At 32.9% G+C, this 61518-nt stretch overlaps 8 protein-coding genes and 1 long non-coding RNA gene across 13 annotated transcripts; 5 read left to right on the top strand and 4 right to left on the bottom strand.

Annotated features, from left to right (window-relative positions):
• Positions 1-1626: 1626 nt before the first annotated feature.
• LOC123222966 (transcription factor MYB41) lies at positions 1627-3256 on the top strand. Of its 2 annotated transcripts, none has more exons than XM_044645999.1 (3): positions 1627-1866; positions 1977-2106; positions 2218-3256. In XM_044645999.1, the coding sequence occupies exons 1-3, from the start codon at positions 1734-1736 to the stop codon at positions 2993-2995; spliced, it is 1041 nt and encodes a 346-aa protein (XP_044501934.1). In that variant the 5' UTR covers positions 1627-1733; the 3' UTR covers positions 2996-3256. The 2 variants fall into 2 exon arrangements, with proteins under 2 accessions (XP_044501934.1, XP_044501935.1); XM_044646000.1 differs by having other exon boundaries at positions 1635-1866; positions 1985-2106.
• A 5596-nt stretch (positions 3257-8852) lies between these two features.
• Positions 8853-10861, top strand: LOC123222506 (uncharacterized GPI-anchored protein At4g28100). The gene is made up of 2 exons (XM_044645324.1): positions 8853-9794; positions 10296-10861. Exons 1-2 carry the CDS (start codon positions 9165-9167, stop codon positions 10647-10649), a joined length of 984 nt encoding a protein of 327 aa, XP_044501259.1. The 5' UTR covers positions 8853-9164; the 3' UTR covers positions 10650-10861.
• A 4255-nt stretch (positions 10862-15116) lies between these two features.
• Positions 15117-25828, bottom strand: LOC123222416 (equilibrative nucleotide transporter 3-like). Of its 3 annotated transcripts, none has more exons than XM_044645179.1 (11): positions 25384-25671; positions 18187-18220; positions 18015-18099; positions 17832-17936; positions 17377-17532; positions 17091-17234; positions 16879-16984; positions 16157-16332; positions 15916-16067; positions 15532-15790; positions 15117-15439 (listed from the first exon to the last, which is right to left on the bottom strand). In XM_044645179.1, the coding sequence occupies exons 3-11, from the start codon at positions 18048-18050 to the stop codon at positions 15332-15334; spliced, it is 1242 nt and encodes a 413-aa protein (XP_044501114.1). In that variant the 5' UTR covers positions 18051-18099; positions 18187-18220; positions 25384-25671; the 3' UTR covers positions 15117-15331. The 3 variants fall into 3 exon arrangements, with proteins under 3 accessions (XP_044501114.1, XP_044501112.1, XP_044501111.1); XM_044645177.1 differs by having other exon boundaries at positions 18015-18070; XM_044645176.1 differs by lacking the exons at positions 18187-18220; positions 25384-25671 and adding an exon at positions 25694-25828 and having other exon boundaries at positions 18015-18070.
• A 3074-nt stretch (positions 25829-28902) lies between these two features.
• Positions 28903-30733, bottom strand: LOC123224144 (cytochrome b6-f complex iron-sulfur subunit, chloroplastic-like). The gene is made up of 5 exons (XM_044647697.1): positions 30569-30733; positions 30236-30477; positions 29712-29829; positions 29271-29453; positions 28903-29180 (listed from the first exon to the last, which is right to left on the bottom strand). Exons 1-5 carry the CDS (start codon positions 30605-30607, stop codon positions 29079-29081), a joined length of 684 nt encoding a protein of 227 aa, XP_044503632.1. The 5' UTR covers positions 30608-30733; the 3' UTR covers positions 28903-29078.
• A 6673-nt stretch (positions 30734-37406) lies between these two features.
• LOC123224142 (putative cyclin-D6-1) lies at positions 37407-39495 on the top strand. 2 transcript variants are annotated; one of them, XM_044647696.1, is made up of 6 exons: positions 37407-37889; positions 37973-38053; positions 38156-38251; positions 38345-38546; positions 38631-38752; positions 39025-39495. In XM_044647696.1, the coding sequence occupies exons 1-6, from the start codon at positions 37500-37502 to the stop codon at positions 39286-39288; spliced, it is 1155 nt and encodes a 384-aa protein (XP_044503631.1). In that variant the 5' UTR covers positions 37407-37499; the 3' UTR covers positions 39289-39495. The 2 variants fall into 2 exon arrangements, with proteins under 2 accessions (XP_044503631.1, XP_044503630.1); XM_044647695.1 differs by having other exon boundaries at positions 37409-37889; positions 38631-38761.
• A 5458-nt stretch (positions 39496-44953) lies between these two features.
• Positions 44954-46392, bottom strand: LOC123224141 (transcription factor MYB14-like). Its single transcript, XM_044647694.1, has 3 exons — positions 46201-46392; positions 45883-46012; positions 44954-45563 (listed from the first exon to the last, which is right to left on the bottom strand). Exons 1-3 carry the CDS (start codon positions 46331-46333, stop codon positions 45053-45055), a joined length of 774 nt encoding a protein of 257 aa, XP_044503629.1. The 5' UTR covers positions 46334-46392; the 3' UTR covers positions 44954-45052.
• Positions 46393-54235: 7843 nt separating this feature from the next.
• LOC123222964 (uncharacterized protein At5g23160-like) lies at positions 54236-55686 on the top strand. Its single transcript, XM_044645997.1, has 2 exons — positions 54236-54724; positions 54845-55686. The coding sequence occupies exons 1-2, from the start codon at positions 54500-54502 to the stop codon at positions 55343-55345; spliced, it is 726 nt and encodes a 241-aa protein (XP_044501932.1). The 5' UTR covers positions 54236-54499; the 3' UTR covers positions 55346-55686.
• Positions 55687-56932: 1246 nt separating this feature from the next.
• On the top strand, positions 56933-58410 carry LOC123222437. The gene is made up of 2 exons (XR_006503632.1): positions 56933-57388; positions 57964-58410. It is a non-coding gene; the product is annotated as an uncharacterized LOC123222437 (long non-coding RNA).
• A 4-nt stretch (positions 58411-58414) lies between these two features.
• Positions 58415-61174, bottom strand: LOC123222436 (G-type lectin S-receptor-like serine/threonine-protein kinase At2g19130). Its single transcript, XM_044645196.1, has one exon. It carries the CDS (start codon positions 61040-61042, stop codon positions 58559-58561), a length of 2484 nt encoding a protein of 827 aa, XP_044501131.1. The 5' UTR covers positions 61043-61174; the 3' UTR covers positions 58415-58558.
• Between the last annotated feature and the right edge of the window lie 344 nt (positions 61175-61518).

Genomic DNA, 61518 nt, shown 5'->3' with positions numbered 1-61518 from the left:
GGAATGATTGTAATTTTCATGAGACCGACAAGGCTTACGACAGCCCACGTAAATAAAGCCTCGAAGGCAATAAATTCAGAATTTTGCAGAAAAAGACAATAGAAGAGTGGAAAAACTTTTCCTTATTGATAAGGCGGGACCTGCTACCTCATCGTCCAGTTTTCCCAACGGGCCAAACCACAATTTCTCATTCAACTTTGGTTGTATTATATTTATAGAGATAAAAAAAATTCAAAATTTTACCAGTGTAGTAATTGCCGTGATAATTTTTTATGGGGGTATAAATAAAATTATTATTTTATTAATAATATTAAAAAATATATAATTTATGATATTTTTTCATAAGTTTTAAAAATTAACAACTTTATCAATATTTAATGTTTTTTAATTTTCAAAAATTATGTTCTCCTTATATTTTTTTCACCCTTCTGGCTATCATCTTGAACACCAATGATTTTTCCTCTCTATCCTAAACTGTTAGCCAACACACGAAAAATAATTTGGAATAGATCTATTCATCAGAAATGAAGAGATCCGATAATAAAGAGATCTTGAATCTCTTCGTCGAAAATGAAGAGATCCAAATCTTTGTCTTCTCCGACGAAGAGATCCAAATCTCTATCTTCTCTGACGAAGAGATCTGTTACAAATTATTTTTTGTGCACTGATCAACGGTTTAGAATAGAGAGCAAAGGTCTTTGGAGCTAGAGATGATGATTGGATGAGGAAGAAAAAATCTCTAAGGTTTGGGGAGGAGTAATATGATTTTTCAAAATTAAAAAATTTTAAGTAGGACTAAAATATTAATTTTTAAAAGTTAAGTGATATTTTTTAATATAATAAATAAACGATTTTATTCCTCATCACTGACATTAAATTTTAAGCTTGGATGAGGAATAGTCTTTTGGCCTTTTTCACGCGGAAATGTACGGTAGAAGAGAAAGAAAAGTCAAGCCCAGAGCATCGCTCTTTTGACTCACTACTTTCGTCAATCCAAAAGTACAGCTAGTAGTTCATTTTCAATTTTCTTTTCTAGTGTTCCATTCAAATCAAATTGTTAATTGTTTCAATTATTTTAGCAATAAATTCCATTCAAAATCGATCTGAACTTATACAAGTTCGTAAATCATTGAAAATACTTAAGTTCATTCTATGATGCATGTGGTCACATACCGTATACTAGCTTTTATATGTATTGTATTCTTAATTTGCTGCATTTAAGGAAATGAGAAGTCAACCTAACTATAACAAAAATTGATAGGAAGCGGCTCTTAATATCAATTTTTTTTTTAAAAATTTATAATAAGTTGGGTACGTGTATTTTTTTCTTTCATTTAGAAACAATATTATGTATCTTTATTTTTGAATATATAAATAATTTTATAATAATATATTATTTTATTTTTAATTATTTAATTATATATATATAAATATAATTTATTGTTGGTAGACTATTAAACTTTTCGGCACGTACGCGTTTCAAACGCACATGAATTAATTAACATAGATGTAGAGGGACACATGTCATGAGGACGGCGCCAAATAATTTTGACTACAACCAAAGCCGCACGTTTCTCGTTCAATCCTCTATATATATATGTATAGAGCTAATCTTTCCATGAGGAGCCAACAAAACCAAATTAACAGTTTGCTTCTTCCAGAATCCACACATTCGGTTCTATCGATCTTCTGTAAACTTCACTGTTTGCATACTACTTGTAAGAAAGAACACAATGGGAAGAGCACCTTGCTGTGATAAGAATGGACTCAAGAAAGGTCCTTGGACTCCTGAGGAAGATCATAAGCTCATCAGTTATATTCAACTGCACGGCCCTGGCAACTGGCGCAATCTTCCTAAGAACGCCGGTATACTTCCATCTTTCTCTTGCATGTTTTCACTGTCAAGATTTAATTAGTTTGATTTTGTGATTTATCAGATATGATGATTTTATTTCTAACACATCTTATTGGTGTAGGGCTTCAGAGATGTGGAAAAAGTTGTCGTCTTCGATGGACTAATTATCTGAGACCTGATATCAAAAGAGGAAGATTTTCTTTTGAAGAAGAGGAGACGATAATTCAGTTGCATAGCATTTTAGGCAACAAGTATGGCCATGAATTTTCAATTTTTAAGAATAATACGCATATCTGTTAGGTTAGCAACTCCGTGGAAATGACTATTTTTGGAGCTCACTGATTTATTTTGTTTCATTATAGATGGTCGGCTATTGCTGCTCGCTTACCAGGAAGGACTGACAATGAAATAAAAAACTACTGGAACACACATATCAGAAAGAGGCTTCTTAGAAGCGGGATTGATCCTGTGACGCATTCTCCCCGTCTTGATCTTCTTGATCTATCAACACTTCTAAGATCAACTATGTGCAACTCTTCACTTCTCAGTGCGCCAAACTTGTTTGGTGCTCAAGCTCTCCTGAACCCAGAACTGTTAAGGCTAGCTTCTACTATTTTATCATTAAAGCACGAAAACCAAGAAATAGCCATTCACTCTCCCCAGCAAAACCAGCTTTCTAATATTCCTCTGCTGCAAAACCAGACACCGATTACTTCGCAAGTAAATGATCAGTTTCAAAATCGTATTCCAGAAGCTTCAAATTTTGACCAGACACAACTTAGGCAAGCCAATGTGGAAGGACCATTGTCCAACTTGACAAACTGCACCAGCCAAATATTCCAAGAGAATTTGATACCTTCAAGTTTAACTGAAACTTTAGTTTCAGAATCAAATCGCATGTATTGTAGCTCAATCCCAACAGTTTCTGTTCCGACTGAAAGTTCAAGTTTCCAATCACTGAATAATGGAAACCAAAATTTTGGCTTTGATTCTGTTATGTCAACGTTATCAAGCCCAACTCCGTTGAATTCATCATCTGCGTACATCAACAGCAGCCCTGAAGATGAGAGAGAAAGCTACTGCAGCAGCTTGTTTAAGTTTGAAATTCCAGAGAGTTTCGATATTAGTGATTTTTTGTAAATGTTTTGTAAATTCATGTGAGACTTGTAATTAACCATCCTTCTGCATTAGGGTTTGGTTTTTTACTTTCTAGCTGTAGTTGTCTTGTTGATATGTGGGATTCTTTGTTATTTTTTTATTGATGAATACTTAATGATAATAATAATAATTAATTACCCATAAGCTAGTTTAAACGATAGAAGAATATAAGTTCAAGGGCAGTCTCTGGACTGGGGCTTTGTATTTATGCAGCAAAATGAAAAGGAATCAGTTGAAAGCCTAGTTATAACCTGGAGAAACATTTGTTAATAATTTTTCAAAAGCTACTGTGTATATTCATCGGGGTCGAAAGGAAATGCAGTGAGTAACAGGTTTTCCCTTTAGCTTATTCGTGTACATTTTTTTCTTTTGGCAGCTGATTTTCTCTAGTAGAACAATCCATTTCTCTGAATTGAAGAAAAAAAAAATTAGTTTCTTGGAAATGGTAATAGTCCACTATTATTCGAAGTTAAATTTCAAATAAGATTTGTTTCGGATCACCAACTTTATTTTTTCTTCTTTAATAAAAAACTGGTTCTTATTGCATGATCTAAGAATCAATAGCTAATCTGGCAATTCAATTTGATCACGCAATCATATTATCATCATCACTTTCTTCTTTTTCTTTTAGTCTCACCGCCCACGCATAAAAAGCTTCGTTGTCCATATTCAGCTTCTGCAAAAGTCGTTTCTCCCCTTGTATTCATAGAACGAAAGTCCTTTCTTGTCCTTACATGCCCTGTTACTTAATCCACTACAACACTATGAGTATCGGAGATCATGTGAACATGCGAATATGAAATGTAAAACGTGGATTTCATTGACTAACCACATTAAGGCTGCTTCTTGTAAGAGAGGAGAGGAATTCTAGAAGGGAGTGGCTTTGCGTGAGATAAATATTTGTGAGGAATTTCTATAATTTTTATTCATGTTCAAATATAAAATTATTATAGTATTTATACGAATAAAAATGACTTTTAAAATCTAAATATATAAATCTAATATTAAATTTGTACATAAACCATTAATAACTTAACATTAAACTTGTATATAAATATAAATTTGAATTTATGCATGAATCTTATACGAACATAAGCTTATACTATAAACGTGTATGAACATCGTTAATAAAGTTATGCTAACACTGAATTTGTCATTGGACATTTTATGGGAAACTGGGAAATTTGCTGCTCACATGCAAGGTCGGCTACAGACTTAGGTAAAAGGGGCAGAAAGGAGAGAAAATTAAAGACGATATTGTTAGAAATTTGTTTATATAAATTAACATTAATTATGATTTTGACTCGGTAAAACTAAGTAACTAAACAATGAAATGAGAGTTGAGAGATAATTATGATGAACCTCAAGACGAGCTAGCATTTAAAAGTTAAAGTCCATTTTAGGTCAAAAAGTGCAACTGATATTTGAGAATTAAGCTGTTATTATCCTTGGCCATGTATTTTACGGTAGCTCGTACTATATTTCAATTTTCTGGAATGCTGGGAAACAAGCCACCAAATAGAGGGGCTGAAATAATCAACTAATTTATATCATGCAACATGGAAAAAAAAAAAAAGAAGAAGATAAATGTCAATAGATAATAGAAAAAATAATTAAAATAAATTATTTATACTGTAATCCAAAAAATTCAAAATAAAAAAAATCTATATTTCAATTTAAAACAATATCAAACATATCAAAATATGTAAAAATCATCAAAATATAGAAAGTTATATCTATCCAAGATTTTTTTTAAAAAAAAAAAGAAGTTAAAAAAATTAATCAAGATCAAACAAAAAATTAATAAAAATAAAAATAAAAAGAACAACATGAGAGAAGTTACTAGTGATATAAGCAAACAAACTGTTTGATTCAATGAACAAAAAAAAAGAAAAAACCATACCAAAAATCCCTTAAAACCACAACATTAACCCAAAATTGAAACTCAAACTTGATAAAAATGAAGTCTAATCAATTGATTTTCATACAAAACCCTAAAACTTATATAACCAATTAAACTTACAAAATAAAAAAGTAAAACTTTTTATTATATTTAATTGGACCTAGTTGAATAAATCATCATTTTTAATGTAATGAATTACCTGATTAACGATAGAAAATCAAACTCTGTTTGGAATCTCCCTGTAATCTTCTTTAAGTAATATTTTTTTTCTCCCTAAAGCAACCTCTTTGAAGAAATTAATTAACCAATATTTTCCCCCACTTTTAAAACAATTTCTCTTAATAAATCAAATCAAGACATTATCTCTATAACTGAATAATAATAATAAATAAGACAAAAATATATTCCAATATACTATTTTTTAACTTAATATTGTAAAAAAAAGGGTATTTTTATTGCAAAAATTATTATAAATATCACAATAAATTTTAAATTTTTTTATTTTATAGCTACAATTATTATAAATTTAAATTGTTAATTTTTTGACTTCCCATTTTTTTTTAGTAGCTTTTAATCAAATGCGAATAATAGTTTTGTTTTAGTGGTGTTATTTACTTTGAAGAATTCGGCTGGTATAATATTATGTTACATATCATGGCGACTCACACATAAAGACTTTATTGGAGTAAAGAAATAAGCATACAAATCATAAGCTAAATAACCCAAATATGGCACAAACTGAACTTTCTTATTAACCTCCCTTTGTAAGACATAAATCATTTTCCTTGATTGAAAAGGTATTAGAAGAAAGAAAAAAGAGACAAGTTTTTTTTTTAAGATAACAGAAGCTTGAACCCAATACTTCTATTTGAAAATTTTAGCTCTATCAATTTTCCTAACCCCTATTTAAAAAGAAAATCCCCAAAAAATATGAGAGATATGCCCTCAAATAAATATAGCAAGAAGGTTACATTTTGTGTGTATGTTTTGGATTAATATGTGTATTCTAGAACTCGAAAATGTATCTGGGCCATGGCCCATGCAGATGGCCTATATCACACTGACAGAATGCCTTGAAATGTTGAAGGAAAAGGTGTTATTTTTTCACTCACTATAATTACCCAGATTGTCATCATAATTGTAAATTGGCTTTAGCTTAATTATCGATACTTTGTATTTTTGAAAACTTTTGAAGATACCTTAACAAGGCACAATAAAGCAATGCATCTTTAGCTTTTGATTCAGCTTATCGACTTGATTCTGCTTTAATCTGAAAAAAGTTAAATGTCTATTATCCATTTCTTCCTTTATGTCATTTGTCAATCAGCTTTGCTTGTAATTGTTATTTTCATTATCCAAGTAATTAAACACTAATCTTGATTAAAGAAGTGGGAAGCCTTTAACTGATGTGTACTTGCATTTGCATAAGCTGTTGCTTATAAATCTGTGGATTCTCTATTCAACTGAGTACTTAAACAGAAACCAGAATAATCACTAGATTGAAAAAGAGGTGCCTTGATGATACCATAAAATGATTTGCATCAATTATTGTTTTGTCTCCATTCCTTATTAATTCTAAACTGAGACCTTTGAGTGCTCATCTTTTTGCTAATGCAGTTGTAAATAATGCTATGAATTGGAGTTGTTGAAAGGGCATTAAAATTAAATTTGGTGCACTTTGAAAAGGTGAATTGAATGTGCCACCAAAAGAAAGTCTTTTTTACCTGCCACTTTCTATTATTTCAAAATTATATTGCTTTTAGCACGATTGATGGTTTACTTACTACTTCAAAGTTGTCAAAAATGTATTGCTGTGATGTTCACCAAACTTCTTTCCTTTTCACATTGTCCACCAAACACAATTAGCTTTTAAGTAACGATGAAATCACTAGGTCAATCACTCTTTAATTTCCTGATGATGCTTCAAAATTGGGTAATTTTACAAAATTCAAAGATATTAAGAGTTTTTCTTTTTCTTTTTATATCAATATATAAGCATCCAAGTCCCTTTAGATTTCTGTGAGAGCACTATTAAATTAACGGATAACATGTGTGGAAGTTTGGGCTTCAGCCTCTGGTATTCTAAACTCTTTTCAAGCCGGACTTCTTCTTCAGGATTGTGTCAACTATATCGAACCAATCAAACCCTAATACTGTATCAAATAAGTAAATGTTTAATCTATTCAAAATTTGAAGAGGTTGATTCATATGAAGCCTCTCAGGACTGTGAAGCCCACCATTATGATAACAATGGCCTGCATTTGCAATGGTCTTCTGAAGGGGTCACATTTTGTGAATATTCCTCTCCAACTATTTGTCAGTGACCTTAAAGAAGGGGCACGAAAGGCAATATCCAAACATTTGACATGCCTTCTAGCTAGGGCTAACCAAAACTAACCGGTCCAGCAACCTACACATTGCTGATACATCTGGGTCCGTCTACCAGGATTCACAACTCTATTATTTCTCTGTTCTTGCATCCCACTTTTTTAAGCTCAATTACCAATGTAACTTTACAAAACAATCTCTCTTTTGAAACACATTATTATCTCTTTTTCTTTTCTTTCCAGAGGGGGGCATTTGAATCTAGTCTGGCTTTTTGCTATTATAAATTTATAATATACTATAATTTACATGGTCTAAGGAAAGCTATCTCCTTCTTTTTACTGTAACAGTTACTGAAACTAAGGGACGCTGCAGCCCAAAACCCAACGAAATAAAGGTTTGAAATAATAACACAAAAGAAAGAAAATGTTATAGTATAGGTAGTCGAGAACAGATAAGCTTTCCACAAAGACACTTTTTTGTGGAATAATTTTGCTTGATTGACACTTTATGTTTGTCTTTAAACTAATACATCTTTCTCCCTTTAGTTTTCTTGCTTCTCTCCTCTGTGATGGAATCTGTCTGTGCTTGTTATTTTGTCCTTTGTTGAAATGGAATATGCAAAGAATAAAGATTTGCTTGGGTTTGCAATAATAAACAATGGAAGCCGTGATGTTTCTTGAGAGACGAAGAAGTGGCAATTTCTGTAAATCACTTTTGGGTGTTAGTTTATATCATCTGTAAAAGCAATTTGATAAATAAATAAATAAGTTCTGTTCTTTAGATCGGCTCGGCTGTCACGCATGAACCTTGTTTCAGGACTGAGCAGAAGTTTGCCTGACAGTCTCGCTTGCAATGCAATAACTAAGAAATTTCAAATGCTCAGGATGTCCCTGGAGCCTCAACACATTTCATTTCAAAATTCTGTTTTTCATTCTTGTTTTTATTTTCTATTTATAAATAAATAAATTATCATCTTTTAATAAATTTACGAAATTAAGACATGTTCTAAAACAAATTTCTTTACAAGTAAGAATAATTTGGGCCACAAAGGGGAAAAAAAATGAAATGAATGTATGAAACTGTCGAAGTGGAATATTTCGTTTTCCTTCTCTTTGGGTTCCATTTCTGTATATGCTAACCTATGGTAGAGACTTTTGTACCATACAAGCGTAAGAATAAGAATGGTCGACCCATCTGATTGATTCTCATATCATACTGACTTAAATTGAGAAAATTGTATATTAATAATAATATTATATAAATAAATATTATTTTATTTTTAATTTAAAATTATTCAAATATCAATACATTTATACCTAAGATTTTGAAAATATAAATTATAATATACAATTATATTTAATGGGAATTTAACTAAAGAAAATATTCAACACAGAGGTAGGGCACGTATAACCTAAGGTTGTAAAAGAAAAGCAGTCGCTTAAGACGCACACACTCCATAGAAGGAGCAGATAAAGAATGAAAGATGACACCACAAGCTGCCAAATCTTCTGACAGCCTTCCTTGTCATCTTCAACCTCGCTTCTCTTTCTTGTGGACCCCCCTTACACGCATCTCTTTAAAGTAAAATTAAAATAAAAAGAACTGTATTTTTTTACTATAAAAATTTAGGAAACGTTACTTCCTTTTGTGTTTTTAGTTAACCTGGATTGGAGTACCGTCTCACTCTTCACCACTGTTACTCATTTCTTATGTAGATGTTGAGTTTGAGAGAACCAAACCCTTTCATCTCTTATTTACATTTGCAGAACAACAGAAGCCCCAACAGAAAAGAGCCTCAAAATAATCAACTTTCTATTTGAATATCGATTGAATCTCTGCTTTTGGAACCTTTTTCATCAGTTAAACCAAAACCAAACATCAACGTTTTCGCCAAAAACTACTTGTTGTTTTACAAGCAAAATGACTCAACTTACCATCTTTTTCATTCTCACGTTAACCTTTCTGCTTTCTAGTTTTCATGTCGCTTTTGGTGGTTTACTAGCTGATCCAGTCACCGGTCATGACCAGCCGTTAAAACCAGGAGAGAATGCATCCCCCAATACGGTACCCGCATTTCCGGTCCAGACAGAGGCCGCCACCTGCCGGTTAGACCTCTCTGCCGAACTTTTCGGCGGCGTGAATGACGCCTGCGGACGTAACCTAGACCGGAGTAGATGTTGTCCTGTATTAGCTGCGTGGCTTTTTGCGGCTCACGCACGCTACGCTCTCCAGGTCCCGGCTGCGGCTCCGGCCGCAGAGCCGGATCTTCCGATGATGCCTGACGACTCGCAGAAGTGCGTGAACTCCCTGCAAAGCGCGTTGGTGACCAAGAACGTGAAGATTCCGCAACCCAATGCGAGTTGTGACGCGATTCTGTGTTTTTGCGGGATTAGGCTGCATCAAATCAGCTCGCTTAGCTGCCCAGCAGCGTTCAATGTCACGACTGGGTTTCGAAACGTGACTCCAACTGCTGCCGTTAAGAACTTGGAGAAGAACTGCAAAAATTCTTCATACTCTGGCTGCACTAAATGCCTGGGCGCCCTTCAAAAGGTAGATTTTTTTTGGTTTTTCATCACTTTTATCCCCCTCAAAAGCTCCATTAATCAATCTTTTCATGAACTGGACTATAATAAGATGTGGGTCATGCCTTATTTGGACATTAATTAAGGGATCACTTGCTTGCAAATCATTCTTTTCGAATTCAGATGAATCTGGATTTTCGAAAATTTTTTCAAAAAAGTTTTATAATAAAGTTATATTTCAAAACAAATCTATGATGGATTTTTTATTGAAAAATTGAAAGTTTTCGTTTCACTTTACTTTTTGGTAATGAGAGTAATGGCACCTAAATACATGAAAATTGGAACACTTTTGTGCTGCACGTTTTGCCGATTTGTTAAATAAACCAAAGTCGTCATGTGCGCTCCGGTTTTTCCTTTCCATCCACACAGCCTAGAAGTATGGTCTTTTCAATGCGATTTTCCCTGGCCAGGATCTTTCTTTTATTTAGTTACAGGACTAAAATGCCCTTACCTTTTTGACTATATACAGTTAACGGGTGGACACAAGAACGGAACGGATGAAGACGTGGATAACAGGGCAACCAAGATGTTAAACAGAGACTGCCAACTAATGGGGCTGACATGGCTATTGGCACGTAACAAAACGGCGTACATTCCCACCGTTTCGGCAGTGTTGCGTGCCATCATGTACAGTGCGCACCCACCGCAGGAGTCCAAGTGTAGCCCCGATCAAGAGAACATGCCTTTGGCTGTTGATTCTCTGCAGTTCGAAAACTCCCAATCCTCTTCATATTCACTATCGTATCCGTGGCCTCAAAGCTTTCATGCTTTTTTGTTTCCATTGTTGCCCCTAATCATTCTAGTTTCTTCTGCTTTTGTTTAGGGTCAACCATAGTGGTGATGCATGCAGGCCCCTGTATAATTTTTTTGTGTCTGTCGAGGTCACGTGAAGCTAGGGGACAGAAAAAAGCGGTGCTGGTCGTTTTTGTCCTTTTGCCCACTGTAAATTTTAGGCTCGTTTTCATATTACATATTTTTTCTCCGACAGGACTCTGTATGTATTCATCCTATTAAGTTATTGCCAAATTATTATTATTATTATTATTTTTAACATTTCCATATTATGACTTTTTAGCCATTGCCTGATCATTAGTAGCAGATGAAGAAATATTTAATAAAAATCGATTGGCCAAAGGACTTATTTTCACTTAGTATATTATTTTTTCGAGTTTTTATCTTTTATTTTTTAAAATTTTAAATATTTATTTATAGATAGTTAAAGTTAATAGAACTCTAATTCCTTTAAAATTTTATCTTTTTTTATCTCTCTAAATTTTAAAAAATAACCATATCTCGTTTTTTGTTAGATCTTATTTTTGCCTTCTCCAATGAACACGAGATCTCTCGTCTTTGTCGGAGAAGATAAACAGTTTTATCTTTTTGATAAAGTTGAAAGTTTTTTTCAAAGTCAATCGATATTGTTCAGACTTTTAAATGAGAGAGGTTTGACCATTAAAGGGAGACGAGATGTTGGGAGATATTCATTATCAATGATTGCTTCAGAATTCTAGAAACTAAACTAGAAATATCATTTTTTAAAATTTAGTTTAAAAGAAAACTTTTAGTTTTTAAGGATTAGGATTAAAAAAATTAAATTTTAGTTTATTTTTAATATTATAGATTAAATGACGATTTTTTCTATAAAAATGTTAACTTTACTTACCTATGGGTAGGTGTTTAAAATTTTAAAAAATAAAAAGTGAAAATTAAAAAAAAACAAAATATTTTGGGTGCGAATAAGTCCGTTGGCCAAATTGATAGGCAAAACATTAAAGACATTAGAAGCAAGAAGCAAATTGAACTTATGAGAACACTGGCGGTGGTAGTTAATTATAAGCGAGGTAGATCTGTTAAAGTTTTAATTATTTAGTAATTTTTCTGATCTTTCGATAAATGTAAAGAAAGGTCTCTAAACGAATCCCCAAGACTGAGTATGTTGGTCGATTATTATTAAAATTCTGAACAAATGAGTTAATTTAAGTTGGCATTGCATATTATTATATTATTTATATACACATGATCACATGTTCAAGGGAGAGAATCGCGGCTGAATGTTTGTCCTCGGCATCTTTCAGCGCTACCCAAATTGGTCAGCGATTTCCTTTATAAATGAGCAGAATATAGCTGAATTAGGCCCTGGCTCTTCAAGCCCAATGGGCAGAAACGGCTGTGTACTGTCACTTCAAAATAAGGTAATTTGTAATTGCAATAGGGTTTGACTAGGAAATTAAGTAATTGGAATTCCATGTCTAATAACTTGTTATTGTATGCAGTCGGTAGAATGTAGAATCACCAGCCGCTGTTTATCACTTTCAAGACAAGATGATAAGTCGGCCAATCATTCATAACATGTTGAAAAGCATTTTACAGGATTTCCCAACGCAAACAAATATTATAGAAGTTAAGCTCAGGCAAAGATTTACACCGAGTTACTTAAGGAAATAACCCAACCACTGTGATTAAAGAGTACTCATCCTACGACGGAATATTTTGTTATGTGATTTTAAGAAAGGGCAATAGTCATGAATGAATTTAAAGGAAGAATACTCTTATAAGGTATAAATCACATATATCTTAGGAAACTCACTTAAGTGAGAATTCTGGTAAAATTAGAAAGCGTAAAAAATAGGTTATTATCTATAAACTCTCGTGAGAATCAAGATAGGGTAAAAGGTCATTAACAACGCCAACTCTTAAAAACCAAACCTTGTCAATGTTTTGAGTGTGGTAGTTTGAAGTTTGGTCAAGGTACAAAGTTTATGACATAGTTCGCTTATGTGCCTCAAATGGATGCAATCAACACTAAGTGTAGGTTCAAACTTGAAAGGCTCATATACAAATTGTATAATAAAAGGTTGTAAAATTTTAAGCATTTGGGGATTGTTGGAATATCTAAAAGATTTGAGAAACTTAAAATTTCTGCATGATTTATTGGTTCTAATTGAAAGACAGGTGGGTTGGTATCGTTTTTAAAGCCTCGAAAGAAATACAAGATTGGGACTTTATAATTACCAGGAGGCCAAACGACTATTTCCCACCCAAGGTTTAGCGTTTTTTCAAAAGTCCCCCCTTTAACTATGGAAACACCAAACACCCACCCATGGCCGGTTAGATTTAACCAAACCCTAACGGCTGAAAATTTTATCTCCTTTTGCCCCCCTAAACTTTAAAAACTAAAATTTTCCCCCACCCTAAGTTTTAAAAAATGGCAGTTTCACCCTAGGGTTTGGTTTTGAAATCTCCGACGACCTTTCCGGCTCCGTTGCCGACGGCCGCTCCCTCCCGAAGCAACCTCTCCTTTCGGCGATCTCTTTCCTCCCATTTGGAGGTCCGATCGGCGCCCGGAGACGCCGTGGGAGACGAAGACTTCGTCGGGAAGACGAAGTTCTTCGTCTTCCCAGACGAAGCCGACGCCGTCGTCCTCGTCTGGGAAGACGGTCGTCTTCCCAGAGGTCTTCTTCTGGGAAGACGATCGTCTTCCCAGACGAAGACGACGGCGTCGGCTTTGTCTGGGAAGACGAAGAACTTCGTCTTCCCGACGAAGTCTTCGTCTCCCACAGCGTCTCCGGGCGTCGATCGGACCTCCAAATGGGAGGAAAGAGATCGCCGGAAGGAGAGGTTGCTTCGGGAGGGAGCGGCCGTCGGCAACGGAGCCGGAGAGGTCGCCGGAGATTTCAAAACCAAACCCTAGGGTGAAACTGCTATTTTTTAAAACTTAGGGTGGGGGAAAATTTTAGTTTTTAAAGTTTAGGGGGGCAAAATTAGATTCTATTTTAGTTTATTTTTAATATTATAGCCAAAATGACGATTTTACCCCTACCACCGTTAGGGTTTGGTTAAATCTAACCGGCCATGGGTGGGTATTTGGTGTTTCCATAGTTAAAGGGGGGACTTTTGAGAAAACGCTAAACCTTGGGTGGGAAATAGTCGTTTGGCCTTACCAGGAACAAGTGAACATAGTCAGTAGTCTTCTACTGTTCATGAAACGACGCACCCGATTCCCAGACCCCAACACAAAACCGCCGCGGCATACTTCCCCTAAATTGCAGCAAATATCATAAATCTGGGGCAAAGATTGTACTCCAAACTAATGACCATCTTCCACACACAGAAGCATACTAGTACATAAAACGAAAACTGTATATTTTATTAAGGGCAAAGGACTATTTCCCACCCATGTTTTAGCCGTTTCTCAATCAAATACCCACACTAGATTAAAAACCCAATCACCCACCCAAAATTTAATCTGTTTGTTCCACCCACATGTTTTTCAGTTAGATTAAGGGGCAAATTAGTAATTTCATCAATAATATTAAATAATTAAAATTTTATCTCATTTTCTCCCTTTAATTTGAAAAACTAACATTTGTCCCCTGAATTAAGTTTTAAAAAATTTACTTTTCCCCCCTGAAATACAGTCACTTTTTTCGGCGACGGTTGAGAAGATTTAGTTCAGAGGTCGACCACCTCTGGACGACGATTGTCGTCCAAGAAGGACGATCGTCGTCCAGAACGGTCGACGCTTCGTCCAGATCTGGACGACGCTTCGTCATCCAGATCTCGACGACGAATCGTCGTCCATTCTGGACGACGAAGAGTCATCCAGTCTGGACAACCGAGCGTCGTCCAGAGAATGGACGATCGTAGTCCATTCCAGGGACGAGCGTTGTCCAGAGAATGGACGAGCCCTCGTCACTCTCCCTCCAGCCACGTCGTCGCTGGTGGCCGGAGGGAAAATGAAAAAAAAATTAGGGATTTGAGGGGGTGAAAGTCACTTTTTAAAGTTTAGGGATGGGGGTAAAGTGTAACCTCTATTTAACGGAAAATTTAACGACAGATGTAGGTGGAAACAAACGAATTAAATTTTGGGTGGGTGATTGGATTTTTCATCTGGAGTGGGTATGTGATTGAGAAACGGCTAAAACATAGGTGGGAAATAGTCCTTTTCCCTTTTATTAATGTGATCAACAATGGTATATTTTCAGGACAGGAGATAGAGAGAGAGAGAAAGAGGTGGCGTTGTTGGTAGTTGAGTGTTTGTCTTATCTCTTGAAATGAGACTAATCCATTCATATTTAAAAATTGGGTCATAAAGTTGTACAATGTTTGGGTTAAGAATTTTTGCAGACACAGTTTGATTGATGTTACATTTGACCATCAATAATTAAGTATACATAAAATAATTAGTATTTATCCAAGGGATCCATCAATAATTAAGTCAAGTTTTAAAATCGTTTTCTCTAGGCAATTACTACCATATTAATTTTAAAATGGTAAATTAAAAGTTGAGTTTAATTTAAGCAGCTGTCCCCATTTTGAGGTAGCACTGCGATGTTCATAACCGTGAATGTATGATGTACAGCCATTGTCGATTGTATTCAGTCGAGACATGATGATAAATCAGGAAATCTTTCACAATTTTTTTAATTCAACTGAAAAAAGGTTTCAACTATAAACTAGAATAGAAAAAATACGATCCATCTTTAAATCAGATGGAATCCAACTTCACCAACCTTTGCCTATGAGCCACAACCAATCAAGTGTCACACCAGCGAATATACCTCCTAGAAGAAACAACACCAGCAAATTTCCGAGTGCATTTTGCTCCGGTCCCTGTACAAATTCAAATACAATTAATTCATTTCAAAAACGAGTAAATGCTTTTGTCAAAACTGATAGTTTCAAGTATGGTGCAGTAGACTGACCTTATAGCCTGCAGGTGCAGAAGTAAGTACACACACAGTGAGGTAACCATTACTTAAACCCAAGAAAGATGTAAGCATGATCATCCACCCCTGGTCACCGTATTTGGCTGTGAAGTAGAATGCTGGGATAAGTAAGAATCGAGAAAGAACTGATACCATGAGACCTTTTCGAGACACTAACTTCAAGAATTTTAGAAGCGGAATGTATCTCCCAATAAGATCACACAAATTATACATTGCTATCAAAACGAGTGCATACCTGAAAAATAAACACATCAGGATGTCACTGTTGACCAGACAAGTACTATGATGTATAGAGTATAATTTGACATAAGTTACCACTGATAAAATAAACTAATTAGGTTGCTCTTGATAAATATTTACCATGTACCCAAACTGTGGGATCCAGTATCTTCGGATAAAAATCCAGGAAAAATTGATAATGTCAGAGCATAAATGAGAAACATGGCAAGAGCATAATCAATATTCTGAAGTAATAACTCTTTGTTGCTCAGCCTCTGATATTGTTCTTCATCCTGCATTAAAATGTGAAGTATTACAAAAGAGTAATGGAATTGTGAATTAGCATGACCCTTTGTTTCATATAATTGCAGAAAAGAAATACTTGTTCTTTGTGTAATGTTTGGATGCCGCCAGCAGCAAGGTCAGCGGAAACAGTTTTGCATCCTTCTGAGGCTGCCTTGGCACGGTAGTACTTCACAATCGGCAGCTTTGGAAAGATATAAGCATATAGTAGAACGCAAAGAATCTCAAAAAAAGTTGAGATGGAGAAGAACATAACTGCCACAAACGGTAAAAGTTTAATAAGGCTCTTTCCACAATAGTTTTTCTAAAACTATCTACTAAAAGGAACACAAAGCCTACAATAGCAAAACAGCTTTATGGAGGTGAACAGAATTTGGCATAGTAGTCCTTTGCATAAAACTGGTGAAACTAAGTGCCCCTAAAAATTTGGGATTCATTAATATAAATTTTATAGAGCCACAGTCATCAAAATCATCAAGTCAGCATGCTATTTCTTTTTATTTTAGCAGGAAATTGTTAGAAACTTCTATACCATACATCACCCATCAATGAATTGTATCCCCTGACAATGTTATATAAAGGACATCAGTAAACATATGCATCCATGTATCTACTACAAAATGACCACATGCTGCTTAAATGAATATAACAAACGCAAAATGGGCTCCCAGTTCATTGTCTAACATATAAAGAAAAGAAGGAAAAGCATGATAGACTGGTATAATCTAATATTTAGATATCTGGTTTTATTTTCCTTTCCCATTTTCTGATTGAAAACAAACACAAGAAATTTGAACATACTAGCCCCTTTTCGAAGACCATCCCTTGAATTCTCAAAAGCTGCTTTTGTTATTAGTCTCAATGCAGATGTTAGAGCCCCTGATGCAGCCAAACCGGCAAGAAAAGACTGAAAATATGAAATAAAAGAGAATTTCAAATTTTAAAATCAGAGCAGGAAATACCAAAAACAGAGAAACGACAAAGCTACAGAAGTTCCAACCACATATACTGACTTGAATTAATTCAGGTATCATGAATGAAAGGTCTCCGACCATTCCACCCTGCACATGAGCATCAGCAATTCCAAAAGCACCACTAATGGCACAAATGCCAATGTAAGTTCCAAGTCCCCCTTTCCCATGTGTCGCTAAATCCAGCTACCACAGAAAAAAAAGGGAAGAAAAATGAAAAGAAAGGACTGTGGGGGAATATAAATTGAATTAATTGATAAATGAAAAATAGGTAATATGCAGGTGTATATCGGATGGTATACTTTTAATATAAGAGAATGATACTTACAACTAAAACCAAAAGAGTACTTAAGAAAAACAGGATGTATCCAAATAGATTTCTTCTTCTGGTATTAATTTTTGCCTCATGGTACGTCAGTATTGCAATTGTTCCGAGTGCAAATGGTTGATACACAAGAGTAAGGACTCTAGAGGGGTGGTATCGCTGTGAATGGAAATGAGGACTTAGATTAATTGCTCAGTGAAGTAATAACAAAAATTGCATGAAAACAATCTGTCACAGATAATTTTAATTTCAAAATGTAGAAAGTCAGTAATGATGTAGAAAATAATATAAAGAGAAGTGCTTAATCTTCAAACTACTTAACAACAGATCATATCAACTGCAGAGTTATAACATTCTCTATGTAAGCCAATTTTTGGGTTTTTTATTAAAGAAAAAACAGTTGAATGACTATCTTCTAATGCCTACAAAAGAATACAAAAATGGGATATGAAATTTACGGGGAACAAGAAAACATAGTAATCTTCAATTGTCAGCATACTGTTCCACGAAAAGAGGCACCCGTTTCCAAGAAGCCAACACACAACCATAGCAACATATTTTCCCTGAATAGCAGAAAATTGTTATAGAAATTTCTTCAACGAAGTTCCGAAGATAAGGAATAAAAGAGAATGATGGCAAACCTCAAGCCTAGATGGATCTTGATCATGCGAAACCATAACTATTTCCTTTCAAAGACCTAAAACAACAGCAAATTAGCACAACAACCTGAAACAATATAGATGAAATCATATATCCACAAAAAGAATCGGTCAGAAAAAACGTGTGTCGATAGCAGTTTTAAGGAAATTTTACCATTTATATATTCCATAGCATTGAGGCCTTCTATTTTATAGGGAAATTTTAAAAAATGGCCAAAATGCCCTCCCATTAAGCAAAAATACCCAAAATCACTATTTTCAAGCCAAAATGCCCAAAATCACTGTTTCAAAAAAAAAAAAGCCTATGACTTTTTTTAATACCAAAACTACCCTTCCCCTCATATTTATATAACTCTCCCACTTACTATGGGGTTTTAATATAATTTTAGATAAATATGAGAGGTTTTTAGATATTTTACATTATAAAGGCATTTTAATATTTATTTATTTATTTCAAACTTTTTCTAAAATATCAAAATTACCCTTCCCTTCATTTATATAACTCCCCTCACTCATTATGGGGGTTAAAATAATTTTAGATAAATATGAGGGGTTTTTGAATATTTTACATTATAAAGGCATTTTCATTTTTCAACTTTTAGAATTCGAATTTCAGTTTCGTTTTTTCGAATTTCACTGTTTTACGATATATCGATTCGTATTTTTCAGATTTCTGAAGGATTTTCCGTTTGTTGCCATTCTAGGGTTTTTCAACTTTTACAATTCGAATTTCAGTTCCGTTTTTTCAGATTTCATCGTTTTAAGAGATATCGACTCGTATTTTTCAGATTTCCGAAGAATTTTTCGTTTGTTGCCATTCTAAGGTTTTTCAACTTTTAGAATTCGAATTTCAGTTTCGTTTTTTCAGATTTCACCGTTTTACGAGATATCGATTCGTATTTTTTAGATTTCTGAAAGATTTTTCGATTGTTGCCATTCTAGGGTTTTTCAACTTTTAGAATTCGAATTTTAGTTCAGTTTTTTCGAATTTCACCGTTTGACGAGATATCGACTCGTATTTTTCAGATTTCTGAAGGATTTTCTGTTTGTTGTCATTATAGGGTTTTTCAACTTTTAGAATTTGAATTTCAGTTTCGTTTTTTCAGATTTCACCGTTTTACGAGATATCGACTCGTATTTTTCAGATTTCTGAAGGATTTTTCGATTGTTGCCATTCTAGGGTTTTTCAACTTTTAGAATTCGAATTTTAATTTAGTTTTTTCGAATTTCACCATTTGACGAGATATCGACTCATATTTTTTAGATTTCCGAAGGATTTTCCGTTTGTTACCATTCTAGGGTTTTTTAACTTTTAGAATTTGAATTTCAGTTCCGTTTTTTCGAATTTCACCGTTTTACGAGATATCGATCTGTATTTTTCAGATTTCTGAAGGATTTTTCGATTGTTGCCATTCTAGGGTTTTTCAACTTTTAGAATTCGAGTTTTAATTCAGTTTTTTCGAATTTCACCGTTTGACGAGATATCGACTCGTATTTTTTAGATTTCCGAAGGATTTTTCGTTTGTTGCCATTCTAGAGTTTTTCAACTTTTAGAATTTGAATTTCAGTTCCGTTTTTTCGAATTTCACCGTTTTACGAGATATCGATCTGTATTTTTCAGATTTCTGAAGGATTTTTCGATTGTTGCCATTCTAGGGTTTTTCAACTTTTAGAATTCGAGTTTTAATTCAGTTTTTTCGAATTTCACCGTTTGACGAGATATCGACTCGTATTTTTTAGATTTCCGAAGGATTTTTCGTTTGTTGCCATTCTAGAGTTTTTCAACTTTTAGAATTTGAATTTCAGTTTCATTTTTTCGGATTTCACCGTTTGACGAGATATCGACTCGTATTTTTCAGATTTTCGAAGGATTTTTCGATTGTTACCATTCTAGTGTTTTTCAACTTTTAGAATTTGAATTTCAGATTTCTGAAGGGTTTTTCAACCTCAAAAGTAAGTATCTCTGATCCTATGTCTGGAAGAGCGAGGCATATATGAAGAGACATCAGTCCGTCGACTAAACGATAGACCTGTCACTAGTGCAAACTCGAACGGACTAAATCTGACATCAACCCCACTAACCCTGAACCAAAACTCGTCTCTGGCAGAGGGTCGATGTAGCTGTCGGAGTAGAAACGCATGAACCAACATCCCGAAGAATTTGGTTTCGGGTAAACGAAGGAGATACCCGAAACAGGTCCTCTCAAATAGTCGTAGTTGATCTGGGGTCAATGTAGCAGTAATCCGAGATAATACGGCACGCTGTGCACGACATATCGCCTCTGCTCGGAAGTGTCTGGTCTCGTCGGGGATTCGCAGCTCGCTGTCAACCCGTCTTCTTTTGCGAGAAATATCTTGAGACAATGTAAAAAATTCGTTAGACATGAGTAAAAACAAATATGTAAACAAATGTATTGTAACATCCCTCCTTAGAAGTACTACCCACCGAAGGAGGAATGTTACGAATTAATATTCGTAGCGTCTATTTTTTTCTTTTTAAAAATACTTTACAATAAACGCATCTTTAAAAGTGTTTAGAAAGTATTCCAAGAAAACTGAAAATCTGGAAGCGAACAAAAGATGTATATACTCATATGAAAACTCATCTGAAAGCATCTGAAAACAAGGAGTAATCATATGCAACTGTACCATAATCTCAAAAAGTCAAAAGTCGATAAAAACATGCCACTGTATGCATGTAATATAAACCAGAGATAACCTACTCCAGCCGGATCTACCTACGCTGACCTGACCCTGCCTCGCAGCTACCTCGATCACCTGTACCTGCAATCAGGAAAGAAAAGGGAGTGAGTGATAAGAACACTCAGTAAGGGGAAAAATTAAGTAAACTATCCCTTTTTCCTGTTCTAACTCACTTTTGGGACTCAACCTCACATCTTAACCTTTATAAGAGATTGAGGGGATAATTTAGTTCACTCTTTACTATTTGGGTCATACTTCGTCCCATCTGGTGTCTATTTAATACTTTCTGGAAGCTAACTATAGGGATTTGACACTTTTCTAAGCTCAAGCTCTTTTTCTTTCACTACACTATTTCTGAATCTGAATTGAGCTCTACTGCGAGCATGCTCTACTGTGAGCGGACCCTACTAGGGGTCTATGTCCTACTACGGACGTGTCCTACTGCGGACGTGCCCTACTGCGGGCGGTGTAGTGTAAAGTGCCCCCTCATAGTTTATAGCATACATACGGGTCTTATATTTTACTACATTTGCTTCCATTTAATTTTATTCATAACTCACCAGACATTACTCTTGGGACAACCCCTAAATCTTGAGTCCTAAATTCTTTTTCTTATTTTTCTTTCTTTTTCTTTCCTTCTTTTCTTTCCTTTCCTTTCCTTTCTTTCCTTTCTTCTTCCTTTTCTTTCTTTCTTTCTTTCTTTCCTTCTATCCTTCTTTCCTTCTTTCTTTCCTGCCCAAAATTGCAAAACACTGTTCACAGAACAGTCATTTAACAGGGCAACCTTCTTTTTCATACAATTTAACATCCCAAACGGTTTCTAATTCATACAAGCTATATATCATTGGAAAGAGGATTCAAAGAGCTTTCCAACGACCTATAATAGCACTCATAATTCAATAGATAAGGCAGTCAAAACGTGAGCTAAACTCAGTGATAAAATTACGAAATACTGTTCACAGAACAGACATTTAGCAGGGCAGCATACTTTTTATACAATTTAACAGCCCAAATGGTTTCTAATTCATACAAACTATATATCGTTGAAAAGAGGATTCCAAGATCTTTCCAACAAGCTATAATAGCACTCATAATTCATTCAATCAGGCAGTCAAAACAGCAAATAAAGTCAGTGGCAAAAACTGCCTCCCCTGTTTTTCTTTAGTAAAACAGTCCTTTCTGTTTATACAATCTTTAACAGTCCAAATGATCTCTAATTCATAAAAGCTATATATCATTGGAAAGAGGATTCAAAGAGCTTTCCAACAAGATATAATAGCACTCATAATTCATTCAATAAGGCAGCCAAAACATGGGACGAACGCAGTGGCAAAAACTGTAAATATCATGCAACTCTCTGCCTTAAACCAAATCACACACATAGACATCCCAGATGGCAAAACAACATTCCTCAACTTCAAAATCACCATTTATAACATAGATCCGAGGAATCAAAAGCTTAAAACATGCAACATATCAATAATGATTCCCCTTACCTTGTTTCAAGTCAGATCTTTGCAAATTGGTTTCCTTCTCTTTGTTTTGCTTCCTTTATCACCAAAATCACTTTAAATCAATACCAAAACACTCTAACATATTCACATAACATGCATATAAACATAGATAAAAGAAGAAGGAAGGAGATCTTTGGTTACCAAAGCTTCCAAGTGCTTCCTCTTCTTTTTCTTTTTCTTATTTATCTTCCAAAAACCTTCCAAATTACTCACTGTGCAGCAAAGAAAGGAAGGAGATTTTCTTCTTCTCTGGAAGAGACGAAAGAACGATGGAATAAAGAAAAAGGAAAGCAAAAGGTAAAGGGAGCAGGTTATTGACTTTTCTCTTCCTTTTTTTTTTTTTTTTTCAATATATTATTATTATATTATTATTATTATTATTTTACTTTTATATATATCTCAAAACACACATACAATTGGAAATATTTCCAAACAGGGTCAAAAGACGTAATTGCCCCTGAAATATACCTGAGGGTATTACATGTATACGTGGAAAAAACATAAAAAGATGAAAAATATCAAATAATCAAAAAGGAAATGACAAAACTTAAAAAACAAGATTTAACTGCCTGATAACGGAATTGAAATTCGAATTCTAAAAGTTGAAAAACTCTAGAATGGGAACAATCGAAAAATCCTTTGAAAATCTGAAAAATATGAGTCCATATCTTGTAAAACGATGAAATTCAAAAAAACAGAATTGAAATTCGAATTCTAAAAGTTGAAATACCCTAGAACGGAAACAATCGAAAAATCCTTCGAAAATCTGAAAAATATGAGTCCATATCTCGTAAAACGATAAAATTCGAAAAAACGAAATTGAAATTTGAATTCTAAAAGTTGAAATACCCTAGAACGGAAACAATTGAAAAATCCTTCGAAAATCTGAAAAATACGAGTCCATATCTCGTAAAACGGTTAAATTCGAAAAAACGAAATTGAAATTCGAATTCTAAAAATTGAAAAACTCTAGAATAGGAACAATCGAAAAATCCTTTAAAAATCTGGAAAATACGAGTCCATATCTCGTAAAACGGTTAAATTCGAAAAAATGGAACTGAAATTCCTATTTTAAAAGTTGAAATAACCTAGAATAGCAACCATCGAAAAATCCTTTGAAAATCTGAAAGATAAGAGTCCATATCTCGTAAAACGGTAAAATCCAAAGAAACGGAATTGAAATTCGAATTCTAAAAGTTGAAAAACCCTAGAATGGAAACAATCGAAAAATCCTTCGAAAATCTGAAAATTACAAGTCCATATCTCGTAAAACGGTTAAATTCGAAAAACGAAATTGAAATTCGAATTCTTAAAGTTGAAAAACTCTAGAATGGGAACAATCGAAAAATCCTTCAGAAATCTGGAAAATACGAGTCCATATCTCGTAAAACGGTTAAATTCGAAAAAACAGAACTGAAATTCCAATTTTAAAAGTTGAAATAACCTAGAATGACAACCATCGAAAAATCCTTCGGAAATCTGAAAGATAAGAGTCCATATCTCGTAAAACGGTGAAATTCGAAAAAACGAAATTGAAATTCGAATTCTAAAAGTTGAAAAACCCTAGAATGGGAACAATCGAAAAATCTTTTGAAAATCTGAAAAATACGAGTCCATATCTCGTAAAACGATGAAATTCGAAAAAACGGAATTAAAATTCGAATTCTAAAAGTTGAAAAACCCTAGAATGGAAATAATCGAAAAATCCTTTGGAAATCTGAAAAATACGAGTCCATATCTCGTAAAACGATAAAATTTGAAAAAAAAGAATTGAAATTCGAATTCTAAAAGTTGAAAAACCCTAGAACGGAAAAAACGAATATAAAATTCGAAAACTACACAATCAAAAACCCTAGATAAGAAAAATCTCAATTTACCCCCTCATAAAAACTCAAACTCTAAAAGGTCCACTATGTTCTAACGAATTACCCCAGCTTCCCAATATTTTAAAAAAGCTACTTTACCCCCCTAAAAACAGCCAATCTTGGCTGAACGTGGGATGCGCGATTTTGACGTGGGAAACACTGTTCCCACGTCGGACTGCCGATCTCTTCGGCAGTCATTTTCGACCAAATTTTGGTCGTTTCAGCCTCCAATTTTCACATAAATCAAATCTAAACGTTGTCTAACACAAAACCCCTCAATCAATTGAACAAAAACAACCAAGAATCAAAACATTTTAAGCATTATTCAAACCGTAAACTCTAAAATTTCAAACCAAAAAATCTCAATCAAATCTCAATAATATGAGCAATAACTTGATCCAAACAAGATTACGGGAGATATACTAACCTTCTTTGCCATTTGTGGGTGCCGGAAATCAAGAAAATCGACGGAAATCAGATCGCCCGTGGGATGAACGTGGTGACGTGAAAATTTTTGAAATTTGAGAAAAATGTATAGTAAATTCGCTAATATTAATGTGGGAAATAGGAAATTTTTTTTTGTGTTATATATATGGACATTTTCGTAATTTCGCCAAACTCGCGTTGACGTGATAAATTTCAAAAAAACCCCACGTGGGATAAGGATCTCCCACGTCACCCCAATTGTTTTAAAAGGCTAAGTTACCCCCTTAAATTAGGCTGAACGTGGGATTTTGATTTTGACGTGGGAAACACTGTTCCCAGTCGGACTGCCGATCTCTTCGGCAGTCATTTTCGACCAAATTTTGGTCGTTTTAGCAACCTATTTTCACATAAATCGAATCTACACGTTGTATAACACAAAACCCCTCAATTAATTCAACAAAAACAACCAAGAATCAAAACATTTTAAGCATTGTTCAAACCGTAAACCCTAAAATTTTAAACCGAAAAATCTCAACCAAATCTCAATAATATGAGCAATAACTTGATCCAAACAAGATTACGGGAGATGTGATAACATTATTTTCCATTTTCGGTTGCCGGAAAGCAAGAAAATCGGCGAAAATGACGTTCGCCGTGGGATTGCCGTGAGATGCGTTAAAAATTCGAATTTTCTTTGAATTGTACAGTGAAAATTTGCTGTGTTTATATATGGGGGCATTTTCGTCATTTCACAAAACCTGGGCATTTTTGCTTAAACCTGAATTTTTTGGGCAATTTCGCTTAGACCCATTTGATTTTGCCTAATTTTTAAAATTTCCCTATTTTATAAGACAAATTGAGGCCGTCTCACCCTTGCAATACTAAACTAACAATTTACAGTATAAATGATAGCAAAAAATTCACTTTATAATCATTTCTCGCCGATACTGCAAGAGCCAAGGTTTGAGAAATAACAGCACGACATCTCAAACATAAACATGGCATTACACATCAAAACGTTGAACATGTCAAACAATTATATCAATGTCTTACAAAAACGGCTGAACCTCACACAAGAAAAGAGAAATATCAATATGCAGAGGAAAAAATGAATTAATCAGGAGCAAAAGGGAAAAAGAGAGATTGAACTTACGTTTTCCAGGCGGGTAAATATGCTTTCTCGAAGAAAATATTTTTATAATTAGAATCAGAGTAAGAAAGATGGCTAAAGTAAACAACGAACAAAGTACACTTTTGGCTGATCTGAAACGTTAAAGAGGTAGGCGTGTCTGCTTCTCTCTTTCATGTTGGGCACGTGTGAACCTGAACCAGGGTATTTTGGTACTTACCTGCCTATAACGTTTTGTCGAATTTGTCTACCAATAAAGGATAAGAACATCTTTGAAAAGGAATACCAGGTTATAGTAGATTTAGAAGGGACGGTGAGCCTTGCCGGGCCATCTCATCTTCAAGGCCAAAGGTCAACGTTTCCTCAAATTTTCATTAATTAATTTTAAAAATTTTAAACATCTATTTATTTATTAATCTTTTAGTTACAATAAAAAATAAAAATATCATTTAATAAAAATATTTTAAATATTTTCTCTATAAATTTAAAAATTTAATATTTTCTTGATCTCTTTGCTTAAGTTTGAAAAATGACAAATCTCTCTTAGAATTTTGATCTCTTTCTCTTTGATAAACAACGATTTCCCAATCGTCACCATTCTCCCTTCCAGTCAGCTTACCTCTCTCTTTCTCGGTCTCTCTGTTGCTCTCCCTTGTTGTCATCGTCTTCGATGAAGACGAAATTATTTTCGTGAACAATGTTCATCCAAATTAGTGAATGACGTGCGACTGATGAAAACCCATAAATGGAGACCTTGGTTGATAAATAATGTTTGTCCAAATTTGAACACATTCTAAACATATAATCGTTGCTTTCTGAACAAAGGAGAGTGGTTGTTAGATGTGATTTAAACAGGGGAGGATGGCGAGGAGACCAGAAGGGAGAGATAAATCGATTGAGAGAGAGAACGCTAACGACTAGAAAGTCATTGTTCGTCAGACAAGAGGTGATCAAAACCCTAAGAGAGAATTTGTTACTTTTTAAACCTTAGGTGGGAGTGAAGATTTTTAAACTTAAAAGGAAAATATAATAAATTTTTTGATTTTTAAATTTTTTTAAATAATAATTTTATTTTTAATAATAATTAAAAAAACAAATAAATAAATTTTTAAAATTTTTAAAATTAATAAGTGAAAACTTAAAACTAACGCTAAACTTTAGGTGAGGATAAGTCCTTTGACCTTTAATTAATTCAAAATGCCATTTTATTTTTTAATGACGTCAAATATTTTTTTAAATAGAATTTGTAAATCAAAGAAGTTAAAATGGATAGCTATGACCTATGAGTATAATTCCTTATTTACCGAAATAAATACTTCCCCTTAATTTTGACAAGTTTGTTATAACTGATTATTTAATTTAAAATTTAAATTAAATACATTATACTAAACTGACACTAATATTTGTAACAATAATTTTTAAAAAAATTTATGTATAATCGAAAAGAGACCAGAAGAGAGTGTGGATTATCTTACTCTTTGCTTTTCTTTAAAATGAAATATAAAACCTCGAGTTGGAATTTAGTGAGACGGGATCTTTCCTGCGCAAGATTTTACATCAATTCATACATTTAAGAATATAACTTTTTATGTCAAGCAATATTTACGTACGTATTTTGGATAGATAAATAATATATAATTATATAATTAAATATTATTTTATTTTTAATTTAAAATTTTTTAATCATATAATAATATATAATTTATATGCATATCTATGATCCACGTTAAAAAGTGACAAAAATACATTTATGCATAAATCAATTATTAATAACATTTAGCCATAAGTAATAATATATGGAATGAAATTTATGTATTTGATTGCTTCAGAAATGTTTTATAATGATTTTATATTGTTTTCTGTAAAATCTTTCTAAATAGTCTTACCAAGCATTATCAATATGATAGGAGAAAACACATACCATGTTTCTAGTTGTTGTTTCTCACTTAAATGTTTTGAGAAACCACGTAATCTTATACGTACACTTTTTACATATGCTTTTGTCACAAAGTTGTAAATTAAGATTTTGACACTCTCACACCCATTTGTATGCATGTTCTTGTTCTTATCATTTCTGTGAACACCTGCCAAACAATTGTTCAAGTATTTTACTTCTGACATAATTTGATAGTTTTAAAAGGCAACACTTCCGATGCAATTCAATTATTGTGTCAATTTGTTATAACATCTTAAAAGATTATGTATGTTTATCTCAAACAACTAAAGAGGTGTCAATTATCTTTAGATTGAAACTTACTATTGTATCGATTTATTATAATGCCCGAGAAGATAACTACTTCATTCTTATAGTATATAAGATTTCTGAGTTAATGCAAATCCGCACATGCGTATAAGACTTTGCACATTGTCTACCCTTAGTGTTACTTGTTGCACTCCCTTATGTTAACTTTTCACTTTACGTGAAAGAGATTTTTATGTCAAAAACGTTTTGTTGTAAAAGTACACGAGATGCCTCTTTGACAATCATGATTGTTTAGAAAGAAACGCCTTAGAGTTGATGTCTTCTTTTATGTTTTAATACTATTTATCAATGATTTAAGAGTTTTGATACAACTGAATAATTTGTGTAACACTTTGATTTCATTCTTAAGGAAGTTAATCTTACATGTTATCTCATTAATTGGTCTGAGGTTAATTGGTTTTGTCTATAGGCTTATTAGGAAAATAATTCTAACTCTTAACCAATTTGTACGAGGATGACCTAATCCGACAATCTCTTTGTTATTAGCCTAATGTCTTCTTCATCATAGCTTGTAAATAACTTTATTGTCTCGGTTTGGTAATCTCTTTTTACAGAGCACTACCGGACTATCATCCTAAGTTGTCCCATGAACCATTGCCAATATAACATGAGAAAAAACACCTCACATTTTAGTTGTCACATCTCATTTGAATGATTCGCAAACCACACAATTTCATATGCTCTCCATTGCTGTTGCTCTTATAGCAACGTTGGTTGCAAAATACGGTCAAAATGTATAGTACACCGACTTCTGGAAAAAGGCCATCACAACATGTTTCATGCCTTGCCGTGGTTTGGCCCACGATTGATGCCAATCCACACCACAGACTTCTATACTACCTATAAAACGAAATAAGTGTTCTTGAGACGATATGATAGTGGTCTGATTATCGGAAGATGGCTGTTCTTCGTCCACAATACCCATTAGTAAAGCTTTTCTTGATGGTGTAATTTAATAAGATACCAAGAATGGACAATAGAAATTGTCAATATTACCAAGATTACAAGTGGCATTAATTTGATTACAATCAGGCACCTTACACTACAGTATGTTTATGAGCTCCATTTCAGAAAACCACAACTTTTTATGCCATGTTTCAAAACAAACTGATCCACTACGTGGAATTTGAAATCTCTGGTTGAAATTTATGCCCACCATGGTGCCTCACCAGTTCTGAAGTCTGTCTCGGTCCATGGAACAAACACTACCTTGCCATCTTCCACATTGGCATGAGCCAAAGCCAAGGACTGTAACAAAGAGTCAAATTTAAGTTTGTTACTTTCAGTATTGAAAAGAAAAGTTGTACTGACAAAGGGCATAAGACATGGTTTGTTTACCAATGGAGCAGGTCCTCTCATAACTCTTCCCTGTTCATTGTATTGAGATCCGTGGCAAGGGCAGATAAACTTCTTCTCAGCTTGATTCCATGGCACAACACACCCAAGGTGAGTGCAGACTGCATTTATTCCAAATGATGCAAGTGTTCTGTCTTTCTCCACTACAAGGTAAGTTGGGTCTCCCTGATATGCACAATAAATTTCAGTCAGATTCCAGTAGTAACTCATGAGTTCAGTATCTCCCCATTACAACATCAAGTTCCTCTTTTTCCTTCTTAACACATTGCGGTCCTTCCAATTGGAGAGAAATCTAAATTTTTTCCCATGGAAATGACTGGTTTGACAAGTATCAAACCAGGGAAATCAAAATTTCACAATCTATGTTTTACCGCAATTACATGGAGATTTATTGAGGAACAATGACGTAGAAAATCTTTGTACCTTCAATCCTTGTGTGAGGGTTCGATCACCAGGGCCATGGGTCTTAAGCCATTCAGAAGCAATGATATCATTGCCTATGGCATCTTTGGCAGTGGTACCTTCACCAGCACTTCCTAACCTGTCATCTTATCGACAAAACTTAGTGCAATTACAAAATAGGCAGAACTAGCCAAGCTTTTCTTCACATTTATGGACCATCTAAATCAACTGAAGGGAGTAAGAAACAGACAAAATTTCCACGTAAGCGGAGCTCTCTCTTCAAAAGAACAATTCTTGATTCAATTTAGCTGTAATATAATTAATTCATACTTATAATTTGAGTAGAAGCAAGCAGAAAGTATTTTACAAATTTCTGTGAAGTCTAGAACTGTTTGAATCTACTTCTAATTCAGTTAATTTTTAAAATATAACTTTAAACAATAATCAAATTAGCAAATAAGCCAAAAAAAATCAATTTCTTTTACGAAGCATATAGAAAGGAGAATGGGTAATCTAGACAACAGGACAGAAAAAGCTGTACTCACCCAGGGGGGGCAAAGAAGGCGGCATAAGGAACCAACATGAATCCAGTGGGAAGTGAAACAGCTCCCAACAGAAGTAAATTCATGAGCTCCCTCTTGCTCATATCTGGAACTCTATCAGCTGGAATGCTAGTAGCCTGGCACTTGATTTTCATTCCCCTGTCCTTTGTAATCATATGGGTCCTTGTTGGCTTCCCAAGAATTGCTCTTGATTGAGAAAGCATACCACTCTTGCTTGAGCATAGCTATACAGAGAAACTTAGGAAGGTCAGTTTCAAAACGTCATGCACATTGCTTATATATAATTCAAGAGAGGTGTTTTTATATGAAGGGTACCTGTGAAGGAGTTGCAGGAGAAAGAGTGGAGGAAGCCATAGTTGAGATTGGAGTAATGTTGTAGAAGAGATTGAGCAATATCTTCGGTCTTGTTATTGAGTTGGTATAATGGAGGTGTGAAAGAAATAACGACCACAACAACAGCCAAGTGGATAAGGCGGCAGTACGATGCCTCATGTCATAGCCACATATTTACAGTTGCGATTAGGCCAAATGACTATATCCCCCCCAACGTTTGATGCAAGCATAACTTTTTATTGGTTATCTATTAAAAATTTAAATATCCACAATTCTATTAAATTTTATTGTTACTATTGAAGATAAAATTATCATTTAATAAAAATATTTTAAAAACTAAAAATTTATCTTATTTCTACTCCTAAGTTAAAAAATTAACAAAGTCAATCCCACCAAAACTTTGAAAAACTTATATTATCTCCTAAAATTTTGTAGCAACTACTAACATCGAAAACGATGACAACATTCTCCTCTCTCTTCGCTTTTCTCTCAACCGCGGTCCATTTCTAACCTTCATTGGTCATCTTCTCCTCTCACCAACAACGTGACGAAGAGACCTAGATTTCAGTCTCTTTATCGTGCTGTCGATGAGGAGAGAAGACGATTGAAAATAGAGCGTGATTGAGAGAGTGGAGAGGGAGGGAGAATATTGTCGTCGCCATTATCTCTGACCGTCAGTAGCTGTTGCAAAAACTTTAAAGAGGAAATTTTGATTTTTTAAACTTGGGATGAGAGAAGGTGAGGTAAAATTGTTAGTTTTATAACCTGGTGGGGTAAAATGTAATGAATTTATAATTTTTGAAATATTTTTATTAAATAACAATATTACTCATGACAATAATAGTAAAATTTAACAGAACGATAGGTATTTAAATTTTTAATAATTATTGAATGAAAAATTGAGTTTGCATCCAACTTTAGGTGGAAAATAGTAGTGTGGCCTTGCGATTGTGCTTTTTATCTCTCATATGCAAACTGTTCATCCGCAATTTGGGCCATATGGCCGATTGAGGCTTTTGGCAAAAAGCCTCCTAGATATTGAATAACTATACTCTGTATGAAAATCGAGAGACAAGATTCAAACTGGGCCAGGGTCAAATAAAGAAGGAAAATTGTTGAATTTCCTAATTCCTGTTTATTATCATATGACTATGTTTCCTGTTCGCAACATGTAAAAGATTTTACCATAAAAATAAAAAATTTAGTTCATATTATAATAAAAAATGATTAGTCATATTTTTATTCACATGTGAAAGAGTAAAGGTGAGAAATGCGAAAGATAACAGTGAGTAAACGTCTCCAGTAACAAGCTTTGTAGAGTAGAGCCCATAGTTCTCCTTGCATAGACTCTCTCTTGGGCTAGCTTAAATGCTAATAAAAAATAGATTCTGGGACATTATAGAAGGTTAGACTTTTATCCTAACTTGATTTTGTGATATGTATATAATAGTAGTCATTTAGAGGGCAGAAAAACTTAGCACAGATAATTAATCATATGTTTTATGTGCATGCATTAATGCGAATCTCCAATAAACGTATAAATGGGCAAGCCAAGAAAGTGATAGGTCCCAACTTTTATTATTCTAATTAATGAAAACTCTATGGTAGGACGGGTAAATATTTTGTTGTATAGCTCAATAATGAAGTAATTAATTGAAGACATACAAAATTAAAAACCTATTAACTAAGCAATTAATAATCTTTCATGTGTAATTAGATTGGGGTTGTACAGAGAGTAGGGAGGGCTCTATTTGAGAAAGAACCCATCTACCATTGAAAGCTGTGGATGGATGAGTGAGCGCACTAGTGGCCTTAAGTGTGGGAATGGATGATAGGAAAGGAGAATAATGATAATGATGATGATGAAGGTTTTGGAATTTTGTCCGACGTAGAGAAAGGAAAAGGTCCATTGGTTGTCTACGTTTGTAATTATGAATACATAATGATGTTGTTATTTGCATGGGTATTATGGCGTGAATCATCCACTCATCGTATCATCTTGTTTGTCTCCCTCTTTTACCATTCCCATGCCCAATCTCTCCCCTTCTCTGTTTTCATAATTTATTGTAACTTCTGTATCTTATCGATTTTACTATTGTTCACATTCTTTGCAAAAGAATTTCAAAGACAAATGTATAATAAATAATTACAGAGAAAAAATTACCAAAAGAATAAAAGATAAAAGGAGAAGTGTATCTAGGGTTATCTTTAGTCTCTTTAGGCTTTCTTTTGCATCAATGTGTAGATAAAAGAAAAATCTATTATCACCTTTAAAGAATAAGAAGACAACCAACAAAAAAAAATGATAAAGTAAAATATAAATGGTATTAATTATAGAGAGCTAGCTAGATGATGGAACAAACTTGAAGTAAACATAAAAAAGGAAAAAAAATGAAACATTCTTCACGGGTATTTTAAGATAATGGAAACTTAAAATTGTTTGATTTCTTATTATATTTATAATTAAGTCTTAGTATTTATTATATAAATATATCGTCATGTAATTTAATAATTTTAAATTAAAAATAAAATAATATTTAATCACAAAAAAAATTATAAAATCATATGGCGGTGATTGATTTTCGACAAACCACCAAAGACTTATTATGGCTGTTAATCACGTAAATTATGATGTCGAGGCGGATGTTTTTGCTCTTGTCGGCAAAATTATAATGTCACAACAAATAATAAGGTAAAGGGATTTTATACGGCAACATAATGATATCTTCTCTAATTAGTCATTCTATATCAATTAACTTAGTTCGAAAAGTAAGAAGCTCCCTATAGCCATGGGTTTCAAGCACTAAAGGCACAGGTCAAATTGTTAAATTGATTGGTGAATAATTTCAAAAGTAGGTGCGTTGAAGAAATATATATATATGTTGGGACCTTTTGTTTTTTTTTTTTTTGGTCACTTAAAAAAGACCACACATATGATTCTTTGGTTTATAAAGTGATAAAATTCTTGTGTGTGCCCACTAGCTTTAGCTTCATACATTAATCGAAAACTTTGGGATTTTATTAAGGGACAAAACGGATAAATAAGGCTTATATATATCTAGAAAGCTCCACAGTATTTCTGCTCGCTAATTACTACAATTAGTCCTTTAAAGGCCAAATCCCACCAAAGTTTAAGTGCTATTGTAAAGACATATCTGTGAGGTTTGAAAAATCTAAAATCTCATCTATCTATTAAAAATCTCAGTTAGAGTTAAGGATAAAACCGTTTTTTAACCAAAAAAAACTAAAGTTTTATTACTTTGACTCCCTTTAACTCGAAAATCTCACAATTTTCTCTTAATTGAAGTTTAAAAAATCAAAATTTTTCCCATAGGGTTTGCAAATTAAGATCAGAGTCGTTGGAGATGGTCGTCTCCGATGGTATTGACTCTCTCTCCCAGCTCAACTCTTCTTGTCGATCACTTTCTAGCCATCGACATAGGCCATTTCATCTGATGAAGACGAAATCGTCTTTGTCGGATTGACTTCGTCTCAAACAAAGATGATTTCGTCTTCATCTTCGTCTTCTCCGAGAAAATAGCCAACGTTGGTGGTTGGAAAGTGATTGGCAAAGAGAGCTGAGCCCGGATGGAGAGCCAACACCACCGGAGATGGTCATCTCAGACGACTTTGACCATGATTTGCAAACCCTATGGGGGAAATTTTGATTTTTCAAACTTCAGGTGGAGGTTGAATTGTGAGTTTTCAAGCTGAGGGGGAAAATGTAATAAAACTTGATATTTTTATATTTTTTATTAAATCACTAATTTTGCCCTAACCACAATTGTGATTTTTTATGGATGGGTGAAATTTTGAGTTTTTCAAACCTTATTTGATGTGACTTTGGGATTGCACTTAAACTTGGGGGTGAAATAGTGCTTTGGCCATCCTTTAAATTGCCCGTCTTTTCATGCCCAATGTTGGCACTAAAATTTTCAGGACTATCTACATAAAAGTTTAAATGATATCCCTTGGGAAATTTCAAATATGGTCCCATGTATGTGCTCAGAATAATATGTAAATTGCAGCAAATTTTATTTTTCTCACTTAATTCCGATCTTTTATTAATAGCTGCTAGCTAGTCTGCCACATCAATGGCAATTTTTGTTGCAGGCCGGTCCACGGCTCTACCCTGATCCTGGGAAATCAACCTAAATCATATTAGTTTAGCTGTAAGTCTATCAGTAGTTTAAATAATTCCAGATCAACGACAAATTATCTCTACTTTGGACAAAAAGTCTTTAATTTGTTTGAAATAATATTATAATTTTTACCAACTTGATCAATTAACTTGGGCAAGTTCAATTTGATGACATTTTCTTCATTGACTTAGATTCTAATCAAACACATTAAAGAATTGCGGTCCTGTGAATACTTAATTAATTATTAATCCTATAACTTATAATTAACAATTACCTAATTAGTGTGTTGAAGTGCTCACAACTGCAAAAGTTTTGTCTTACTGTTGCAATGAGAGAGCGAGTCTTTGTCACTGAGCAAGAGACATTTAACACAAGCTGTCAACCTGCAAAAACATAAACCTTTCAATTGTAACATTGCATATAAGATGATGCAGAGATGCACAGTGGGAGGGAGATGTTGAAGACTTTTAATTAGAGCAGTTACATGGTTTGGTGTGGAGAAGGCAACAATTCAAACTTGTCATTGTCCTAGAATTTGTCAAATAATGTTTTATATGTTGAGGAGTTGAGACCTACTTGGGCTCTTGGATTTGATTTGTATAAGATGTGAAGGGTGTGACCCTAGTCAATTAATTTGACCTAAGGTTTGGTTCAAAAACACTTTTTCATCAATTTGATGTCATTAATAATATTTTATCATCAAAAATTAAACTTTGATAATAAAAATTATATAATAAAAGGGCAAAATCATTGTTAAAAGGTAAGACAATGATTTCTATCAAAAATTATATCAACCAATATGATTTTTAACTAAAATCAAATTAAATCGATTAAACTTTATATTAAAATTGTACTAAGAGTCCGGATTTTATTGAAATTACACATATTTAATGTGATTTCAACTAAATTCATAGTGATCAGTATGATATCAATTTTGTTAGTGACAATTATGTTTTAAAATTATTTAGAGTGAGATGAAAATATGGAAAAAGAAAATAAAAAATTAAAGCATTATTTGTTTATACTACTAAGGTGGTGTGTGTGTGTGTGTGTGTGAGATATTATCCTTATTACAATATTTAAAGAAAATAACATAAATATTTTTTTACTGTAAAAATTAATAGATACATTTAACAAATGGATGAGGCAATGACTTTTTAAATTTAAAGGGTGAGAAAAATTCTTTTATCAAATATTGGGTGGGAGTTAGTCATTTGGGGTAATATTTAACATGCAAAATTGAGATTCATTTCAATGCGCGGTAGCTAAAACAATAGCAACACAGTGAGAATACATGTCATAATAAATTAATGAAACTATGCAAGGCGAAGGACTATTTCTCACCTAAGTTTTCATGCAAAGATAAATACGCATATGTGAGATTTCAAAAACTCAAACACTTTTCTACCACCTCATTTTTGTTAAAATTTGTTATTAATTGCAAGAGTAAAATTATCATTTAACTAATAATATTAAAAAACTAAAATTTTATTTCATCTACATCTCATAGTTTAAAAAACTAACAATTCCCCTCTACCCAGAAGTTTGAAAAGTTACCTTTTCTCATAGGATTTCATTCCTTCTCCAGCCAACCTCTCATTTGTCGGCACTCCCCCCTGCATCTCGGACGAAGATGCGGTCATCGTTCTTTAATCATAAACGTGAAGAATCATCCAGATCTGTCGCTCGATGAATGTGTTTCTTCCCACCATCATTGTTGCGTTCATGGCCAAAGAATGATCTAGATCTGGACAGATCAACATCAAAAGATTCGTTGGTCGGATGAAGATGATTCGTCTTCGTCTGACCAAAAAGACGAAGATAGTTTGTCTTCATTTGACAAAATTGGTTCGTTGGAAAGGTCGATGACAGGAGAAAGAAATAGTGGAAAGGTCAACTGATGATAGGAATGACATCCAATCGCTGGAAAAGGAAGAAAAAACCTAGGGGGAAAATGCATTTGTTCAAAGTTTAATCATGGGGGATAATGGTTAGTTTTCTAAATTAAGGGAGAAAAATTATATAAATTTATAGGGTTTTAAGGTTTAATGATAAAATGATTATATTGTCCTTGCCTCTAAGAGAAATTAGCTCATAGGTAGATGTTTAGGTTTTTAAAATCTCATGGGCGTGTATTTATTTTTACATTAAAACTTGGGTGGTGGTTGGAGAAACTAAACAAATCTTAGGGGTGAAATATAAACTTTTTAAACTTTAAAAATAGTAAAAATTAGTTTTTAAAATAGGGGGGAGAAATGATATTATTTTTTGAAAATTTAAGATATAATAATAAAATGATGTTTTTATCTTTACTTCTAAAAGAAAAATTATAATGAATCTTAAAGATAGATGAATTTTTTCTCCATCATGAGTATTATTTAGAAATTGAGTTGAAATTTAGGTGAATAATAGTCCATTACCCTATAATTAATAAAAAAAATAGATTATCGGATAATCAAGAGGATCCAACCTCTTCTGTTGGTATTATGTCATTCCTATGCTCCTATTCTAATTCAATTACAAAAAATAAACCAATCAAGACGAAGGCTCATAATTGTTAAAATTCAGCAAGTTATTACGTTGCCAATTCTAATTGGCTTGACCAGAAAGAGTCTTACAGTTGAAAACTAAAGTGTGGTCTTGTTGATGTCCAACCAATCTCTTTCTGACAAAGCTTGAGCCGCAGAGCAAAAATGGCCCTGAGCCTATCTGATCCCAGCCCCCATGTTTTCCTTCCCGATAAAATCGAGAGGGTAGCTTAGCATTTGTCAATGCAAAGGATTCCTGGAAGAATTAAGAAACGAGAAAGAGTGAAGTTCAAGTCTCTTTTAATAAAGAAATCGCATCATCACTCTAGCACTTTCTCTCTGTCTACTGCTAGCAACCAATTTTATCATCACTACATTTGTCTTTCAAGAACTGAATGTATATGCTCTTCTACTCACCAACTGATCTTTCATTCACTCACTCAAATGGAGTTCAATCTTGAATACCCTTTTACAAATTTCCAAGACCTTGTCCTTGACGATGATACAGAAAACTTATCATCCCTCTTCCTCGTTGAATCTGATCACATGCCTTCAGAGGACTATATCAAGTCTCTCAAGAGCACTTCTTCTGATTTCTCTCTTAGGCAACAGGCCGTCTCTTTAATCTTCCAGGCAAGTAACTGTAAATTTCTAAGCATTTCCTTATTTGTCACTCAGTTCTCATTTCTTTATTTTTTTTGGTTTACTGTTTACAGTTTTCCTGTGGCTTCGATCCGTTTTTATCGTATCTTGCTTCCAATTACATGGATCGGTTTTTGTCAAGCCAAGTAATGCCGGTAAGGAGTCCTGGTTACTCTTGAATCTTGATTACCTTTTCATTTTGTTATGTTTCTTAATTGCTGGTTGTTTTGAGATCTGACTGAATCTTCATAATGTAGCAACCAGATCCTCGGATGCTTCAGCTTCTTGCAATCTCTTGCTTATCTCTGGCGGCAAAGATGAGGAAAATGGAGTTCACTCTCACTCATTTTAGGGTACAGTTTGATGTTTTATACATATATTAACTAGTAGTAATTCTACAGAATGTTGTTCTCCATTAATGCCTCTTCTGAAGAATTCATGTACAGGGTGATGCAGGACTAATATTTGACACACAAACAATAGAGCGAATGGAGTATGTCATCTTGGGAGCTCTGAACTGGAGAATGCGTTCAGTTACTCCCTTTTCTTTCCTCTCCTTTTTCATTTCTCTGTTCAATCTCAAAGACCCACCATTAAAACACGCTCTTAAAGCTCGTGCAGGTGAAATCATTTTCAAATCTCAAAGCGGTAATATTTCGGTACCCATAAAAATCTCCCAACCACGATTTGTTTACACCATATACATCGCATTCTAAGTTTTTTTTCTGGCAGATATCGAGATTTTAGAGTTCAAGCCATCAATAATCGCTGCATCGGCTCTTCTCTTTGCTTCTCGTGAACTATTTCCTATGCAATTCCATTGCTTTAGGAAGGCAATTTCAAACTCTTCATACGTAAGTAAGGTAAATATTTATTTATTTATCCACCTTCTCTTTCTGTTCCTTTTCTAAAGTTATTATTAATTATTATTATTGTTACAATGGTTCACATTCTGAAAGCTAGCATCTTTTGACTTCAAAGGATTAAAGCTTAATTTGTATTTTCCCCGTATCAGAAACCAATAAAAACCCTTATATTTTTAGTATGCTTTTATTATTACCATCGATCAGCTTTATCATGCTTACAAGTAAAAAGATGGAAGTATATAATGGTAATATTGTTGCAGGAAAAGACGTTGGAGTGCTTCAATTGCATAGAAGAGATAGTGATGGATGGATACGAGTCAGCGTTTGAAACTGTGTCCAGCTCGGACACGCCAGTCAATGAGCTTGACCGGCGATTTTCAAGCGCAGAAAGTGATAAGACTCTTGGCTCCACAGCCACCAATGCTCAGCAGAGGTTAGAGAGAGTTGCCAAGAGGAGAAAAAAAATGAATGGTTTCTGTGACAATCACCAGCCTTCGACTGATGCAACTGATTTCTACAATTAATCAATCGCCTGGTCCATTTGAGAGCGACCCCAGCTAGAGGTTGCTTCAAATAAACAAGTAAAATTATTATTAAAAAGAATTGGCGAGTAGTTGATGTTTCATGGACAAAATCATTGCAACAGATCTCAGTACGACCCATTTGCTATGTTAGCTAAAAGAAATTAAAATCAATGAAGGCTCTGAGAAAGAGAATATAATTTTTGTTTCCTGTGTTTTTCTTAGATGCAGCAGCGAACAAAGACAAAACTTTACTTCGAATTCTAGGGGTTCAATTAATTTTTGTGTTTCTGGCAAAAGAATAATAACACAGTGATATTAATTGATAACAATAATCAAACAATAATTTTCTCGGAAGAAGAAATTTATATATATATATATATTTTTTTCTGTAAATGTTAATTCATGATTCTTTTAATAACTGTGAGATTGGTCAGAGTGAGAAAGCTGTACTGTATTTCCGTCACAGGATTTGCATTAAACATGGTGGAGCTAAGATAAACGTAAATATCAAAATTTTCATTTACTTGTATCAGTCGTCGTAAAATTGGTCATTGAATTTAAAATTTATTTTATTTAATATAATTGATTTTAGTCTTAAATAAAGATTTTTATTAAAAAAAAATTATCAATAAATTGTGTAGCTTCAAAAGCTTAATATATTATTGACTTTTTGTCAAGATCTTAGGGGCAATTTTAATGAATAGTATAGAGATAGTTTATGGTCCCCATGTAACAAGATTTTCCCTATCTGTAGCCGGACCGCTTCATCAGTGCGTCAATTCCTATATAAAACAAGAATTCAACTTGTGAATTTTCCTTTTTAATTAGGCCAAAGGACTATTTCCCACCCAAAATTTATTCTAATTTCAAAATTATATTCGATGAAAAATCTAAACATTCATTTATAAATTAATTTATGTTATAATTTTTTGTTAAAGATAAGGGTAAAATCATTAATTTACCTATAAATCATACAAATTTATATCATTTCTCTCCCCTTAATTTGTAAAACTAACATCTCTCCCCACCTCAAGGGTAATTTCTTCCATCTACGAAAACCGGTTGTCGCTCCCATCATCAACCAGTCTTTTCACCATCTTCTTCTCCCTCGGTCAACATTCCCACTTGATTGATTTTGTTGGATAAAAATTATTCGTCTTCGTCTGATAAAATTAGTCTAGTGAATGTTGATTACTAAAGAAGAAGATGGTGGGAACATCAACCAATGATAGGAACGACATCCGGCCATTGGAGATGGAAGAAAAACCTTAAGAGAGAATTGTAAGTTTTTTAAATTAAGGAGGAAAAATGATTAAAATTTTTAAGGTTTTAGGGTCTAATAATAAACAAAAATTAGTCTATTAGTAGGTATTTGAGTTTTTTAACCGATATAAGTATACTTTTAAGATTTGATTAAAACTTGGGTGGGAAATTGTCCTTTGCCCTTTTAATTATTATGCCAAGTAACTTAATTAGTGTTTTAAAGAGAAAGCTAGAGAGTTGCACCAATTTATATCCATAATGAAACAGAATTATTAAGCTTTTAAGCATGTTAGCTAATATTTGGGCAATCCAACTGCAATAAAATGACAACTCTCCAGGAACTAAAAACCCTTCGATCAAGCCACCATCTGTTTAATATACTCTTTTAAAACATAACCAATTGAATTAATATACTCAGAGAATTCATCTTGAACTTGTCGATTGCTCACCCTTTATATTATACGCCACCACTGCATTTTGCTTTCATACAAAACACTTAAACTTATCTGTGATTGCAAAGAGAATATGATTTTTCTATATTTAGATTTATATACAATATACATTTCAAGCAAAATAACAATAATAATTAACATCTTTTGTTGTCAAAATTAAAGGTTCGAACAATTTTTCACTTGTAACTTCTAACAAAATTTAAACTCCTAATAATTTAGCCGTGTAATTAAATACAATAGTTATATCAAACAATAATGGTATGTATGTCTAATATATTTTTTAAATTTATCATTCGTTATTTTTTTTTAATTTGTCCAAAAAAGTCATGATATTTGTAATATTTGAAAATAAAACTAATGTCTATCATGTAATATAAAACTAAAAAAGTTAAAAAAAATTATAGTTTTTCCGTGATCTATTGGTTGTGTATTAAAAAAATTAGGTTATTGTTGTTTCATATCCATGGCAAAATTTTAATATACATAAGTTGAATTTCATTTAGTTCGAACATTATTTTTTAATCACATTTGTTTACGCATGTTATAATGTGCTTGTAAACGTGCACGAGATGATAAAATATAAGTAATAATATGTTTAATTATTTTTATTTCATTTTTTATTAAATTATAACCAAGTGCATCTAATATGAAATAATTTTCATCAAAAGGTAAAGTTAAATGTTTTATTATTAAATCAACAATTTTATCGTTAGATTTGAATTATCAAACATAATAATAAAAAACATATATTTATTTATTTTATATTTATTAAAGATATTAGCTAATGTTTTATAAATTGTTACCCCAATAGAGGATATTATAAAAATATAAATACACTAACTTTTTTTATAATTGTTAATCAAAGTTAATAAAAATGAGTTATTGAACAAATATACCATATGTTCATAATTCATAAGTCATTTAAATACCATTATTAAGCTCATTTAGTTCATTTATAGTTTTTATTTTTGTTATTAGAATTTCTAATTATATTATATCATATTATTGTCCGATGAACTATTTTAAAAAAATGGTTGAAATGTTTTGTATAATCTATTCTAATATTGCATCATTAACATAAGAAAAAAGTTGAGTAGCGAAGACAATGTCCTTGGTAGTCTCGTGTTACTTGTTGATTGTAAGTAGAGTTGGGTATTTCTCCTACAACATAACCAAATACATTATTAGAAGAAGATTCACAAATTGATCTTAACCTTGATCGTATTAAGAAGTGTTGTTGTATTTTCCTACAATATTCATTTATATGACAACAAAGATATTTAGTACCCCGCAAACTCGCACATGTTAAGCATGAACCATAATATTTGTATCTTATCCATCGAATTAATTTACCATATATAATTTCGTCAATCTGATTTCAATGTTTCCGTATTGTCTATTTTTGCTTTCTCTTTTTTGACAGCAGGGTTTATTGTCTATTTTTGCTTTCTCTTCTATGACTGAGATTCTTCGTCTGTATAAAGTATTAAACTCATTTAATCTTGGATGTATTTTGATATAATTAAATTAATAAATATAATAATTCACACAATATTGAAATCAAAAAACAAATTAATTTGGAAAATTGAGATATGATTAAGAGTGTTGAGAATTTGAGAACTGATTTGGAAAGACTGAGATTAAGATTCAGAGAGTTGAAGAGAATGAGTAAATTGTTGTGTGAAATTATGAATGTGAGGAAATAAATTATTTATAGTAAATTTAAAAAAATACCAATCAGCCATTTACTGTCAGCCGACGGCGGTTGTATAAACTTTTAAATTTTTTTTAAAAATATATGACGGGCTTTGCTCTTCATGGGCCATACTTTTTCGGCGGGTTTGACGCTGGCCAACCTGTTGGACATGTTTTATCTACCCACATGCACCCGTCCCCCTTGATAAAACTGAAAGGCCAAAGTGCTACGAACCACCCAAAGTATCATTTACTATGTCTTTAACTTTAAAAATTTTATTTACCCACTCATAAGTGGTTAAAATTAACGAAATCGTAATCTCTTAAAATTTTATTTATTTCCCCCCTTAAACCTTAAAAGTTGAACATTTCTGCCATAGTCATGACATTTCCCCCCCTGAGGTTTAGTTTTCAAACTTCAGTGTCATTATCGAAAAGACGAAGCTCTCTATCTCCCTTGCTTGATTTGACTTCGATCGGATGTCCAATTGAGAGGAGAGAGATCGTTGGAGGGAGAGGCCATCGATAATAGTGTCAGAGCTTGAAAACTAAATTCTAGGGAGGAAATATCATTTTTTTAAACCTGACTTATAGGGGAAACAGTTGGTTTTTAAGGTTTTGGGGGGAAAAAAGATTAAATTTTAATTTATTTTTAATATTATAGATAAAATAATGATTTTACCCTTAAAATTAACAGATTTAACCTCTTATAAATGAGTGTTTAAAAATTTCATAATTAAAAAGTAAAAACCTGAGATTAGAGGATACTTTTGGTGGGAATAAGTCCTTTGGCCAAAATGAAAAATCCTGAATCTACTGCTGCCAATAATACATCATCATCCTTCTTACAGGAAATTCCAATCGGTAAATACTCCTGTCCAAACAACAGTTGCTATAAGAAAAAAAAAAAAAACACCGATTATTTATGGCTCAATCATGCACAGACTTCATTCTTTCTTTTAAAGTTAATCGATCCTTGTTCAGTAAAACCCTGCGAACGCAAGCTATAATTTTTGATATTATAATTGTAAATATATCTAATTATAATTATCCAAATTCACTCTTAATTAAATTAAAGTTTTCATGAATTTTTTTTTTTTAAAAGAAAAGATGATAGAATAGCCTTCAAAGTCAATACATAATTTAAGACTAGGAAAACATAATTTTAGATGCGTTTGCTTTATAGGGTTGGAATGATATTGTTGACATTAAGAGTTGATTTAAACCAAACTGAGTTTGAATTTGAGTAAGTTTAAGTTCATCTTAACTTGAGATGGTCAAACTTGAGCTTAAACTTAAGTTTATTGAGCTCCCCTTCGTTTAAGAAAAACTGAACTCACGTTTAATAGTCCTACTTGGTACATAGGTCAATTTACTTACAATATTAAGTCGAGTTCAAATTTGATACTATATCCGAGCCAAAATCAACTAAGAAGATATTGTTTTAATACATATTGATTAAAATGACATCATTAAAATTGATTCGAATCAAGTTTTTTTATACTCATCAGTTTGATGAGTTAAGCACCCTTAAACTCGAATTGAAACTCTACAAAAACTTTTAGTCTCGAGTTTAAGTTGACGCTCACTTAAATCGTGTTTGTTTTGAACTTGATCGTAACGAGTTGACAATCGAATTCAAGCTAACTCGAGTCAAATCAACCACTAGTTGAGAACATGTGGCTCTTCTTCACCTGTTAATTATCATCGGTTTTTGGTTCTCAATAAAGACTGAAGTATAATTTAACATATTCTGGTAGATAGTGGCTCTAGACTTTGGAGAGAAATATGGGTGAATGTTCAAACTTACCTAAAAAATATTTATATGTGTATTATTTACTTATGACTATCATTCAAAACAACTCAGAAATAGTCTATGGCACATTTAACTTAGGGTGTGTTGGCTTGGCTATACAGATTCATTGTATTCATGTAGTTGATGCGAGAAGGCAAATAATAAAGAATGACCTTTACAAGTTGTAATAATTTTGTATTCTTTCAACGGTTGGATCTATTTTAATACTCTACTGATTCCGTTTTTTTTTTTTTAAAAGCAACGAAGAGTTTTTCTTAAGAATAATGATCCCTTCCATGAAAACGTTGAATTTTATGAGTAATTGTGGATAAGCTTGTCAAACCTTGTTTATTATGTTTGATGAATAAGTTTGTGGTTGTTCCAATAGAGTATCAGAAATTGGCATCTTCTCCTAAAATTTATTTTCATATTAAGAAAAAAAAAGGTATGACTTGGAGACTGAAAGCTCAAAACAAGCATAGAGCTACTCTATGGCATGGTGTTGAATTCCTTAGAGCATAAGATCATAAGATTAAACAGTGGTTCTAGAAAATACAACTCATATATATGGGCATAACATATCTCCATAAAAAAATGGAGAGTAAGCAGGTACATCTATGTGGTCGACCAAAGGTTCTAGAAAATCACTGTACATATTGAAATTGTAGGAATTGTCAGCCAAGAACGGTTCTGTCCAGAAATTACCACTCGGTTCAGCATATGGTTCAAAAAAAGAAGCAACCTTGTCATCTTCTAGAATTAATTCTGTGCTGCTGGTTACACCTGTGGTATCTATGGTTATGGGGGAAAACTGATTACTTGAGGAGGGTTGTGGCGACGATGGGGAGCTTTCAAGAATTTGGAAACTTATTATATCTGGATGATCGTTATTCAGTTTTGACTCTCCTTCTTGGCTGGTTTCATGTCGGGATAAATCTTCCTGTTTTTCTTTTGATTGATGAGCACTTGAGTTTGAATTTTGGATCAAGCGCTTCTTCAGATTTGTGTGCCAGTGGTTTTTAATCTCGTTGTCAGTTCTTCCTGGTAACTGAGCAGCAATAGCAGCCCATCTGAACATCAAATCAAGGGATTGCATGAGATTATTTTTCTCTAGAATATTTATATGCAAAATAGTTTTTTGTTATGCATTAAAGAACTTGTTGAACTATCGATTTTTTTCATCTCCGATAAATGTAACAGTCATTTTTGCGATGTTCAATGGGTATCTTTTATCTTAATTAGCTTCTTTTGTTTAAGTTTTCTCTAGAGAAATCGTCAGTGGTACCATGTTTGCATTTGAAGAATGTTTCTATCAGTGGGGATTTGCCCTTGATTATATCCGTACATTTTCTCATCACTACCAAGTTGAAAAGTTTTATCTAGAAATACCTATTTCCCAGTGACTCATGCAATCTGATAATGGTATCCTCTTCTTCTTTGTTGTAATTCCCTCGTTTGATGTTTGGCCTCAAATAGTTCATCCATCTGAGTCTGCAACTCTTCCCACACCTTGATAGACCTGAAAATTCAAACAAGAAAGATTATTTTATAAGCAAAACCTACGACTAGAAGGTTCACAGTTAATCATCTGATAATCCCCAACACAATCAATCTTTTAAAGAAGAAATTTAACCTAGAACTAGAATCATAGTCGCTATACTAAAGATTAAGTAGGCCTTTCAGTGGCTGGCTTTCACTCTTAATTACCTGCATACTTGGGAAGTTGGCGCCAGTTCCAGCAGCCATATCTAGTTACATATGCCATTAGCTTTCTATCTTCTTCAGGTGTCCATGTTCCCTTCTTCAGTCCACTTTTATCACAGCAAGGTGTTCTCACCATTTTTTCCCCCCTTTTTCTTCTCTCTCTCTTTCTTGGGATTTCTTGTACTCACAGCGGACAAGTTGAAGTCATAGCTATTTATACCGTTCTATATAAATGGGAATTCAAAACGTGTTTCACACCGTGTATTTGATGAACAGTGTTTTACTTCACTTTCAAATCAGTCTTGGTTTATTTAAGAGTAGAGCCTAGTTTTCAAAGTGAGAGGGTCCATCCAAGAAGATTCGTTAGAAGCCATTTTCTATTCTTTTGAAAGACCTACGCTGCCCTTTATTAAAGGGAAAGAGATGAAGGGACATTAATTGTCCATTCATACATATGAACTTCACAAAATCAAGCTTCCAGGAAACAGGTTCAGTGCTTCACCATGTAACATATGCTATTACAGTACGTACTGACAATGCTTAATAATGGATTAGACCAATTAAATATTAATTATGTTAACTATGCCTTAATTACCCAACAATAATTTGAAATTTTTTATCAAATGACGAGCATCATGCATGTGTACTCACCAAATAATTTTTTTGACCAAGTTTTTCTTTGGATTTTGGAAGTATATATCATGTGCAATTCGTATAGATTAATACTCGATAACGTGTTAATTCTGCTTCTGTAGTTATTTTGTATAAGTAGAAAGAAAAGGAAAGGATTTCAAACTTTACTCAGCAAAGTCATAAAATTGACGTTTTAATCCTTGATGCATATATACTAATGTGAAGTCAAGGCTGGTGCTTTGTGAAAGCTAGACAATTTGGGACTATATAAATGCCTATCTACTCTCATGAAAGTGATTTCATTTAATGGCTGTAACATTTTATTCACCGGGTTTGTTCTGATTATTTGTATTGAAATAATATTATATGTATTTGTTTTAAATATATAAATATATATATATTTATATATATTATCGTATGATTGAATGTTATTTGATTTTTAATATAGATACTTTAGAAAAAAAAAAAGATTAAATTTTAATATTATAGATAAAATAATATTAAACTAGCATTAGAATAACTTTCAAATATTGTTGAAAATTTATTATAAAATGAACAAAAGTTTTGAGTTCTTTTTCAATACCCAAAAACTCTTCCAATAGCTGCTCAATTATCAGTACTTTGGATTATTTATATATCTAGCTAACTTACGTATTAAAAATGGTAACACCCATTTGATGTATACATAAATTAAATGTCAATAACAACAATACTTAAATTGATTTGATTCTTGTTAAGAGATACCTATGTATCAATATAACCAATATATTGATTTTCTTTAAAACCCTTTGCAAACTAATCTTGTCTTTAAAAGTTTAAAAGATTTATCAATATTATAATTTCTTCTAAATGCCCACTTGCAACCAAGGGATTTAGAACCATGTGACAAATACGTTAATATTCAATTATTATATAAAATGGGCACACGCATTGACTTTAAAAAGGATTCAATCATTACTCTTTAAACATTTATTTTGACATGTAACGCGATTATGTTTCAATAAACGCCAAAACAATACATATGAATATGACACTTAATCATATTTTTTTAAACATTCATAAAATTATGTAGGATTCATTAAACGCTCATTTCATAAACGGTAGGTCAATTCCAAAGCTTCTATCTTAGATTGTTCTTGATGAACCAAGATTATTCTTTTGGCTGTTCAATTTTTTGTTTTAAAAAAAAAACTTGGACATAGAACGCACGTTTCTTGAATAGAACTTCTATTCCATAAAATTGAAGTTAAGAATGAGTTTGTTCTATTAACTCACTCCAAAAGATTACAAATTATTTTATTCAAGAATTAAAGGAATTTAAAACATTCATTAAGCTTACAAAAATTGTTCTTTTAACTTTGTTTAACATATATTTCTGGTTATCAAGTGTTTATTTTAATGTTATTCATATATATATGATAAAACCCTAAAGTTTTATCAAGGAAAATTGAGAATTGAATTAAGAAGAAAAATAATCTCTAAAATTAAAGAATCCTAACAATATACAATACCCTTTATTTTTATTTTAAAATAGGGTTTGACTTATATTTAAAATATAGCTAAAATTATACAAATTTACCTCATGAAAAGATGCCAATCAAATACCTTTTTGCTAAGTTTATACTGTTTCTTTGAATTAAAAGCACACCAGATGGTAAATTGGTGACATCATTCATGTCGTATCCGTATGCATCAATAATAGGGTTGCGTATAGGCAATGACAAAATGCATGGTGTTCTTCCGTGTAAACTTGACCTTTTGTTATAGCCGGATTTAATTTCTTTTCCTGAGTCACGTGGAGTCAGCAGTCAACTGAGAATCTTTATGGCCGAGTATGAGAAGCAAGAAGGAACCAACCGAAACCAAAAGAAGACAAAGCCCTCGTCATTGGTTATTATTATTATTATTTTTTAAAAGGTGAATAGACTTGGCCGTTGAAGGTTTAATGAATGGTTACAAATTGACTTCGAAAAAGCTTAGAAATAAGAGTTCATGTTGATACTGTCATCTCGGAAAGTCTAAGAAGATAACTAATACATAAATTAAAGCCTTTTCAAATGCAATACACGACTAAGAGAAAATTGATTTCAAGGTAAACTTTGTAGTTCAGTTCACATTTGTGTATAATGAGGGGAGACTATTTTTCTGTATGTTTCAAAAGTCAAAAAGGTTCATCTGAAAAAAATACAATAAAATTATTTATACAAATTTTTTATACATAAATAAATAAATATTTATATATTTATTATATCATTAATTAATTTTAAAATGATGATAAACTAATATTTAATTATATAATAAATATTTGTATATACCTATTTATGAATAAAATAAGTATGCGGATAACTTTCTTAAAAAAAAAAAAAAATTACATGTTTTCATTACCGTTATAGATATGGTAACTTTAATAGGTGAAATGGCTAATTTATTTATACCCATAGTTCAACACTTTCAATGTTTGGCAGTGTTCTTATTTTTAGATATTTTTTACATAAAAATTTGCCAGTCGTAATCACAGATAAGAAAGAGGTGATGTTGTGTGGAGGAGGAAAGGCAGAGCGTGAATAACATGTACCGTCGTTATCTCTTTTAATTTTAAGTTTTTATAATTTTTATAAAAGAGCAAGAATTAGGCTGACGTCCAAGTCAAGAGTCGACCCAACCATTGCTGCAGGAACCTAGTTGTATTGTATTGTACTTTCTAAGTCGTTTATCATGTTGGACGTTTACCTCAGGCAAACCGACCGTACGAAAACACAGAATTAAGTGTGAGCAAGATTGGATATCTTGTAAATTTTTTAACAACCAAAATCAAAACCGAAAATTTAGAATCTGTAAGCAGGTTCTGGTTCAAGGAATTGAGAAGATAATCTAATGCATTTTTTACTATTTAGATAACATTTTATCCTATTTGATGTTTATCTGATATTTTTTAAAAGTTGACTACATAAATTTGACAATTTTCTAAGTTCAAGCTCTCTTTCTTTTTTTCATTATACTATTTCTAAATCTGAATTGTACTCTACTATAAGTATTTTCTACTATAAATGGATCTTATTGCAGGTCTATGTCTTACTGTGGATATACCCTACTACGGACGGTGTAACGTAGAGTGCCCCCTTATAGTTCGTAATATGCATACGTGCGTTGTCTCTTACTAATCTTGCTTCCATTTAAAACTATTCATAATCGACCAGACCATATTCCTGAGACAACTCTTGAATTCTGAACCTTAAATTCTCTTTCTTATTTTTTTTTTTTCTCTCCTGTCTTTCCTTTCCTTTCTTTTCTTCATTTTCTTTTTCTCCTCATTTCCTTTCTTTCTTTATTTCTTTCCAAAAACTGTAAATACTATTTATTAAACTATTCATTTGTTAGGATAGTCTTTTTGTTCAAGCAGTTTAATAGTCCAAACAGTCTTCAATTCATACAATCTATATATCATTGAAAAGAGGATTCAAAGAGCTTTCCAACAAACTATAATAACACTTATGATTCATAAGATAAAATAGTCAAAATGTGGGATAAAATCAATGGCAAAAAATTATATTTACTATTTATTTAATAAGACAATATTTTTGTTCATATAATTTAATAGTTCAAACGGTTTCTAATTCATACAAGCTATATATCATTGAAAAGAGGATTCAAAGAGCTTTCCAACAAGCTATAATAACACTCATGATTCATCAGATAGAGCAATCAAAATGTGGGATGAAATTAGTGATAAAAAACTGTATATACTATTCACTTGGTAAATCAGTCTTTTTGTCCATGCAATTTAACAGTCCAACTATCTCTAATTCATACAAACTATATATCATTGAAAAGAAGATTCAAAAAGCTTGCCAACAAGCTATAATAGCACTCATTATTCATTAGATAAAATAGTCGAAACATGGGATGAAATCAGTGGTAAAACTGTAAATATTTTACAACTCTCTGCCATGAATAGAATCACACACATAGATACTCCAAATGGTAAAACAATATTTCTCAACTTCAAAATCATCATTTATAACATAGAGCAAATGAACCAAAAGCATAAAACATGAAACCTATCAATAATGATTCAATTTACCTTATTTTAAGTCAATCTTTGTCAAGTTGACTCTCTTTTCTTTGTCTTACTTCTTTTATCACCAAAACTACCTTAAATTAGCATCAAAACACACTAACATATTCATATAATATACATCCAATAGATATATAACCATAGGTAAAGGGAAAAGAAGGAGATTTTTTAATTACCACAGCCTCCAAAGTTTTTCCTCTTTTTTTTTTATCAAAACTCTTCAAATCATCCACTTTCTTTCCAAAAACAAAGAAAAAACATGAAGAAGACTACTTTCTTCTGGAAGAGATGGGAGAAACGATGGAAAAAGACATAAAATTCTCCTTTTTTGTATTTTCTCTCTTTATATATATACATACTTTTTTACTGTAGATATATAGTTATATCTATACATTTGTCTTTTTGTAGTTGTTATATATATAGAGAGAGAGAGAGAGAGATACACACATACATTTGAATTAAAATTAGAAATATCTCAAAACAGAGTCAAAAGATATAAATATCTCTAAAACGTATCTGAGGGTATTATATATATATAAAATCTAAAACAAAAATATATTAATAAAATAAATAATTATATATAAATAGGGTAATTCATAATCTTAGCCTTGTAGATTCGAGTTTGATCAATTCTTAGGTTAAAAAAAAAAAAACTAATAAATAATTAGAAATTGTATCCTAACAGGAAAATGCTCATAATCTAATACATAGATCATGCATTTGAGTAAAAACTGAAAAGTTTATTGTAAATGATCCGGTATCCACAAAATTACAGACATATATATCTCCTATGTGGGCACAGATTTTCAAATTTTTTAAAAAATTTGAAAGAAATTTTGGGGCAAAATGGTGGTGTGCATGTTGGTAACTCTTTATTTTTTTAATTATTTAACATAACCACAGGCTGTTAAAGTAAAGAATCTGCATGCTGGGAGAAAAGATTTTGAAGCAAAAAAAGGCTGAGAGAAGCAAGGAAGCAGGCGGCTGGGGGGAAGCAAGGAAGCAAGCGGCTGGAAATCAGAAAAGAATGGAAAAGAAAAGGAAATAAATTAAGTTACGTATTGATTTTTTTTTCATTTGCTGGGTCGGGTACCCAACCCATTATTGTGAATAAGGGGATTGGGTTGATTCCAGTTTCTGAGAGCTAAGAACCAGAATCGATCCCAAAATCTACAGGTTCTTTTTGTTCTGGATAGAAACCAAAACCAATCACTGAATACCCAACGGTTTCAGTTTCCAACAAGTAATTTGCTCATCCCAACACATAACACGCCTATCCGACTTTCTTTAAGATCAAATTATAGCATACGGCATTTCCTTATTTATTTAAAATTAACTCAGTTGATGTATAAAATCCAAAGAAAATTGGAACAGTATAGGGTCCGTAGTGCAGTACATGATCCATTAATGATAAATACACATAAATAAATATAAAATGGTCCTCGAAACTTGATATGTATGCAATCCTCATCCATTAATTAGTCTTGCTGGGCTTTCTACTTTGGACCAATAAATTTTGTTGACATCAAGGACTTAAAAAGTGGGCTGCTCTTATTGCACTGGAATTCATAAAGGGTTTATACCTCTTTTATTTATTGCAAGGCCGAAATGTTAATTTCCATTCAAAGGTTATTGTTTTTTTTAATTTTTACTTTTTAATTTTAAAAAATATTTTTATATATCTATAAATAATTGACACGTGTATTCCAACAACAATAACTATAAAATAATGAAGAAGATCCACTGCAAGAGTATTACTCTCATAAGAATATATACATACGATACGACAATATTGAGAATTTATGAATTATTTTTATAAATTTAAATAATATGGTAATTTTATTTCTGCTTTCAACAAACAAGGCTGCTATTTTGTTCAAAGTTCACGAGAGAGAAGTTTACCCTTATTTGAAAACTAGTTTCTTCACATGGAAAGAAAGAAAAAATTAAAAGTTGGAATCATATGAGGGGAAAATTTTAATTAGAACCAATAATAATTAATAGCTGAAATTATAGTTGTTAAAGTGGGTAGGTACCATTAATTAATGTGACAAGGATTATGAAATCAAGCTATGCCACACATTATGAGAAGATATCTTCAATTCAAACAAGGTAATTTTAAGGTGTTTGAAAGAGTATTTTAGAATGCTTCTTAGAGAAGCATATGATTAGTACAACCAATTAACTTTTTTGTTGTTATGGATAAGAGAAAGACATCTCTTATGGTTGAACCCTTTTTGAACTTTTTGTTAAAAAGTCCTACTCATAAATTAATTAATCAACATTAATATCTCCACAGTCTTACTTTATCAAAATAATTATACTCCATACTAATCTTTTTTAAACCAAATCAATAATCAAATTAATTACCTTATTAATTTATAGTTCAATCGATTCAATCAAACAATCAATCGATTTAACTTATTTCCAAATTATTATATATTTTTTAAATTATATCAAATATTTATCACACTTTTTAAATATAAAATATATAAAACATAATTTTAATTATGTTAGTTAAACAATTAACACTCTATTGTGTATATATATATATATATATATATATATATATATATATATATATATATATATATTAAAAAAAAAACCCAAATTAGTTTATTAGATTTGATTGAATTTCAAATCAGTCAATATTTACATATAAACTGGATCAGATTGAATTTGGGCAAATTTAATAGCATGTATTTCATATCAAGTTAGTTGCATTGCTATCAGTAGGGGACTAAAGCTCATTTTCCACTATGATAATTAATTTAGAAGCCGGCTATCCCGAGTATATTCAAATTTAAGAATCTCGAAAAGTCCATGATATGTTTTCTTTTTATTTAGATTTGTTTTTCCTAATAATGATCTTTACTTTTGGCACGTAAATTAGTTAAAAAGCCCCACAAATAAAACAGAATATATTGAAAACAATTAAATAAGTGGAAATTAAGGTGGAAGTGACACAAATAAGGGCAGCATTCCCAGATGCAATATGCAGAAATCATAGGTATACCGAAACAAAGACAAAAGCAAAATTAAAGCCATTTCTTTTCTTTATTTGTTTAATTTAAATAAATAATTGGATTTGAAATAATCTCATTGAAATTCTAATTTTAACCAAATTTCGAACGATGGCGTTGAGCAATGCATTGTTTGTTCTTAAACCAGAAAAAAAAAAAAAAAAAGCCCAGCACAACTCTCTCACTTCACAAAGTGACACCAACCAAGTCAAAATTTTGTATGGACTAGACGACTATTTAAAGTTCCTCCTAAATCACAATTATCAATTCCATAACCAACCAAAATTGATCATATTGCCCATCTCTCTGCCCTGCCCTGCCCTGCCCTTCCCTTCAAGTAAAAAACAAAGCCATATCCCACTTACCTTTCAGTCTCATAATATAAATATATACTAAACAAAGCCATGTGTTCAAAACGCACCTTGCCGGCCCCAATACCCACAAAACAGACGCCGAGTTATTGTTTTATTTCTTCCTGCTTTCTTGTTTAGATCGGTACAGGAAGTTCTTTTGGTAGAGGCCTAAGTTATTGTATCTTTGCTTACAAAATCTCCGGGCCTGTTGAGAAAAAATGAAGAATGTTTCTAGAAATAAGTTTCTGCTTTGTTTTAGGCCTGTCGTTGACATGGAATTTGTGCTTGAGACAGAAGAGGGTATTGATCGCTCCACAAAAAACCAAACTTTAAAGTATATCGCAGCTGAAAACGAGTATTCGGCTTCAGAAAATGATCAGTGTTCACAGATTTCTAAGAATTCCATGGTGATTCGTCATCCTTTACAGCGAACTTTCTCTAAGGTGATCAATACACACACACACACACACACACACACACACACACACAAGTATTTACAACTTTTGTATTGTTTCGGATGATCAAAGATGTTTAATTAATTTCTGGTTTATATTAATTTACAGGCTAAGAGAGTTCATGTTGGAAAAAAATTGAGCCCAAGTTGTAGTTTTTGGATGCAAAAGTCAATGGATTCAGGAGATGATGAATCAGTGAAGCGCTCTAATTTGCAGGAAATCAAAACCAATCAAGTTTCGCTTTCTCAATCATCAGTTGGTTCATCTTCGTCGTCTTGTTCAATGAGCATTTCACTATCAGAACCAAAGAGACAAAAGCAGAACAAAAACAACAACAGTCTGGCGAAGCCAAGTAAAAAGGACTACATGGGTAGTTCTTCAAGTTTAAACTACGCCATAATCTTGCTACTGTTAAGTATTAGTTTTACAATTTTATGGGGCCGGCTTTGCGCAATACTTATCACATCAATCTGGCTCTATTTTGTTCCTAGACAAAGTGGTTGTAGGCGTGATGATGAAGAAGTTAGAAAGTTGAGCCAAAGAGATTACAAGAAGAAGATCATAATGGAAGGGGCTGCTAGAAAAGAACCACCAAGAGAGGTGCATTAAATTTTTTACGTGAAAATTCTCTTTTTCGTGTTAGATGCAAACTTTCAGAACTTATTCTCTGCCTGTAAATTAATTGAAAGCTATATCAGAGTACACAAAAGGGACCAACAAACGCAAGTGTCTTGTGTTTTCTGCAGCTTCCAGTAGAGAAATTAAGAAACTTTTTCTCTCTTATATAATCTTTCAATTTCCCAATTGGATGGATTTATTTGGAGAAGATCAAAAACAGTCTACACAGTTTCAGACCTTACCTTACAAGGTCTATATATTCCATTAAGTAGCTATTTGCTGTCCACTCATCTTAACTTAAATGGTGACTATACATTTTGTTCTTGTTTCTATGATGCTTTTGGGCATGTTCTTCATCTATAAAAAGGAAAAAAAATTATGAAACTTTTGGGTTGATGAAAATAATCTGAATCTCTAAGCTATTTAAAGAAATGTAGTAGTCTCCCTTTCAACATACTAATGCTTTTACACTTGAATTATTTTTCCTTTTAGAACACACCTTTTTCTGGCCTTCTTTTCAGCTCATTGATTCTTATATTCTGTGACTCTCTATGCTCTTGGGTTTTATTATTTTTTTGGTTAGAAAATTATGTTATGATTTGAATCTCAATTATCCTTTACTTTTGTATAATTTCAAGGTTGGAGAAAGGTTGTATTGTATCACTTAAACTCTATAATAATGCAAAACTGTGGATTAGATCACTTAGAATATACAAATAAAAAAAATAAAGCAAGCATTTTTTTAATTTAAAATCCAATAATGAGGGAATACAACTTTATTAAATATTAATTAATTATAATAATCAATTTGTAGTGGTGGTGGGAGTAGGTCCAGAAGAATATCCTCTTCACCCACCACCGCGGCCCCAAGGTCTCTTGGAATGACAATTTTTATTTTTAATGTGATGTCTATTTTTGTAAGTCAAAGATAAGAATTGCATAAATTTTTTATGTAATATTTTCTTTTCAAAATGGCATACGTTTAGGGGTGAAATATAATTTTTGCAAATATTTGATGTGTTAATAAAATTTTTCAGGATTTTTGAAAATATAAAAAAATTTTAGATACTTTTAAATTTTTTTAAATTTCAATATATCCGGTAATAATTTTAAAATCGATAACTACATTTCAAAAAATTGAACAATATACTACATTTTAATATTGATTAGAGTTTCAATATTTTTAGTCTAATTAATAAAATTTTAAATTAATAAAGATATATTAATAGTTTAATATTAAATTAAGTATTGATGGTGATTTAATAATTTTAGTTAAAAAAATAATTATTTCAAAAAAATCAAACAAAATTATTAACAAAAGTGAATAACATATATAAAATTAATTTTTTTAAACTTTAAGGATCAGAATTCCTCATTCCATCAAACGTTGAGTGGGAAATCTCATTTGGTCTGACAGTAATTGAATTCAATACTAAAATCACCTTCTCCTTTTTCTTTCTAAAGACATTGGAAAGATTTTTTTTTTTTTTATTAAATTGCATTTCCTCATAAAAAAACACCTTTCAATCATTGATGGTATAAATTATGTTTTACCATTCAAAATCGAACTTCAATAACGAAAATTAGGTTACGACATTATACATAATTTGCAATTATCATGTCATAATTGTTTCGTCGAATCTTTGCACGCATCCTATCTTCATCGTTGTTGCATCTTCACCATCCTCCTTGCCTTCAACATTTCCTTCCCCAGATCCCAACTTTGTTACCATTTCTTTGGGTAATCCTCACGAGAAAATTGGTGTTTTCAAATGTCATCTGTTCAAACATTCAAAATTATTCTCAAAATTAGCCCAGATGACATCTTTTCAAACACACAAAATCACTCATACAATAAGAATTTAATCTCAAAACCCAACAATTTGTGTTCTGACTTGACATATTTGTCTTTATCATACTTGAAATCTTCGTTTTAATATTTTAGATCTTTGATATCTTTAGGAATTCTTGATCTTTGATCAATGCCACTTGCTCAACAACTGGCTTATTCCACAATGACCTCTCCATCCGAAGGTGAGTTTGAAAATAAGCTTTTGTTTGTTTCTTTTACGTTTATTCACGATACTTGAAAAAATAATTCGAACTTTGTGGGAGAGGTTATAGTAATTACAAAGGTATCATTATATAAGATAAGAGAGGAGAGGTGGCAAAGATAAGATAAAGTAGGGAGTACAAATAAATCTTCACTTCATTCACAATTGGATCTGACTTTCTTCTATTTTGGAGCCCCAAGAGGGTTATTGACAGATTATTATAGTTTTCTTGTTACTGATTTGACCCTACATTGATTCATAGACATGGGAGGGGGGTTTCGCTTAGGTCCCTCATTTTGTGCACCACCCTTGGGATTTGAAATGATTAAATTAAATTAGGTCTCATAGATATAACTTATATTTGTAGTTGAATCATATAAAAATATTTATTCTCTTTACTTTTTTTGTTAATTATATGGTTTTGTGTTTTATAATTTGTAGTAAGGGAATTTTTAATTTAAGTTCCATCTTACTATACTAAAGTTGGGCTCACAACTTCTGTGCATAACCAACTTTTATCATGAACGATTGCATAATTTAAGGGCTATGATTCAGGGTTAGGAAGTTGATTGTTACAACATCAGAAAAATTAATTTGCAGCCATGGCTGTGGGCTACAGCAAACCCAATTTCCTTTCACAGAGCTGATGGCAAACTTCGAAAGTTCAGGAAATGAAGATGAAGATTTGGTTCTAATTTAAGGTGGCTGGGTAGACTGGTTGCGGAGGTAGAAAAGAAAAGTCGGGCTGAAGTGGCGGTGAAGATGGAGAGGAAGTGTCCAACAGTCCAAGTTTGTTAAAGAATTTTTATTTTTGGGACTTTTCTGTTCTTATTCTGTTAAATTTCGGCTAACGGAATTGCAAATTGGGTGAATATTGCCATACCAGAAGTGAGATCTTACACCAAAATTCAACAATCAAGAAAAGAGAATGTCAAAATAATTTAATTTATATTGTAAAATTTGGAGTTTTTTCTTATTAAATTTCTAAAAGTCACATGAAAATGACTAATGCATAAAAAGGATTGATAATTTTAGTAAATATTTCCATGTAACATGTACATATATGTATACACATACATACAACTTGTTAGCACAGACAAAGTAGGTAGATACATCAAAAGGCCAAAAAGGCACCCTCAAACCAGAAAATTTAATGCGTTGTCTTCATTTGGATCTGCGGATTTGTGGATGATGTGTTGCTCTTGGCCTCAGATGAAGCAGCTGAAGTATTAGTCTGTGACTGTGAATTCTGGCTGGAGGTGAAGAAAATTATATGTTCCGGATTATCCGTAAAAACTTGGAGAGTTCTTGGAATTGGGGAACGGGTCACATCCAAAACCCCCCCAAGTATCTGAACCACTTGACCCATTGTTGGCCTGTGAGTTTCATCATCTTGGATGCACCACCCAGCCACTTTACAAATTCTTGAAATCTCCTCTACATCAGCATTCCCCTCCAGCCTTGGATCTAATAAGCTAAGGACATCACCCCCTTCTGCAATTACAGTTGAAGCCCAAGTTGGGAAGAATTTCATTTTTCCATCTTCTGAATGCTCTGAGTTTCTTTTTCCGGATACAAGTTCAAAAAGCATCATCCCATAACTGTAAACATCTGCTTTGGTTGTTATGGCCACTCCTGAAATCCATTCCGGTGCAAGATAACCTCTTGTGCCTCTCATGGTTGTCAAGACTCTGCTGAATTCTCTTCCCATCAACTTTGCCAGCCCAAAATCTGCCACTTTTGGACAAAATTCAGCATCTAATAGAATGTTCTCTGGCTTTATGTCACAGTGTATGATGCAATCTCTACATTTTTCATGGAGATAAGTTAAGCCTCGGGCTGTCCCCAGTGCAATTTCATATCTTCTTTTCCAGTCCAGAACCTCTGAACTCTTTTCAGTGAAGAGACTGCAATCTAAAGAACCATTTGGCATGAAATCATAGACCAACAGCCTTTTATAACGTTCAGAACAGAATCCAATAAGCCGAACTAAATTGACATGTTGGATATTTCCTATTGTGCTGACTTCTGTTCGGAATTGCTTCTCTCCTTGGCCCAAGCTTTCAAGCTTCTTAACTGCTATGACACTTGAATTTGGTAAAACCCCTTTGAAAACAGAACCAAAACCTCCCCCACCCAATTTTTCTGAGAAATTCTTAGTGGCGTTTTGCAGATCTTTGTATGCAAATGCCATTAATGAACCCTCAACCGCTTTGGTTGTTTTGATTGTTTTCTTTCTCCTCAAATATATAAAAACAGCAAGGCCTAAGAGAACTATAAATGCCACTGAGCCCACAACAACACCAATAATTGTTCTCCCAGTGCTTTTGGGACTTGAAAACTCCGAAGCTGCGAGCTTGAGATAAAGAGTTTTTCCATCTGAGGCGTCTTGCTGCACACCCAACAAACTTCCAAACCAAACTGAACACTGGTTATTATCATAGGCATAAGCAGTGCAAGAGCAATTATTCAAGCAGGTTGCTTCACACTCATCTATACTCCCTACTGTCACAGATTGCGAATTTTCGGGCAATTCCATGTTCGAATTCGTTAAAAATTTATCCCTCTTTCCATTGGCTATACTATTGTTTTGACATTGCAGTTCGGTTTTCCTCACACAACCACCGGAATAATCCTGCAAGGTCCAATTTTGTTCTGAGCTCTGCTGAAAACCCTTTAAACAACCACATGATTGCTGAGTTTGTTCAGTGCAGAGGCCGAATGGACCACAAAAAGCGTAAACCTCGCATTGTTGCCTGGGTTGGGACCAAAACAGAAACCAAGACTGGGTACTCTCTAACCAATTTGTTTGCTTAATCTGCCCGGAAAAATCTATATGAAATCGAGAAGTGATGGGACTGCTATTTTTCACTGAATATGTAAAATAGCTCTCTGTTTCATTTGAAAAAAAGCTGAAATCGTAGATATAGTTTTGTGTCATTTCAGGAACCCACGAGAAAATTTTTTGATTGTCGTCCCAAGGTCCACTAGACCAGTACCGTTGGGATCCATTCCATAATAAAATATACGAATTGGATCCATCTGGGTTTAGCTCAAGGGAGAAGAGACCAGGTGCAGGATCTTCTACATTCTTCCATGAAATGAGACGTTGGCTTACGTTGGTCCGCTTGTCGAGTCTCATCTTCATTCCAGGGATCCATGTATGGGCTGGATGATCAAAACTTTCCCATAATGATGTGGTTGAATTACCAGACAATTCTCTCAAAACCAGATTTCCTTCATCCAGGAGAATTGCTTCAAGAGAAGTTGAGGTGGAAGAGGTTATATTTGTGGACCACACTGGCGCTTTGGACTCGTCAAAAAGGACTAAATTACCGTCTGAGATTCTGAAAACTGAGGAATATTTATCGGAAATTGGTTTCTCTCTATTTGCCACCCAAACCACAGTTTGCAGAGCTATTTTATCATACCACATGCCAATATAGTAGTTTGAAGAGTTACCTGGCTGGAAGAAGCCTAATTTAAACACCCCGCCGGCAGAGACAATAGTTTGGTCACCAGAGAGAGATTGATTTGCAGAGATGGTGTCAGCTCCAAAGCAGACATGAAATTTGAGAAAACAGCAGATGAAAAGAAATGGAATCATCAACCATGGTTTGTAGTTGATATTCATGGCAACAAATTCTGTGCAGTCAAGAAACACGAAACCACCTATAAGAGTAAGGAAGAAGAAGTAGCCAGATTTTTTATCCAATCATTGTTGTTCTGCTCTACAAACTGCTCCAATTGACCACTATGCCCTTTATCTTTCTACAGGTAGTTTAGCCATTTTAAGCCGAGAAGATTTCAGTTTTTGCGACTAAGGGCCCCACGCACAAACACCCACTAGTCCTCATAACGAAAAGTCAAAAAGAAAGATTTTTAATTTTCATTATTCATTCACATATGAATGGAAGATTCATCACCAATCTATGATGGCCGTCATTGGGGCAACGGTTCACGCGGTGACACGGCAAACAAGTGTATCCTGATCGTTGATTCTTATTTTTAAAATATTTATTTTTTCTAACCTAATTTGCCACCACCCCACCCAGCTGTCAACAGTCAACGCAAGCAACCTTTTGCCCTTTCTCATCAAACAAAACAATT

Source organism: Mangifera indica, chromosome 8 (genome assembly GCF_011075055.1).
Source record: "Mangifera indica cultivar Alphonso chromosome 8, CATAS_Mindica_2.1, whole genome shotgun sequence".
Lineage (NCBI taxonomy): Eukaryota > Viridiplantae > Streptophyta > Magnoliopsida > Sapindales > Anacardiaceae > Mangifera > Mangifera indica.
This window is presented reverse-complemented; position numbering and strand designations above follow the sequence as displayed.

Excerpts from the sequence above, each read along its gene's own strand:
- LOC123222966 (XM_044645999.1), top strand. The coding sequence starts at position 1,734 with ATGGGAAGAGCACCTTGCTGTGATAAGAATGGACTCAAGAAAGGTCCT. Across the intron at positions 1,867-1,976 it reads CAATCTTCCTAAGAACGCCG|GGCTTCAGAGATGTGGAAAA; the intron begins GTATACTTCCAT and ends TTATTGGTGTAG. Across the intron at positions 2,107-2,217 it reads CATAGCATTTTAGGCAACAA|ATGGTCGGCTATTGCTGCTC; the intron begins GTATGGCCATGA and ends GTTTCATTATAG.
- LOC123222506 (XM_044645324.1), top strand. The coding sequence starts at position 9,165 with ATGACTCAACTTACCATCTTTTTCATTCTCACGTTAACCTTTCTGCTT. Across the intron at positions 9,795-10,295 it reads GCCTGGGCGCCCTTCAAAAG|TTAACGGGTGGACACAAGAA; the intron begins GTAGATTTTTTT and ends GACTATATACAG.
- LOC123222416 (XM_044645176.1), bottom strand. The coding sequence starts at position 18,050 with ATGGTTTCGCATGATCAAGATCCATCTAGGCTTGAG. Across the intron at positions 17,533-17,831 it reads ACTATGTTTTCTTGTTCCCC|CGATACCACCCCTCTAGAGT; the intron begins GTAAATTTCATA and ends TTCCATTCACAG. Across the intron at positions 15,791-15,915 it reads TCCCACAGTTTGGGTACATG|GTATGCACTCGTTTTGATAG; the intron begins GTAAATATTTAT and ends TTTATTTTTCAG.
- LOC123224144 (XM_044647697.1), bottom strand. The coding sequence starts at position 30,607 with ATGGCTTCCTCCACTCTTTCTCCTGCAACTCCTTCACAG. Across the intron at positions 29,454-29,711 it reads CCCTCACACAAGGATTGAAG|GGAGACCCAACTTACCTTGT; the intron begins GTACAAAGATTT and ends TGTGCATATCAG. Across the intron at positions 29,181-29,270 it reads TGAGAGGACCTGCTCCATTG|TCCTTGGCTTTGGCTCATGC; the intron begins GTAAACAAACCA and ends TCTTTGTTACAG.
- LOC123224142 (XM_044647695.1), top strand. The coding sequence starts at position 37,500 with ATGCAAAGGATTCCTGGAAGAATTAAGAAACGAGAAAGAGTGAAGTTC. Across the intron at positions 38,054-38,155 it reads TGTCAAGCCAAGTAATGCCG|CAACCAGATCCTCGGATGCT; the intron begins GTAAGGAGTCCT and ends TTCATAATGTAG. Across the intron at positions 38,252-38,344 it reads TCACTCTCACTCATTTTAGG|GGTGATGCAGGACTAATATT; the intron begins GTACAGTTTGAT and ends ATTCATGTACAG.
- LOC123224141 (XM_044647694.1), bottom strand. The coding sequence starts at position 46,333 with ATGGTGAGAACACCTTGCTGTGATAAAAGTGGACTGAAGAAGGGAACA. Across the intron at positions 46,013-46,200 it reads CCAACTTCCCAAGTATGCAG|GTCTATCAAGGTGTGGGAAG; the intron begins GTAATTAAGAGT and ends TTGAATTTTCAG. Across the intron at positions 45,564-45,882 it reads CATGAGTCACTGGGAAATAG|ATGGGCTGCTATTGCTGCTC; the intron begins GTATTTCTAGAT and ends TTTGATGTTCAG.
- LOC123222964 (XM_044645997.1), top strand. The coding sequence starts at position 54,500 with ATGAAGAATGTTTCTAGAAATAAGTTTCTGCTTTGTTTTAGGCCTGTC. Across the intron at positions 54,725-54,844 it reads TACAGCGAACTTTCTCTAAG|GCTAAGAGAGTTCATGTTGG; the intron begins GTGATCAATACA and ends ATTAATTTACAG.
- LOC123222436 (XM_044645196.1), bottom strand. The coding sequence starts at position 61,042 with ATGAATATCAACTACAAACCATGGTTGATGATTCCATTTCTTTTCATC.